This window comes from Chenopodium album, chromosome 11, assembly GCF_948465745.1.
Source record: "Chenopodium album chromosome 11, dcCheAlbu1.1, whole genome shotgun sequence".
NCBI lineage: Eukaryota > Viridiplantae > Streptophyta > Magnoliopsida > Caryophyllales > Amaranthaceae > Chenopodium > Chenopodium album.
The window spans coordinates 50,629,954-50,686,681 of record NC_137844.1 but is presented as its reverse complement, the minus strand read 5'-3'; the positions used below and the strand labels follow the sequence as shown (position 1 = coordinate 50,686,681).

The following is a 56,728-nucleotide window of genomic DNA, read 5'->3' as shown; positions in this document are numbered from 1 at the left end:
GCATTTGTAAAATTGCGAGATTTGATTGTGAATGTTGTGATTTGTAAACATAGTGGTTGTGAATTAGAGAAAGACGAACCAATTTACATTGTAAAGTTGGATATGAAATGATGGTGAATTTAGTTTCTGGGATTTTTGTAATGTGTGATGTAAATTGGAAATCCAAATTTTCAAGTCATGTCTTTGATGGGAATGCCGTCTTTGCTTTTGCTTGCTTGCCTTAGCAATAGTCAGCATCATGCCATTAAGTCAAGATGTATATAAAGAAGGTCAATTGCAATTATTGTGTGAAAATTGTTAGTAAAGGTATATACTTGTATATAGATTAAAACAATAGTTGGCTCGAGTCCGGAGAAGTATCATACTGTGAGAGGACTCCAAAAGATGTATACTAGAGAATGAGAGTAAATTTGGAAGGCTACCACTCTAATAAGAAGCCAAACCTATTGATTGTTCTTTTGGATATTGCCTACTGCAATGTGTTTTAAGGTATAGGTAGTGACAGTAGCTATATTATTTTACCTGCTAATTGGCCTTTTCCTGGGTAAAAGGCCCGGCCTTTGCAGTGGGATTATTTGCTCTAGTTGATTGGTGATTATCCGTAAGGTTTGTGTTATGGAAAAATTGTTATTGCAAGGGTGAAATGTTGTGTTGCACGTGTAAGGGGTGGTTCAGGCTGTTCTATTTTGGTCTGTTCATGGATTGATCTGTGCTTGTGACCTTGTGGGAGTTATGTTGTTGGGTATGTTTAGGGGATTGCGAGGTAGTCTTGGCAAGTAAGGGTTTTGTTAGTCTGTGTGTTGTGTTCGACTAGTGTAGATGTGTAGTCACAGGGTTGTTTTAGTATGTGTGTGATGCTACAAGAAGTTTGCTAGGGTGTGACTGCATTTTGGGCAGCAAGTGCAGAGGCTGCAGGGGACAGAAGACTGTTAATTGGGTGTGTTGGGTGAAAAAGTGGCTTCTGGTTGTTGGTAAACATGAGTGTTGGGGCTCTTTGGGTTGCCTAGTTTGTGAGGCTGTGTGTTGCATGCTGAATTGATTTTAAGTTTCCGTAGCTGCACTTTCGCTTCCTCTTGTTTTTTTTTTTTTTTTTATGCAAGTCAGTGAGTTGCACAATGTACAAGAGTAGTTTAGATGTGTTTTCTTAGAATTGTTGTCTAAACAAGTTGTCTTATAAGCGAGTTTCTTTAGCATCTGCCGTATAAATATTTTATTTAGTCTAGTGATTTTCTTATTGAATTATTAGCATTGTATTACTGAGTGTTTTAAATGATAAATTTTAGGAAATTTTCACTTTTACCACAAAAAAAAATCAAAAAATTATTTTTCACCACCAAAACTTCTAAAACTTTTATTATACCACCAAAAAATTTCTAAAAATTATTTTCTAAAAAATTTCTTCGAATTTCGTGCGCAAAACATGTTCTTCATAGGTTTAAGGGGGCATTTTGGCCCTTTAGATCCAATTTGAGGTCAGAATTGACAAAAAATGATCGGAAATGCCTCGTTTTGCGTGTTCACGTAAATCGAGGTATTTTTAAACACGCAAAACGAGGCATTTTTGATCATTTTTTGTCAATTCTGACCTCAAATTGGAACCAAAGGAGCAAAATGCCCCCCAAAACTCCTTAAGAGCATGTTTTTGACACGAAAATCGAAGATTTTAAAAAATTCCGTTAGGTTTTTGACGACAGGTGGTAAAAAACAATTTTTAATTTTTTATTTGGTGGTAAAATAAAAGTTTTAGAAGTTTTGGTGGTAAAAAACATTTTTTTTGTTTTTTTTTTGTGGTAAAAGTCAAAATTTCCTAAATTTTATTAATACTTTCTATTTACTATTAGAGCAATTAATCATGCTTACTAAGTGGTTAAGTTGATTATATGAATTTATGTGGATCATAAAATCCCATAATATAGATCGTGAGATTTAAGAGTCTAACTATAACTTCTAAAACGATGTTAGTAGCAGTAGCAATAGTAGCAGTAGCAGCAGTAGTAGCAGTAGCAGCAGCAGTAGCAGCAGTAGGAGTAGTAGTAGCAGTAGTAGTAGTAGTAGTAGTAATAATAATAATGAAATTTACTCGGTTCGGCTCTGCTCTGCTCTGCTGAAATCTACTTTGCTCTGCTTTGCCCAGAAGCTCAAAAGAACAGGGCCTTAGTAGTTGCCAGTGAACCCATGTTTACCTTTTAAAGTTGAAAATGAACTATCGTAAATTTAATTTCTGGGTTTTTGTAATATGTGATGTAATTTGGGGAAAAAAAAATGGCTGCAGACTTCCAAATTCTCTAGTTATTTTCTGAAGTTCATCCTCTTAGTATGTTGCTACATTATATACTTTAGTATGCAACTTAGCAACCTGTTTACTTCCTGCTTTGGCCCATATGCTGGTGATGTGGACAAAGAGGTGTACCTGTAATTGGATTGCATATAGACACTCTTACACAACTCTTACACCTTAGTATATGGCTGTCAATGGACTTAGCTATATGAGCTATGAACGCCCCATCATAAATGTCTATCATGCATTTTTACAGGATTAAAACCTGTGATTTAATCTTGTAATATGTGTTTAGAATCTACTTAGAAAAGTAACAATGAACTGGTATGTGCTATATGACTATGCAACGTTGTAATTGGATTGCATATAGACACTTACACAACTCTTACACTTTAGTATATGTCTGTCAGTGGACTTAACACGGAATTCTATATGAGCTATGAACGCCCCATCATAAATGTCTATCATGCACTTTTACAGGATTAAAACTGTGATTTAATCCTGCAATATGTGTTTAGAATCTACTTAGAAAAGTAACAACTGATATGTGCTATATGACTGTTGCAACGTGCGAATATGGGAAACTTATTGCCTTTTGTATGACTTCAGTTTGGTTCTGCGGTTCTGCCTGACTTCGATTTGATGCTACCTGAGCTCTTCACAGACTTTTTTATCAAATTTTGTTCCTGGTTATATTATATTCTCACGTGCCTCGATTTTGATACAAGAATGCAATTGATGAGAAGTTGAGTGACTTGCACAAGGCAATGTCGTTGACAGCTTTAAAAACCCACCCACATTTTCAAGGCAAGCTCTTCTTTCCTCTTCTTCCCATTATCAGATGTACAGTTGCTTGTGTCTTGTTGAATCCCGCTTCCACTGTCGGGCATCTGAAGTCTGAATGATTGCCTTGGTAATTGGTTATTCTGGTTTTCTGTACATTTGCATCTTGTCTAGGCTCGTGTGATTCTTTAAAGGCACCTGTTAAGGCTGTAATGCTAGTACTTCAAAACACCTCGAAATTTTATCTCTGCCAATGTTTGCCTTTGGAATTTTTAGTTATGGGTATCATTCGTAACACAGGAATAGTCATTTTTCCCCCTCGTCTTAATTTTCTCTGAAAAGCTGACTTCACTTCTGGTGTGTTTGGATAGAAGGAAATGGAAGGAAAAGAAGGGGAGGGAAATGGAGAGATGTGATATCTTTCATTTGGATAACAAATGAGGAAGTAAGGGAATTGGAGGGGAGAGAAATGGAGAGATTTGGAAGGAAAACTCATCATTCTTCTCTCCCCTCCTCTTCTCCTCCCCCCCCCCCTTCTTTTCCTTCCTCTAATGTTATCCAAACACACTGTTCAATTCTATTCTTAGTTACTGTCATTCTATTCTTTCAATAGCCGATCTATCTAGTCTTGTTGGTGAATGTTTATTTGTTGTTAGGGCTTTCAACTTCTCTTCTCATTTCTCAGATGTCATCTTGAGAGTTCTTTCCTCACCCAGGATCTCTGAAGTAGATGTTGAAGAAAAGTTTTAATTTTTGAAAGATATGATGGATTAATTCCTTGCCTTTCTCATTAGTATAAACTGTGTATATATACAATGTACAAGAGTCATCCTAGGCTAACTACTAGGAGATAATTAAGGAGAAGATATATACATTTAACTAATATATACAAGAGAATATATTCCCATATATTCTAACACACCCCCTCAGTCGAAGCGGGAGGTAGTCGAACAGGTAGTCGAACACTGAGACTGTCCCTAAAATCTTCAAATGATACCAAGGGAAGCCCCTTAGTAAATATATTTGCAATTTGATAACGGGAAGGGACATGTGAGATGCGAACCTGGCTACGAGCAACCTTTTCCCGAACGAAATGAATATCCATCTCTATGTGTTTAGTGCGCTGGTGTTGAACCGGATTTCCACACAAATAAATGGCACTAACATTATCACAATACACCAAAGTAGCTTTCTGAATAGGACAATGAAGCTCCAAAAGTAAGTTGCGTAACCAGCAAGATTCAGAAACTGCATTTGCAACCCCACGGTATTCGGCCTCTGCACTAGACTTGACAAAGTGGCTTGACATTTTGCAGACGAAGATACCAGGTTGTCACCAAGAAAAACACAATAACCAGACGTTGAACACCTGGAATTAGGACATCCACCCCAATCAGCATCAGTATAAGAAACTAGAGTAGAAATCGAAGATGGATATAAATGCAAGCCATAGTCAATAGAACCCTGTATGTAGCACAAAATGCGATTTAGAGCAAGCATGTGCTCCTCTCTAGGGTCATGCATATATAAGCACACCTGTTGCACATCATAAGTAATATTGGGCCTCGTGAAAGTAAGATATTGTAGAGCCCCAGCTAGGCTCCTATATAGAGTTGGATTAGTTATAGGTGCGTCCAAAGAAGCACTCAATTCGGTTTAGTATCAACCGGAGTAGGAGAAGGTTTACAAGATGACATGTGTCAATAATTTCCCTAGCATACTTCTTCTGAGAGAGAAACAAACCACCCTTATGCCGTGTGACAGCTATCCCCAAAAAATAACTCAACGCACCCAAATCCCTCATAGCAAATTCAGAACTAAGAAGAGAAATAATAGACTTGCGAAGTGCATCAGAAGAAGCTGTCAAGATAATATCATCCATGTACAGAAGAATATATGCCATAGAAGTACCTTGTCGAAGGACAAAGAGTGAGTGATCAGACTAGCTATGAGTAAACCCAAGTGTGGAAATATAGTCTGCAAATCTCTTGTACCAAGTCCGAGAAGCCTGCTTTAGGTCGTCATACAGAGATTTCTTCAGCAAGCAGACATCATTAGGAAAATCCGGATCACAAAAACCCAAAGGTTGATGCATGTACACCGTCTTCTTAAGGTCACCATGTAAAAAGGCATTTTTGACATCCAACTGATGAATAGGCCATGCCTTTGATAGAGCCACACTGAGCACGGTGCGAATAGTAGCCGGTTTGACCACCGAACTAAAAGTCTCACCACAATCCACACCAACCTATTGTGTCTTGCCATCACCTACAAGACGGGATTTATGCCTCTTAAAAGAACCATCAGAATTTTCTTTACGAGTAAAAATCCACATAGAACGAATCACATTAACATCATGTGGACGAGGCACCAACTCCCACATCTTATTTTCAATTAGAGCATTATATTCGTCAGTCATGGCCCTTTTCCAATTCAGGTCTCGAAGTGCCAAAATTGGATTATGTGGCAAAGGGGATTTTATACCCTCAAAAAGAAGGCTAAATGGCTTTCTGGGTTTGAAGATACCCCTCTGGCTGCGTGTTACTGGGCGAGTAGTGGTATTAGGAGTGGGCTGCACTACCCGATGGGTCGATTTCCTATGAGCAGCTGGGTTAGGGTGGGATGGGCCTGGGAATGTAATTGGGCCAAGAGAGGTGGGCGGTGATGGTGCTGGACAGGTGATAGGTGCAGTGAGGGAGCTGGCTAGAGAGCTAGGTGGAGAGTGAGGGATTGGGGCTTGGTCCATGCGGACAAGTACCACTCGGTCCACCTGTTGAGAATTCGATTGAGCCAAATGATGAATCATATATGGTGATAAATGCTCATCTAAAAAATCATAAGAATTAGATTGCAGAGTATGCACCTTGGAAAAGGGGAATTGGGTCTCATCAAATATAACATGGCGACAAATGAGATCTTATTAGAAGACATATCATAGCATTTATAGCCACGATGGTTAGGCGAAAATCCCAAAAAGATACATGGTGTAGAACAGGCTTGAAGTTTGTTTATCGTAGTAGACGGGAAAAGAGGATAACACAAACACCCAAAAACACGAAGATGAGAACAAGTCGGATTTTTTGGTAAAGAATTTTAAAAGGTGACTCGTAGCCTAATCCCTTGTTTGGAAGAATGTTAAGAAGATAGGTTGCCATTTGTAAAGCGTGGTGCTAAAAGGACGGAGGTAATGAAGCATGGGCAAGAAGAGTACGAACAATACTGTTGATGGTTTTAATTTTTCGTTCTGCTTTCCCATTTTGTGATGATGTATAAGGACAAAAAAGACAAAAAGATAATCCATTAAGTTTGCAAAAATCCCAAAACGGCCCATTATCAAATTCCCTCTCATTATCACATTTAATATTCTTTATCTCCCTTTCAAATTGAGTTCGAGTGAAAGCTTTAAAATATAGAAATGTGGAATAAACTTGGGATTTCTTAACTAATGGAAAAGTCCACAAAAAATTAGAGTAATCATCCAATAAAACAATATAATAACGATGTCCCGTATAATTCAATACAGGAGATGTCCAAAGATTACTATGGATAATGTTAGAAGGCAACATTGTACTATTAATAGAAGAAACAAAAGGCAATTTTATATGTTTTCCAAGAGGACAAGAAGAACAAATAGTAGTACTACGAGTTTTATTACACTCAATAAAATTATTCCGCCTAAGAGAGTCTAAAATAGAAGCTCCGGGATGACCTAAACCCTCATGCCATAGGGAAGGTGCGAGAGCAGTAAAAGATGATGGTGTGGCTTGTGTTTCGCTGATGGTGGTGGTGATGGGATAAAGTTCGTCCCGACTATCACATCTCATTAGACGCCTCCCCGTCTGAAAATCCTTCACAGAAAACCCAAAAGGATCAAACTCAACAGTAACAGAATTATCAGTGGTGAATTTACGAACTGACACCAATTTCTTAATGATTTTAGGAGCATGAAGGACATTTTGTAAAGTTAAGGGAGGATGAGGAGAGGACAAGTTTGTGTGACCATAACCATGAATGGGAATTGACTGACCATTACCAACAACAATGCCACGATTTTTGCTCAAATTGAAATAAGACGAGAGATTACCTTGACCGAACGCCATGTGAGAAGTAGCACCGGTATCCATGTACCAATTTGCATCTGGAGGAGTTAAGCCAAGAGTGTGCATATCAGCTTCAATGTTTGTTGGAGCAGGAGGAGTTGGAGTTGACGCCATGTAGGCTTGCTGCTGAGATCGAGGCCCAAGAAGCCCAGGTTGCTGCTGCCTATTTTGGTTGGGAGGCCGGACCCATGGAGCTGCTGGATACGAGCATGGAGGGATGGGCCATGGCCACTGCTGCTGCTGGCCACCCTACATGGGCTGCTGCTGCTGGCTGGAACTGCCGGTCTACTGCTGTCCATCGCCTCTCCCACCGGTCTGTCCACCTTGGTTACCCCCCTTTCCGCCAAAGCCACCACCGCGGCCCTTACCACGACCACCATTGTTCCTTGTATTGCGGTTGTTATTATGTCGAGACGATGATGAATTTTTAGAATTAACATCACCATTCCTATACAGACCAACAACCATGGCCGAATCAGATTCAATGGCCGCGGTTTTCGCCAGACCCGCTTCTTCAAAGGTTAACATAGAGCGGGCCTCGTAAAATTGCGGTAAGGGGTTTGCTTTGATGGATGAGAGTCGCAACCCCCTGATAGGCAGTAGTCAGACCCGCAACTAGTTGAAGTACAAGGCGGTGGTTGGAGACCGGAGCCCCTACATTCTTGAGTTGATCCGATAAGGACTTCAATTGTTGGCAATAAGCCGAGACATTAGGAAATTGCTCCAGTTTAGTATTAGTATTACTGAAGTCATGCTCAAGGGCCACGGCACGAGAATTCTCAATGTCCTGGAAAATGTCCCGTAACCTGTTCCAGGCAGCCTGTGCCGTTGAGTCGGGTTCAATAATCGCATTCAAAAGATCACAGGAAATAGTAGAGTAAATCCACCCTAAGACTGTGGCATCAAGGGTCAGCCACAACTCCTCCTCGTCAGTTTGCGGCGCCGGAGGTGTCTTCGCGGCAGTTGCAGGTGGTGGCACGATATGATGAAGAACCCTATGAGACCTTGCAGTAATCTTAAATAGCTCCGCCCATGTCACATATTGGGAATTGTCCATCTCCAGAGTAACCGGTATGTGGTTGCGAATGTTCGTAACCATTAAAGCAGGAGGAAAAAAGGACTTTGAGTTACCCATGAGAGAAGAAAAGTAGAGAATGAAGGAGAAGAGAAAGAGAAGCAGGGAGATGGTGGCGAAGCTGCTAGGGCACGGCGGAAGCGTATGATCGTTACCCTAGTCTGATACCATGAAAGATATGATGGATTAATTCCTTGCCTTTCTCATTAGTATAAATCGTATATATATACAATGTACAAGAGTCATCCTAGGCTAACTACTAGGAGATAATTAAGGAGAAGATATATACATCTAACTAATATATACAAGAGAATATATTCCCATATATTCTAACAATTTTGACTTAAATACGAAGTATAGAAAGTGGCTTATCGAATCGGGGTGGCTTTAAATAAATATGTGGTTTATTTTAGGGACAGAGGGAGCAGATTATATGAGGTATAAAGTACGAAGTATGTAATAATGGTTGCCATGGTTTATGCATAGGGGATGTGAAATTTTTTTAAGGAATAGTTGAAACAAAACAATATCTGGTTATTTGATTCGAATTTGTGTGATGCACAATTTTGGACTGTAAAAGGATATATAACTGAAGACAAATGCTGTACATTTTCCTCCCTTTTGTGCGGAACATGTGGGATTAAGGCTTGGATTGATTGATTGTGCGGAACATGCATGATGAAAGTGAAATGTATAGACTTCTGCCTCTGAATATGTTGAATTTTTCTTGAGCGCCTACAATTGAATGGAACATAAAAAGAAGTGTCATCAACTGTGCAAAAAGAAGAAAATGTTTAAACAATTTATTCTGACCCTTTAGAGCTGTGTGGATACAGCCTTACAGGTTGGCCATCAGGCTGAATATAAAGACAGCCATTGCTTTGTTTTGGAGAGGGATTATGAAAGTTTTAAAGACTTCTCATACAAGAAATGTGTTTTTGGTGCGCTGAAGCTTATAGCTCCTTGGAGGGCAAAACTCTATCAGACCAGATGGGCCAAAAATGGTTCACACAAAAGGTCTGAAGTCTGAACATATGGTATTCTTTCACCCTTTCCACCCAAAACGGCTGCAAAAATGATTATGAAGAAACAAACTATTGCTGCGGTTTTCTGGAATATCCAATCTGAATTTGTAGACCTGAATTACAGCAAGGTATCCGAGCAACAAATTATGCTTTAAGAACTCTAGTACATTTTTTTTGCCAAATTGTAGTGTATCTGAAAAACTGTGAATCAGCAGACCACATGTTGTGTTGTGTTGTGAACCTTGTGGTTGTGAAATATGATAGTATTACTTCTTTCCTCTATGCTTCTTTTTGCTGCTTCTACTTCATCTATTTTGCCACGATTTTTAAAGGCAAAAATGATCTTAGTGGAAGCAGCAAAGAGAAGCTGGGAAAGGTATAGTTTCTTCATGTAATCTGTAAAGCTGTATTTCGCAATGCAAACATTTTCCTTTCATTCATTTCATACTTCCTTAATTCGTATTCATATCTTAACTTAGTTGGCTCTTCAAGCTTGATATGGCAGTGGCAGTCGCTATTAATGTGTAATACTATTACTCTGTTAGGGCTGCTAGCCTGCTACGGAGTATCTCTTGCATTAATAAAATTGGGCGATACACGACTTTGCATAAGAATTAATCATATACGGAGTACTTTATATCTAGTAGTGTTTCAACCAACACCCTATGCACCTAAGTGGAGTTAAGTACACACTAGGGTACTCAACTTTAGTAAAAGTTGCAGTTAGAGTACCCTAGTTGCATAAGTTGCAAAGAGGGTACTAAAAAGTAACACCGTTAAAGTTCCGTCACATTTCTTCATTTGGTCCAATATATACAACTCCCAAGTTAAGTCATGAAGGCCGTCAAAAAAAAAAAAGTTAAGTCATGAAGAATACAGTGATATACTTTGTTGCCGCCTTTTCATTTTTCCTTTCAACGAATTCCCAAGTTAATCTTTTTCCTTCAGTCATTTTTCTTCAATCACACATTTACACCATTTTCACTGTTTTATTTATTTATTTTATTTTTTAATTTTTTTATTTAATTTTTCACTCCATTATCATGGTTGAAGATAATAATCCATGGCTTGGACCACACTTGTCTCCCGCCAAAGATATGCATTATGTAATTTTCACTTTTTTACTTCTTTTTTGTAATTTGTGTAATTTCATTTGTTTAATACTTGTTGTTGATAAAATATAGTTATAATTTTGTTTAATTAGGATTGTGATTATGTGGCTAGTAATTTTTATTTTGGGGTTTAGGGTTTTGTTCTGTTTTAATTTTCTTCGCATTTCAATTTTTTTGGTACGAATTTTTGTTTAAAGTATGAATTAACAATTCTAATTGAACAATATAATTCAACAGTATATGTGCTTGAATATTGATAAAATTTAAATTTTTAAATTTAAAGTTGATGTTATGAATAAATTTTAATAAATGAAATGATTTTTTTTCCTTCTAATTATCACTCTTATTAGTTTTTTTGTATGTTGTTACAGATTTTCAATTTAATCCTTGTTTGATAGTGCACCATGGTGGATTTTGGTCAGTTTACACTTGACAGTGGACTAGTGTATAATGGTGGGAAAGTTGATGTATTTGAGGACATCCCTGATAGATGGTGTTTTTGTTTAAAGTATGAAGACCTTTTGATTTTAATTTTTTTTTTTTTAATTTTTAGACTTTGGACAAAACTGTTTTTTTTTTTTTTTTTTATCATTTTTGTGTGAAAAATGCTACCTAGAGCTGTTGGTGTTGATAGTGATTAATTTTTTTGACAGTTGGGAAGTGATGAAAAGTTGGTTTTGCAACTATGGCAGCTAATTTGGTTTTTTTTTTTCTTAGTTAACAACATACTTAACAAAATGCGTTTAGAGTACCCTAACTGCAACTTTTGCAACTAGGGTACCTAAACTGCAACAATCATGAAAGTTTAGTACTCATGACTGCACTTAACTCCACCTAAGTGGCTTCGCGCATGTACACATGTATATATGTCACACTTTCAGAAACAAAGTGGATGGCTAACTTGAATACTGTAGTAGTTAAACCACTTATCATTGCTGACATGTAAGACAACCAGAGTAGTTTGCCTGTTGATATTCTTAATCGATCTTGATTAATGGATAAAGCTAAAACAACCTTATTATGCAACTTGTTATGCTTAGTATGAATATTATATAGTCATTTCTTTATACTATAAGCGAATAAAAACAATATCTAATTTGCTAATAGGATGAAAAATAGGATTTAATAAAATGTTAAGAGGGCAAGTGTCATAAAATAATTAGACCACTAATAAATAATTAAAAATGCTTTTAGCTTAACCAAAAGACACAATATTGCCTTTTTTCCTACCCCTTTGCCTCCTATCCGTCTCTTTTGTCACCATTTCAAGTTTCCAGGTGCAAAAAATCTTCTGTTTTTTGGAATAATATCTAAGTCAAAAAATTAGGATGATAAATATGAACCTCTTATTTAAACTAGATTTGGATAATTTGGCACTATACTAGATTAGTGGTGATTTGAGGTATTTTTACTTTAGTTTTTACTAGATTAGCCTAGAGTGTTAAGTGTTAAGTAGGGATGTAAAGTTTTCTTGTTTAACTTGGATTAAGATGGAGAATGTTATTGATCATGGGATTAATATGAAAACGAAAGACGTTACATCATCAAGTACGAATTATTTTGGAATAAATCTAAGGTTAATAATGTTCGCAACACCTAGATGTAAAATTACACCCTGGCCTCCTACGTTCTTATCTTCTGGCTCTTCTTGTTCTCTCTGTGTAAGATCAGAAATGTGAGATGGGATAGAAATTAAGACAATAAGACTAGTCTCAACTTGTATATAAGGGACATGAATGGAATGATCTCAATTCATGCATATAATTTAGAAACGTTTTTTTAGCAACCTAATTGGAATGAGGTTCAGAATTTACAAGGCCACACATGCTCCTTAAGATCATTGTCCCCAATATGTTTTGGCTTATTTTTGGGGCGGGCCTTTTAACTAAATTCCATTTCAATCATTTTCATATACTCTGTACTCTTATGGAGAGCATGTTTATTGGTCAATTTCCATGTATTGCATGCAGTATATAAAATTCGGCGGCTTAGGGCCTGTTCTCTTCACATTATTTTCAATTTAGTTCAGTTTCAATAAGTTCAGTTCAGTTCTTAATTTTCTTCTCTCATAAAATATTTAGTTCAATTCAGTTCTTAATTTCCTTCTCTCATAAAATATTCAATTCAGTTCAGTTCAGTTCAGCTCCAATAAGTTCAGTTCAGTTCAGTTCAGCTCAGCTCAATTTTGTCAATCAAAACAGGCCCTTAATACTATATATGTATGTCTACAAGCCCGTCAAGCCGAGCCGATGTTGACCTATTGGGCTAATAGATGAGTTGGAGCCGAGCTCAACCGACATTTCAATATGCTTAATGCTTGTTCGAGCTTGGCAAAAGAAATATTGTTTGAGCTTGAAACCCTTCTTACTTGTTTAAATTCGAATTTAAATAAGCAAGATGGAAATTTAATAAACATATCTATAGTAATATTTTAAGGTGAAAAAATATACTCGTATAATATAAAGTCTAAAAAGTTAAATTGTAGTCCATATTTAAATTAAACCTTATTTGGTAAGTATGTCTCAAATTAAATTAGATGAGGGCAAAGTTTGTCTTCTGTCGTAGCAATGAGATGGACCTTTCACTGCTTGCAAAATGGCACATGTTGTAGCCACTAAATAATTCATAATTGGGTGCTGCATTCATGCATACTCAGGCAGCTTAGTGTCCCGCTCCAACGCTTAACCCATTGGAATCTTAAAGAATTGACATGAAACACGGAATCATGGAGCTGATTCCAAGCGGCACCATTTTATCTCTAGGGTTTAATCTTTGATTTGTTTTATTTTATTTTTCTGATAAGAAGAAGGGGATTCATTCGAGGGATGAGATAAGGAAAATTCCTCAAATAAGTACCATAAGGTTTGATTCATAGATCTTAGGGATACAAGGACGCAAAGTGGAAGCGAAGTCACTACTCCATCATCTCAATCTCTATCTTTGTTTTGTTTTATGCACACAATACACGATTTAACTTTATATATTACACGTATGATTATCATTTTATAAATGTAAAATGGTTAGCTTTATAAATAATGAGAGATTAGGGTGATATCTTGTACAGAGTGTTATTTTACCTATAAAAATAAGTTTTTTTTTTTTTTTTTTTTTTTTTTTTTTTTTTTTTTTTAAGGTAATTCCATTTGTTAATTTAGTTATTGAACCATATATCGGTTTATGTAACTCTCGTACATAGAGGTGTCAATTTGAGTAACTAGGTCGAATTCAATTGGGTAAGGTTGAGTAATGGTATTGTGCCATATTGATTGAAATTTGAGGCATTCACTTTTGGGTTAAGTTGATTTGGGCCTACTTTAAGTTTGAGTTATGCTAAATCATTGTGCTTGTACAAATTGAAATTTAAATAGGGTTACTTCCAAATTGATCGAATTAAGTCGAATCAGGTCAATTTTTCACACATCTTCGATCGATACAAAGTATAATTTTAGATTCAAATAAGTTAATATTCGATGTAAGTTAAGATACGATTGAATAAGTTTAGATAAGTAAAAATCAAGTAGAACGTATCCTTTCAGGTATTATAAGTATCAATTCTTAATTATAAATTAAAGTTTTTTGCATCCATGCAAAATTCACACTTGTAAAACACGTTCATTTAATTACACCTTTAATACAGATCTAAATAATTCAAATTTAAAATTCAATAAACACTAGATCAAATCATATGAAATCACCAAAAATTAAATCAAATAATAAGAAAATTGTACAAGATCCACATGTATTAAGCTTTGAATACCATAACATGGCCTCACTCTCATCACACCTTATATGATCATACCTCACAATTCACAAATATACTATACTCCAAAAATGTCTATTTATAGAACTTTAGCAACTTTCATTAAATAAACTTTTCAAAAAAAAAAAAATTAAAAATTAGTACTAGTAGACTAGTAGTATAGTTTCATCTTACATTCATATTTCATACTTATCTTGGCGGCAGCTTCTCCAATTTTCTCTCTCCTCTTTTTCTGTTACATGATCGATACGGAAGTAGTACTACTCACTATAAAAAAGCAACAGAAATAAAGCGACGAATTAACACATCCACTTTTTTAAATCGCCGTCTTCTTTTTCACTTTCTCTCTCCTCGAATTTGCCGCAAAATCTGCTGATTTTTTCAAAATTTCATCGCAAATCTCTGTTTGTTGATGCTCATCTAATTACGACGCTTCTCGATTCGTTTTCTTCAGGTTTAATTTTGTTTTCTATTTTTCAATTGATTTTTTTTTTTAATGTCAACTTGATTTTTGTAATTGATAAATTGCTTGTTCTTCTTTATAATTGCATGTTCAGTGTATTAATGGCGTGACAATAGCCTGTTTTTTATTTAATAATTTATTAATTATTGATTTTATAATGATTATTTGTATTTTTGTGGTTTTTAATTTAATTTGGACTTTAAACTTGTGGTTTTGATTAGTCGAATATGACTGTTTTTTTTTTATTGAATTTTAAAGGTTTATTAAATTATTGATTTGATTGGAAATGAAGAGCTGAATTATTCTTGCTCAGTTCGGACTCGTCTGATAGTAGTTGAATTTATTGCGATTGTTTGTTTATATGATCGTGGTAGCTTCTTCGTTGTTGAATTATTAATTTAGGAATTTACGACAAAATCACGTGTATTCATACGAGTGTTTCAGTTTTAAGAGGGCTACATATATCATTTTCCGTTATAATACGATAGATTAGTAATTCATGAGAAGTAATTAAGCTGTTGTATGTAAATTCTGAATTGATTGAATAATTGGGGTACTAATTGTAAAGAAATTTGCTACTACTTCCAGTTGTCTATTTTTCGGGTTGTTCTGTTATATTAATATATTCTGGGGAGAACGGATCTTTCGAATAGATGGGACATCAGAATGGGTTGCCGTGTTTGTATGATAAGGGGATGGGGGGTATATAATTACGTAGGCATTGATGAAAATTACGAGATTTCGTCATTATATTCGTTGAAGAACAGTCAATTTTCATTTTTTTTTGTGATAATTGTTAGTATGTTGATAAGAAGTTAGAAGGATGGACTTGATGAGGATACTTTCATTCACGGCGAATTCAACAAAACTTTGATGGACATACTTGGAGACCTATTCACCAAAAAAAAATTATTAAAAAGAATAAAAAATGTGTTTTTGGTGTTATATTTTAAGCATTTTATGATATTTTCAACCAGTTGAAGATAATGGTACCTAATCTCAATTGACACAGTTACTTAATGATGCATGGCAACTAAGTTGTTGACAATTGACAGATTCAGGGAAAGACATGATTTAAAATGGTGAGAGATGTGGCATTAATTTACAAAGACGTTTTTTGTTTAATTATTGAGAGTGTAGAGTTATCTTCTCTCTATTAGACTGCATCGTTAAGGGAGCAAAGGTGTTTATGATTTGGTCAGTAGTTTAGCAGCCAATAACATCTTTACACTTGGTATATTTGTAGTGTTTTGAAAGGAGCTGGTTTGAATTTGCATTTTACCAAAGGACTGATCGTTTGTATCTCTTGCTGTTTATCAGATCATTCACGATGGTTGCTTTTGGGAAGAAGTTAAAAGAAAGGCAACTTCAAGAATGGGAAGGGTATGTTACGTTTGTGATTCGAATTTTCGGCTTTTTTAACATTGCTATACTTTTTTGTTTCTAGTTTTCTAATTCTTGATAAGTATAGCTTGTAGTTTTTGAATCCAACAAAGAAATTACTGTTTGTGTTGAAATTTGCTGTCTGATCAGAGTGATATAACACTTTTAAATGGTAAAATGAGGGCCAAGGATAGCCAAGGAATGTAAATACTAACAAGAAAACAATATATTCACTGAATGATTAGTTTTTTTTTGGATGGTGTTGTTGAAGTTAAAACCATTGTTTCATTAACTCTCCTGAAAAGATGCAAAAGAAGATTACGACTTTAGTATAAGTCAGGAACTGTGTGTACTTTTATGTTATATTTATTAGCTTTTTTTCCCCTTAAAAACATGGTATATGTATAGCTGCAGAATGAGAAAGAGATTTGTGGTATCAGGTATGATATACTTGTGCTGGGGCCGTTAGTGTCATAGTATTTTGTGTCTAACGCCTTCTTAAGGTTTTTGAACTTACCAAGACTGAGATATTAGGCAGCAAACTATCCGCATTATCCACAAAAGTGGTTCTACGACCGTTACTGCTATCATGACCTTATTCAAGATTTGAAACCATGAGTATTATGATGAATGAAGCTTTTGTTCAGGTGTTTTACAGACACAGAGGTGCTACTTTGTGCAACTAAAGTATGGAATCTAATTACAATTTTATTGCATTTTTCACATCGATTTTATGATGTAGACACACAATGACACAATCAGTGGAAGGTATTTGGTTGCATTACTGATTCTATATGGACATGATGTTTGACGCCTTATTTTGTTGTCGTGTCAATGTTGATGGTCATTTAGCTTCTTCTGTTCTAGTAGATTTTAATCTATTTGAGGGTTTATTATTTGTTTCAGGTATTATATTGACTACAAATTAATGAAGAAGAAAGTCAAGCAATATGCTCAACATATAAAGAATGGAACATTGGACAAACGGCAGGTGTTGAAAGACTTCTCAAGAATGCTAGATATTCAGGTAAGGAAATAAGGTTTTTGATTGTTCTTAGATTGATGGTTGAGTTTCAATTTGAACTCCAGTAGTAATATAATCATATACTATGATCTGATGTGTAGATCGAAAAAATTGTCCTTTTCCTTTTGGAACAACAAGGGCTACTCGCTGGGAGGTTAGCCAAGCTTGGTGAGCAGCATAACTCTCCTGATCAACAGTCTGACATAGCAACAATATGTCAATTACGGGAAGCATATAGAGAAGTTGGGCTGGATCTATTAAAGCTTCTTTACTTTGTTGAGATTAATGCGATAGGTCTTCGTAAGATTCTTAAGAAGTTTGATAAACGATTTGGATATAGTTTCACTAACTACTATGTCAAAACACGTGCTAATCATCCTTATTCCCAGCTCCAGCAAGTGTTCAAGCATGTGGTGAGTTTACAAAGTCTGATAAAAACTTTTATGCCAGTCTTCAAATTACACAGGGATCTTAATTCTAGCATTTTTCACTTACATGATTTTCAACTATGAGCAGGGAATAGGAGCAGTAGTGGGAGCTATTACTCGCAATCTTGGAGACCTGCAGGAGCGTCAAGGAAGCTATGCTTCAATTTATGATCAGCCCGCTTTTCCCCTTCAGGTTGCTTGTTAATTTTTGGCTAGATTGAATGCTTCTGCTATTTCAATTTGTTGAGCATTCCTTGCTCATTTGCTAAAATGTTATGCAGGATCCTGTAATTGATTCGATTAAATCAGCTGTAGATAGGTTGGGCTACTCAACGAATTTCCTTCACTTCATGGCACAACATGCACTTATCATGCAGGAGGAGATATTACCAAGTCCAGTTGAGGAGCAAGTAGATGACAAAAGATACAATTATATGTCACTTATTTTGAACTTAGCGAACACATTTTTATATATGATCAATACATATATTATTGTTCCAACTGCCGATGATTACTCCATGAGCCTTGGAGCTGCTGCAACCGTCTGTGGTATTGTTATTGGGGCAATGGCTATTGCACAAGTCTTTTCTTCTGTGTATTTTAGTGCCTGGTCTAACAGATCATACTTCAGACCTCTTGTATTCAGCAGCATCGTTCTTTTTGTGGGAAACGTCATGTATGCAATGGCTTATGATTTCAACTCTATATGGATTCTCTTGATTGGTCGTATTTTCTGTGGGTATGTTGAGATTGTCTCTCTACTTGGATCTTACCAGAATAATGGCTTATTCTGCATTTGTTATACGTATTATTGCTTTCTTTGTTGGCAAGTGTCTTTTGTTGGGAACAACGATTTGGATGGTTTAGCAAAATTGTTTATTTTTCAGATTGGGTTCTGCTAGAGCAGTTAACCGGCGCTACATCAGTGACTGTGTGCCTCTTAAGATTAGAATGCAAGCATCAGCTGGTTTCGTCAGTGCAAGTGCTCTTGGAATGGCATGTGGTCCTGCTCTTGCTGGCTTACTTCAAACAAATTTCAAGCTTTTTAACTGGACCTTCAACCAGGATACCCTGCCTGGTTGGATTATGGCAGTCGCCTGGCTACTCTATTTAGTTTGGCTGTGGATTGCATTTAAAGAACCTGCACATGAGGACGACCATGTGGAACAACAGTCTACAACAGGTATGCTTTTTATAGGACTCAGGGACGAATTAGAAAGAAATTCACTATAGACTCTAGAGAAGTATGATAATTGATTAAGCAATTAAATGGTTTGAATCCTGCAAAATTGTAGTTGCTGATGGGTTGCCTTGAGCTGTGTAGTTTGACGATGTTGAACTGGTGACTAGACATCAGTGTTTTTATATGGAAAATATTATGATGCCATTCTTGTTGGTTTCCTTTTCCATATTTGAAACTCCCCTGTTTCATTGACTAGACTTGGCAATGTGTGAAATTAATGTTAAATTCAAATACCAATGAGAACTATAATGGGATCTCCATTGCTAAGAGAGCATAAATTATCAATTTTTTTTGCTTAATTTTTTTCACATTATTACTATTCCTTAATTTGGATAAAGTAGTAGTTTTCCCTAGCAAAATAGACTACGTTGGAGTTATGTATCTGCTGGTTGGTTCTTATGTTGACTGCATTTACATTGTTATGATGTTGTACTTTTATATTGTTGAGAAAGTTAAAGTATTAAGCAGCCAAGCCATTTTCTTTGACAGAAACAAAGCAGAGTGATGTTATGGAGAGAGGTGTTAAGCAACCTTTGCTTTTGACATCAGAACAGAATGGAAGAAATTCAGAAGAAAAGGTACGAGATGATGATGATGATGATGGTGATGCAGATGAGAGTGAAGAAGCTCCTGAAGATTCCCGTGAGCCAGTCACTTCAATTGCAGCTGCTTACAGATTGCTCACACCTTCTATTAAGGTATGCAACCAAATGGTTACCAGAACTTCTATACCTTTGCCATACTGTGTACAGTGTTCAGCTTGGACTGTGTTTTATTTAATGGAGAAAGTTGCTGGAACATGATATTTTTATGGTCCTCATGGATGACTTAACTATTGAATACTGACATTATGATATGTAACTCACTTTACTTGGTAATTGGTATAATCTTTGATAGTGCTAATGAGCTGATTAATGCAAATTCAGTTGCATATATCAATTTGACAACATCACATTCCTTTTAGTACTCTAAATTTCAATGGTTCAGTTTTAATATCTTATGACTGTCTGAGTGAATTGATGTCCTCCAGGTTTCATGTTTAAATTAAAGGCATTTACTGTTTTAATCTGGTTGGGTAGGCCTAGGTTTTTTGTGCTGTTAAACTAAAGGAAAAGCATTCTGATATTGATTATAAGTTTATAACTGGGTCAACTGGCTAAAGATGATTAATAATGTTGTCATCATGACTAAAAAAAATAGCAAATACTGGGCCAAAAATCTTTAGAACTTTCTCACTGCAAGTGCTGATGATGGAAATAGAGTTTTGCTTGTGATGAGATTGCTGAGCAGAAATGTGCCTTGAAGTATATTTCCTTCTAAGTTGAAGAAACTTGGTTCTTCGGTTATTATGGACTTATGGTGATGGCCAAAATAATGGCTAGATATGTCTTTATATAAGACAGGCATCTTTAACTTCTAATATATTTTTGTTTTGCACATTTAACATAGAAATATAAGGTGCGTGTGTTATCTAATGTTCCACCTTCAGGATTCAGGAAATCAGGAAGCCAAATAGGAACTAGTTAAACACATTAATATAGGAAGCTTTTGTTTCTGATATGGGGGTTGACAATATCACAATTCACAATTCCTTCTATTTGTTTCTTTTCTGGGTGATCTCTACATTTAGGAAGAAAATAAAGGTTTTTTGAGTCCATTTGATTACCTATTTCCCCCTGTTTGTGACCATCATGATTATATGAGTAAACAAATATCAACGGATGAAATTTCTATTTTAGTTACAGAGTTTTTTTTTATTATAATAATTTATTTCATTCCTAGTTGATTCATTGTTTAAGTCTCCATGAAAATATTATCAAGTCGTTGAAGTCTGTAGGTCTTTTAAAAAACATTTTGTGCTTGATTGGTTTCACCGTCATCTCCTTTCGTTACATTCTACTTTCCTAACAAAAGAGATCATGGTAGGACGTTTTCATCAAGTTTTTGTTATTTTTATATGTATATTATATGTTTTTTAAAAAATATTTTAGGATTACATGATCAGTGGCAAATTGTTTATTTTTATGAATGGGTGGAGTAAATAGAAACTGTAACAATCATCTGTCTTAAGTTTTTCTGTTACTGACTTTGCATTTTCCTTTCTGATGTTTTCAGGTCCAATTATTGATTTATTTTATGCTTAAGTATGCAATGGAGATATTACTTTCAGAATCTAGTGTTGTTACGACATACTACTTTGGTTGGTCTACAAGCTCAGTGTCTATTTTCCTTGCCTGCCTTGGACTGACAGTACTTCCCGTGAATATTATTGTTGGGAGCTACATCAGTAACATGTTTCAGGAGAGGTGATTGTTCTTGATTATCCTCATAATTTGGTATAAAAATATGATGTCTTCCAATGGGAGCACATAAAATTTAGTGTGTTCAAGCTGTCAAATTTTGTTGCCCAAAGAGGATTTAAAAGAGTGGATAAAATTGAGATCAATAAATAAAGTCACCACTTCAACTGGCAGCTTTTCTTAGGTGTTCCTTTGTATCGCAAATTGTTCAATAGCTTATAAAGATTTTTCTATTAGCTCCTTGACTTTAAATTAAAATTACCTTTTAAAGGAAGTTAGATCAAAAGAAGTTTGGAGCAAGTTAGCTGTTTTATTGGTAAGCTATTCCTGTTTGCCAGTAGTAGCTGATTTTTTTTATATATTTTGACACTTGTATCTGGTTGCAGGCAAATTTTATTGGCGTCTGAGATTATGGTTTGCATTGGCATCGTGCTAAGCTTCAACTTAATAATTCCGTATACTGTGCCCCAATATGTCTGTTCAGGCTTGATCATGTTTGTCTCTGCTGAAGTTCTTGAGGGTAAGGTTTCTTATTACCACATATATCCATACTGTAAACTGTACTTTCAATTAGTTTCCTGAATTTGAAGTTTACTGTACTGGAATGGAGAGTTGGCATAACTGACCAGCATCCATGTGGAACCTTATAGATTTAGGAGGGATATAAAGCAAACAGACAAGGGATTACTGCTATACATGTCACAAATTCTTTTTTTTTCCTGAACCCTGGGAGTAGTCTATTTTGTGATTTAATGGTTTGGTAATATTAACATTTTCTCTCCCGACATACTTTGTCTTTTGTTTAAGGAATTAGGAGGTTATTGTATGCTTGATATTGAGCTATGAGATGCATGTAGGATTTTGACTGAAACAATGAGAGTTAACCTTGGTAGATGATACTCCTACTAATGAACACGTAATAAGCTGCATGTAGCTTAAAATTATACGATTTTAAACAAATTTATTTCGTTTGACACCTTAGGCATCAGTATATTCGGTCAACTTGATATGCCTTAGAATGAACAGCTGCAAATATTTCATAAACTAGTACGAAGTAGTAGATTAGATAGTCATTTTCAGACAAATTGGAAGCATATTGCAAAATCATTTGGCAGTCATTGAAAGTTGTCTTTTTGTGAAATTTTTATGGTGGTATAGACAGCCTGAGCTTTGGCTTAAATGGAGAATTGGGGACCTCTCATAGTAATGCCGACTGCTTTTAATTTCCTAAAATGTCGAAATACAAGCTTCATTTTACAATTGGCATTATTTGGTTACTAATTATTCCTTGCTGTTCTTGTTTATTACCACTTAGAAACAGGATTTAGTCATTTAGACTTCTAGAATTTGTATAGCTTTTTATTGATTAAGATGTATCCTCTCCTGTTGCTTAATTTTTGCAAGTCTTTTATACAGGACGGAGGTAGAATAACCTGATAAGTTAATATTTTGATGAATCATTGCAAGCTCTTTCTCCCTAGCAATTTGCTTGTATCTGCCTTTATTTTTAATTTAATTATATTTATAAATTTTCATGGCTTTTCTCTTGAAACTCAATAAACTTTGGATCTTTAGGGGTCAACCTGTCACTCCTCTCTCGGGTTATGTCATCAAGACTCTCACGTGGAACATACAATGGTGGATTATTATCAACGGAAGCTGGAACTCTGGCAAGAGTGGTTGCCGATGGCACAATCACCCTGATTGGGCTCTTGGGTCAAAGTACTCTATTGAATTTGACTCTTCTTCCTTCTTTATTCATCTGCATTGGCTGCATAGTTGCTACTTGCTACACCTACAACTCCCTGTACTGATCGGTCTTTTCAGTAGCACTAGATTATTACAGTCCTAAGCATCTTCTGCATCTGTTCCTAAGTCTCAAATTTTTGGTGGTATTTAAAATTTGATTTTTCTCAATTCTTGCTGTATATTCATTGTAGGGCAAGATAGGCCTATTTGTTAGTTTGCCCTCAACTAGCTAATACTTGAGGTGGTTTGCTGTGGGCAGTAATAATGTTTGTAATTTGCCACTTTCTGCATGATTTCTGTGCAGCTTTTTTGAAATTTAATTCCTAATACATGAAATTTTTCAATATTTGATAACAGTGATATACGGAGTACTTAATAGTGTCGTGGGAAATTGGGGTGAATACACGTACTCTAGATAACTCGAAATGCGTAAATCGTATAAATTTCCAATACTTGAAATATGATGTTAGTGATAAAGCACAGAATCAATGTATTGATTTATTCTAAAATCAATTGTTTATCTGAAATTGGGGATGAACTGTCTTTTTGAGGCTGTGCAGTTCATGTTCTGTTTAGTAGTTATCTAGAACTCTATTGTCCTCTGTCTCGACAGCTTAGTGATAGATATGGGCCTGATGGTTGAAACCAGTGCTAGTTTAGTAGTAAAGCATTTGTGTGTACTCGTAGTTGTCTAGCAAATGTACTCGAAGCACTTGTTTTATAGTGTTGAAAGTATATTGATGCAACTATTTTGTAACAGAGGTAAAACACGTATATTGTTACTCCCAAAAACAAATAAAATGAAGCAAACAGAAAGGGAAAATAAATGTACTACTCCCGATAACAAATGAGGCAATCAAAAAGGGAAGAAAATTCGATCATACGCTCAAATCTTTACACTCTCTCTTTCAATAGAAAGCTAACTCTAGTTTGTTTCATAACACACATAAATATTGTCTCACAATTAAATTGTTTCTTTTGATTATAGTTTGGTATATTTTATAATGCACGTTAATTTGATTTGAGTGGTGTTGATTTAATAGAAAATTTCAATCAAAAAATTTATTTGAATTGGTTGGAATCGAGTTATGAAGAGTTTGTCCTAATTCAGGTACAGTTTTGGCATAAATGAGTAATAAAGTTAGTTGGGGTTATCCACTCCATGAGATTTTCTTGACATGCCTATTTGTAACGCCAGCAACTATAAAGTTTGTGAATGTTGTGCTCATATACATCCATTTCCAACAATTAATTCACCAAAATACATCAAAATTAATACGGAGTAACTTATATTCATACCTAATTTGGCAGCAAAATTATAAAAACTGACTTTTAGCATATAACAGTACGTATAACATATTAACATTTCCATATTTGTGGCCAATAACTCATTTAGTTATGCCCTTTGTGTCATTATGTGATATAATCATTTGTGATGACTCTAGAGGAGGCAAAGAAAAGACTAAAGAAGAAAGAAAATGTTAGATTGATCAAAGATGACAATGATGTAGATGGTTTTCTTCACCCTTGTTTTTGGGTTGGATATAAATACAAACCTCGGGTTAAACATCCTATTCAAGAGAAATCTCACGTTCATTCATGAGGAACAAGTTTTAAACACTAAACAACTCAAATAGGCCATTATCTAAACATGATAAGAAATGATGTCTTTTCAAAATAGATTTTTCACCTTCATTAACCAGCTGATTAAATAGTCCGTTTATTTTTCTTCTCATCACATGATCAATTTCTCTTGTCACTGTGTCAGTCATTCATGGTGCAGTGTTAGATGTTAATGTTGTTTGAAAACAAAATAGAGATTTACTTCTAAATTACTATCTCGTCTCTTATATTCTAACAAATGCTTACAAGTTACAAGTGTTGCAACATAAAATTAACCCAATTTAAGTACACTGCAAAATTTGTACTTTCTCAGCGTCAAATACTTGAGTAGTAAAATATTTATTCTAGATACCTTGTACTCAAACCTAAACTACCAAGTACAAACTTAACAATTAATGTCTCCAAAATTAGTTGCAACAATCAATTAATCCACCACCTAAGCATTAAGCATTGCTCTTTCTCTCTCTCCTATCAACCTCTAAAATTGTGACTCTTTGAGAGAGACAAAAAGAGAGAGGGAGTGTGTATGTTTGTACAAATATTTTGCTAATTCTACTCTCTCTATCTCCCCCACAAAATAAAAAAAAAAAAAAAAAAAAAAAAAAAAAAAAAAAAAAAAAAGAAAAAAAAAATCCTTGAAATTCGATCGGTATCCATAAACTCCACGTTGTGTAAGTTGTCACACTTACAAAAAATATTTTATATATTCACGCATAAATATGTTGTGAATTTTTTTCTAAATTACAAGTGTTATAATATAGTTTCGAAATATTTGCCTTAAATTTTTGGAGGGTTTTTTAAACTTTGGTATATATATTTTGCATCATCTTTGTAGTGGGGTAGTATTTTTAGGCGTCCAAATTGATCGTTAATTAGTTACTATATTTGGACTGTCTAGTTATATTTTATTCATAGTGTATTCTTCTCGTAGTATATAATAACTTCAGTTATTAGTCATGCAATTTAAGTAATATACACCAAAAACTTCTAATTCTTGTTAGTTGATTTTGAGTGTTACTATTATAGATAAAGTTGCTTGAAAAGATTTTAACAAAAATGAGTAAGTCAGTTGGAAGGCTCATTGGGTGGTGGAGAGTGTTGGTTGCTGCTTCTTTCTTCTTTCACGGCCTTTCTTCTTCTGATAAAGGTAATTTTTATTCTTTTTCTCCTAATTAACTAGATTTTTGAATGTACATGCATGCACGTTATAGTCTGTTTATTCTCTCCGTTTCTATATAAGATTATCCCCGTCAATATTAGGAACTTACTGTAAAGATGTAGTACACTAATTCTCTAATTAATAAGGGTTTTACTTTAGTTGAAGTGTTAAAGGAGCTTAATATAATTAAAGTGCTTATTGACTTATCTTATCTTTTTTATTTTTTAATTTTAATAATGTGGATTAGGTCAATTAGGAAGATTATACTCCACAAATTGAACTTTACTCTTTTTTTTTTTTTTCTTTTTTTTCTTTTTCTTAACAAGATCAAGATTTACAATTTATATTGGGAAATTCTAAATAGTACCCGTTTATCTTTTCTACTTGTACAATGTACATTAGTACACAAAATCATTTTTTTTTTACATTGTATTAAGTTTTATTGATACGTATGATTGAGTACAAAGTATTAAGATAATTTTTAAGGAGTATTAAATAACAAAAAAAAAACAAGTGTCATGAAATTAATTTTGAGATGGAGTGAGTGTACACTATTTATTGTTTATACAAATAAAAAGTTAGTTTAACCTACGGAGCTATACAGATTTAATTGAGATTTGAACCTTAGATCTCATATATCAATGACCTTACTTTAATTGTAAAACACAGTAATACTCTACTATAAGCATTAGTACAGTCTTGAAGGTTGCCATAATGCTCCCCCCACCCATTTGCACGAGTATGACCTATAAACAAGCGTACACCATTTAAAATTTAGTTGACATCGCAACTTTTTGGAAAAATATTGTCTTTTGTAATGAAGAACTCAACCACTTTACATAAGTATACTAGCAAATTTTAATTTGTAATTAGTGTAGCAAAAAGCAGTTAGAAGATTTAGAACGACTTTAGTAAGGTTCTTTGCATAATGTAAAACTAGTAATAGCATTAAATGATATTCAAGCTTTTCAAACGAATTATGTTACCTTTTTTTTTATTTTTACTTTTTTTTAGCAAGAGGCATAATTAGTCTAATACATTATACATGTACATATAAATATAAAATGGTGTAATCATGTAACGATAACCATTATGAACCCGAATGGTGAATGCAACATCTTATTGACATTTTTAATTTTTTTGGACGTGATTTTGGTGGCAGCTCCCAACTATAGCTTTGTCCATAATGCAACAACAGCACCACCAACCTCCTATTACGACTACATAATTGTCGGGGGTGGGACGGCCGGGTGTCCCTTAGCTGCAACGTTATCTCAGAACGCGACCGTGTTACTCCTAGAGCGAGGGGGCTCACCGTATGGAAACTCGAACATAACCCTACTCTCCTCATTTGGGTCCGCCCTCTCGGACCTCTCCCCAACTTCCCCGTCCCAACGATTTATATCTGAGGACGGGGTTATCAGTGCAAGGGCCCGTGTACTAGGGGGCGGGTCCTGCCTCAATGCCGGGTTCTACACCCGTGCAGGACCCGGCTATGTACGAGACGCGAGGTGGGACTCACGCCTCGTAAACGAGTCGTACCACTGGGTCGAGGACGTGGTGGCGTTTGAGCCCCCAATGAGGAAATGGCAAACAGCCGTTAGGGATGGTCTACTACAAGCTGGAATAGTCCCTAATAATGGGTTCACTTATGATCATATTAATGGGACTAAAGTTGGTGGGACCATCTTTGATAGAGAAGGTAATAGGCATACTGCTGCTAATTTGTTGGGGTATGCCAATCCCCAAGGAATTAATGTGCTCTTACATGCTACTGTCCACAAGATCTTGTTCAAAACAAAAGGTACGAAATATAACTCACTTTTTTTTTCACGCTTGTTAATGTAGTAATTTAAGAACATTGTTATTTTCTGTCTGCAATTACTATATGTATTTTCTTGACTAAATATTTTAACGACGGATGGACAGGGGTGGCGAGGCCACAAGCCCACGGGGTGCGATTCGTGGATGCACAAGGGGTACGACATACAGCCTACTTAAAGTCCGGGTCTAAAAGTGAAGTTATAATTTCAGCTGGAGCATTAGGAAGTCCACAATTGCTAATGCTTAGTGGAGTTGGCCCAGCAGATCATCTTAAGTCCCACAATATTAGCCTAGTTTTGGATCAGCCCTTGGTTGGGCAGGGTATGAGAGACAATCCAATGAATGCAATATACATCCCTTCTCCTCTCCCCGTGGAGGTCTCCCTCATCCAAGTCGTCGGCATCACCCCCTTTGGTAGCTACATTGAGGCTGCTAGCGGCGAGAACTTTGGTGGCAGCAACACCCACCCTAGAGACTTTGGCATGCTCTCTCCAAAGGTACGTAATATATTCTATATCTAAATACAAGTACAAATCAAGTTTTACCTAACATTGTTAATATGATGTGTTACATTTTACAGATTGGTCAACTATCAGTGGTACCACCAAAGCAAAGAACCCCAGAGGCATTAGCCGAGGCCATAGAGCAAATGTCTAACTTACCAGACATAGCCTTCCAAGGCGGGTTCATACTCGAAAAAATAATGGGTCCAATATCAACAGGTCACCTCGAGCTTCAAAGTCTCAACCCAAACGACAACCCATCAGTAACCTTCAACTACTTCCAAGAACCCGAGGATCTACAAAGGTGTGTGCAAGGGCTCCAAACCATAGAAAAAGTAATAGAATCCCAACCATTTTCTAAGTTCAAGTATCAAGGTATATCTGTTCACACACTCCTCAATATGACTGCTAGCACCCCTGTAAACTTGCTGCCTCACCACGCCAACGTATCAACCTCGCTCGAGCAGTTCTGCAAGGACACAGTCATGACTATTTGGCATTACCATGGTGGTTGTCTAGTCGGAAGAGTAGTGGATTCGGATTATAAGGTTATTGGAATTGATTCATTACGAGTTATTGATGGATCAACCTTTTATTACTCCCCTGGGACAAATCCTCAGGCTACTGTTATGATGCTTGGAAGGTAATAATAATATTTCACTAATTAATTACATACAAATTATATCATCATATTCTTCAAATTTGTACACTAATGATGTGTTAATTTTGCAGGTACATGGGAGTTAGGATATTAAGAGACAGGTTAGAAAGCCAAGGGAAAAAATGAGCTAAACAATCACTAATAAAGATCAATGATCATGGATGATTTTTACAAGATGATGTAGTTTAATTTTCTTTGGAAAAATCCCATTTTGTTGTTCTCAAAACAAATTTTGAGATCTTAAATTGTTATTGTAATAATTGTATCTCATTTTCTCTTATTCGAAAAGTATCATATATATATCCTATAAGATTTGTAATATTCAGCATTATCAGCAACTTCCAACTTTGTTCAATCTAATGAGAATACAAAGTACTTAATTTATATCCTAACATTATAAATATATCAAAGCGCACAATCTTTCTCTTGCTAGAACTCTTCTAACTCAAAGCCTCTTACTGTTACTCAAAGAGACATGTACCAACAGTTTCTAAAATTCCTCTAAATAATCTGAACTTTGATCCAAATTTTTTATAAGCCTTCTTTTAATGGGTCCCACAGTATTTACAATAAATACAGTATTTTTTTTTTTTTTTTTTTGAATGGGAAATACAGTAATTCATTTTGACCATATTCTGGTACTCATATTCACTATTAGACCTGGCAATTCTGACCCAGACCCGATGACCCTACCCATGATCCGAAATCGACCCGAAAATAGTGACCCGAAATTGACCCAAAACCCGAATCAACCCGACCCGACCCATACCCGACCCGAAGTGGAATTGACCCGACCTTAACCCGAAATGACCCGACCCAAAACGACCCGACCCGACCCGAAGTTGACCCGTGACCCGAAATGACCCGAGACCCGATACCCAAAGTGACCCAACCTTTAACTTGAATTAATTGACGCAAATAGACTCGAAACCCAAAGTGACCTGAACCAAAATTATCTTATACCTTAAATTACCAGAATCTATTTAAGCTAAAAACTTGACCTAAGCAAACCGAAATAGAAAAAACAGCAATCAAACTGACTTAATTTTTTTTATTAATTTGTAATGTGTAACAGTGTAAGTAATTTACATATTTTGAGCATTACTTTTCTCGATTTCTTCGGCCTTTTATCTCTATAAGTTATTAAAAAAATCGTAAAAAGATTGAAATTTAACGACTATTCTACGGAGTTTGTCCATATGATTAAAAAAATTAACTAAAGCTCGAAATAAAAGTCACAATTCTCACAAGTCTAAAAAAAAAATAGTACAATAATAATGTGTACATAACATAATGTTCAATACCAAATGAAATTACAAAATAATCTAAAGTCAAACAATTAATGTATTCCATGAAAAAAATAGCCTTAATAAATATAGTGAGTTTCTTGTCAAAAAATATATAAATGTATACTACCTCCGTTTCATATTATTTTCAACGATTAGACATTTTTCCTCTATACTATATGTCAAATGGTTACAAATAATATGAAACGGATGTAGTATATAGAGTTGAATTTAACCCAATGCATCGACCCGAATATGACCCGACCCGAAGTTGACCCGAAAATTGGACCCAAAGATTGACCCGACCCGAACTGACTCGACCCGAAAATTGACTTGACTCGAACCGACCGGACCCAAACTTGACCCGAATCGAACTCGACCCGAAATGTTGACCCAAAACCCGATCCGACCCGATTATCAATTGACCCGAAATCAATCCGAAACCCGAAATGACCCGACCCGACCTGAACTTGACCCGATAACTTTTTGACCCGAACTTGACCCGACCCATACCCGACCCGAATGACCTATTTGCCAAGTCTAATCACTACTGGTTAGTTAACGTATTCTACTCTGCAGTAAATCCTCGACCCAAAGACTCGCTCGTCCTTAACCCATTTGACTGAGGTTTTTTTTTTTTTTTGACCCAACTAAGGTTTTTTTTCTTTAGTCCATATTGTTTTTATCAAAAAAGTATAGTTAATTAGGCTATAAATTCTATCTTTAAAAATCTAAGGGAAATTAGGAAACTTTTATTTAAACAGCGAGATTATTAGGATACAAGGCAAATTGCTAACGAATAAACCCCCTTTAATACTGAAGCATTCAATTTGGATGGTTGAATAGAACCTGTTCTTGTTTCAATTCTGAGGCACGACTACTCTCATAAATAAACTCCTGCCATTTTTTTTTTAAACTGCTGCCATATATATCTTGTCTTTTACAGTAAGTCTATTTATTAGTATTGTATTTGTGATGCCAATTCTATATTTTAATTGAATAAATATTTGGATGCAAATTCAATTTTGTTAATTTAATTTGGGTTCGTCATTCTGAATTATGCTTTTTTTTTTTTTTTGATTTTTTTTATTTATTGGATGACTGAACTTGTACGGAGTATTTTTTTTTTTTTGAAGAAACTTGTACGGAGTATTTGATTGATAAGAGTGTCATAATTACCTCTAAATTAACTTTTAATCTTGATAACTAATTGTTGACTGAATTTGTATTCTCGATATGAAATCAATAATTTTTATTTGATTTGAATTCTGTTTCTTAATTGAATTTGTATTTGTGAGTTGAAATTAAATTGATAATTGAATTTGAATACAGTTTGCTGATTTAATTTTACAAGTTAAGAGGTACGCGTGTACAGTATAAAAATTTATTGATTTAATTTATCCATATTTTATAATTTTATTTTTGTAATTAATAGTGCCTAATGCCTATATAAAAAGAAATCAATAATTTTTTTATGATAAAATATAAATATTAACCATGACTAAAAGATCATCAATGTTCCTTTTTGTTTTGAACCAGTTTATCTTTATATATATTGTTGTAAAAAAAACAGTTTTTATTGGTGGTTATTTTTTTCTCTATGGCAGGATTAGTTAGTTTTAAGGGTAGGTTTTTTTTTTTAATAGGAATTAGGGGTAGTTTTTTTTTTTTTTTTAAACCTGGAATTAGGGGTAGTTATTTAAGAAAATATTTAATTTTTTTTTTTGAAAAAAAAGTATTTAATATTTAATTATAGTTGTTAACAACTTTTTTTTGAGGGAGGAAAAAAAAAGAATAAAATAAAGTGTTATTTTAAAAAAATTGTGAATAAATTGTGTTTTTAAAAAATGTGAATTAGTAATTGGAGTATACAATTATACTACAAAGAAAAAATTGTAGAAAGTTTGATGAATGTGGACTACATGAAATCATGGATGACTATGTTATATCAACAATTTTTTTTTTACAATTGTCAACAAAGTAAACTTGGATCAATTTTAAAAAAAAATTAAATAAGTTTTTTTCTGAAGAAAAAACCAACTAAACGTGGGTTGTGAGTTGTGGGGATTTTTTAGTTTTTTTTTTTTAATTTTTTTTATAACTAAAAAACCAAATAACTGTTTTTTTTTTTTTTTTTTTTGTAAGTTTTTTGAAGATAAAACCAACCGAAAATATGCTATAAAACGTTTTTTTTTAAAAAAAAAAGCTCAGTGTGAGCAGTTAAGGATTTTTTTTTTTTTTAATATGTGATTTTCTTAGAAAAAAACGTAAATTAGTAAATTGAGGAGGGCATTTTGAAAAAACACAAATTTATCACCCAAGATGCCCTTTTTCTTTATATATTACAATAGATTTGTGAGTTGAAATCAATTTGTTTATTGGATTTGAATTTTGATTTGCAAAGGTAGTAATCCAAACCAAATAAATTTACCATAAATAATAAATCTATCTAGCTAACCATAGTTAATCCTAAACATAATGAATCGTTCGTTGCCTATTTTTGTTTATTACGTTCAAATTGCCATTGTTTTTATTGATTGATTGTATTATTTTCACTTTTGAAGGCAACGGCAAGCATGGTAAATTGGAGTGAAATTCCTGAAGAAATTATTAGGAAAATTGCAATGGAGCATCTTGAAAGTCTAGAAGATTTTGAAAATTTTGGGTTGGTCTGTTCAACTTGGAGATGTTCAATAAAGGATGTCAATAACTTCTGTCCATATAAAAACACCCAACTTCCTTGGTTGATGTTAGCAGACCCTCCCAATAACTCGCACCGCAGACTTTACGGTCTCTCCAAACACATGTTCCGTAAAACCAATCTGCCCGAGCCTCATGATGACCGATGGATGTTTTTCGCTTCGAAAGGGTGGCTTATTTCTACTAGTCTCAGTAATCATAACATCACCCTTTTTGATCCTTTCTCTAGTAATGTGATCAAGCCACCGAGTATTCTTCCTAAGTTATTGGATTTTGATGAAGATGAACTATTGGAGGGCGAGCTTTCATCTTTATTTGTGTATTACAAATTCATTATATCGTCTAGGCCGTCTTGTGGTGATGATTTTGCTGTTGCAACAATGTTCGACAAAACTCAAAGGTTGGCCTTTTGGAGACCTGGGCAACTCGAGTGGAGTATATACCTGATGTGCAATTTTATCTTAATCAAGTGTTCGATGTCTGTTACTTTAAAGAAGAATTCTATGCCATAGATATGTATGGAAAGGTAATGGCATTTGGAAGTGAGGTAATGAAACGACAACCTAGAATTGTTGTCGACCTTCCAGTTCGAAATAATGACCGTGATAACCGCCTAGATGTCATTCCATACTTGGTAGAAGTAGAAAACACTTTGTTGGTAATACTGAGGAAGATTTACCTGGGTGATATTGGAGAAGAGGATGAAAACAAGTATGAGACCGAATCATTTGACATACTCGAGTTGAATGTGGATGATGGAAAATTCAAACAAGTCGAGGGTGTGGGTGAACATGCTATATTCTTGGGTTTTAACTCAACTTTTTCTGTAGATGCATCATCGTATAAACATGGTTGTAAAGCTGATTGCATATATTTTACCGATGTTTATATCGAAACATTTCGTAGTAGGAGTGTATGCAATGGAGGAAGCGATATGGGTATTTACAGCTTGAAGGAAAGAAAAGTCATTGAACGATTTTATGAAGGTCCTTCACAATTCTGTGATATTACTCCTCCTTTGTGGGTAGAGCGCCCTCATTTTTAAAAATCACAATATGTTAAGGTTACTCCCGAATATTCCTTATGACGAATTTTGTCTGTTGTTGAATTAGATCCCAAATTTGGGATGCAAAGCAAAAATTATATATCAATAGAATTTTGAATCTGTAAAGGACTAAAGGAAGTGAAAGTCATACATACATTTGAAACCTAAGCTAACAATCAGATTATATAAGCTGTATAGTTGTCTTGCATTCTTATCAAAATGGTAAAATAATAAGGCTGGAAAAAACTGAAATCTCTAAGTAATGCGCAAATGCTCAAAGTTGTGAAGCTTAATTAATAATTATGCTTGAATTATGGAATTTTGTGGTGAAATTTTTTTTGATTTTAAGTATTGGCCTCATATTTTTGTTACTGGCCTAAATCATACTGTACAAGTAATTGGATCTTGACAGGATGAGAAGTCACTGAACATGTTAAAACAATCTTGTCTTTCCATCCAAATCTTTTCAGCCTCAGCAGTATGAATAAGGAACTTGATTTGTTGGGTATTAATCGTATGATCTTATATTATCTTGATTTATTGGGATACAACTCAGATCTACTTTTTTTTTTTTTATAAAACTACTCCCTCCGTTCCTTTTTTATATTCCTATTTTTCTTTTTGGATATTTCAAAATACATTCCTACTTTCCTTTTTTAGTAAGTAAATTTTTACTAAATATCCCAAATTATCTCTATTTTTCTGTTTTGTAATTAATACTTTCTCTATTTCTCACTCTTATTTTCTCACTAAAAAATTCAGACTTCATGTGAATCAATTTAGATGAATATGATTGGTCTTTTTTTTTTCCATCAAAAAATGTTATTGGTCCTTTTTCCTTGCAAAGGATTGATGACATATGCATCATTAAATATTATTCTATGTTTGTTTTACTCAAAGACATTAATTAACGTCTTGTAATTTTTTTGTACATTGTTTTATTATTCTTTGTTTTATTCCAAGTTCCTTAATTCCCGTGTAAGTTTACAAATAGGAATGTAAAAAGGGATGGAGGGAGTATTTTTTTACTCTCACGTTCATTACTTTTTTAATAAAAATTTTAACCTCATTATCTTTCTTTTACACTTTTTTTTAATACTTCAACTACCTCACTTATCTCTTACTTTATCTAAATAAATTATATTGTCTAACAATAAGTCTTGTATAAGGTGGATGTACGTGAGTTTTATTGTAATTTAAGATGGTTAGTTTGAGGTAACTTTAACTATTTTTATAGTAACTTTAACCCCTTAAATGATAACTTTTAATTTGTCGATGGTTTGAATTTATTTTAATGTATGATTTCTTATAGATTCGTGATATATACTATAGGATTAATCTTATACATTGTAAGTTTTTTATAACATAAAATTTATATCAAAAAAAAGGAATAATAACTTTTATAGTACTGACTCCGTTTCTTATTATGTGCGACAAAGGGGTATTATTTGTGAGACATAAAATATTCCTTTATTGCACATAATAAGAAACGGAGGTAATATATAGGGTAACTTTAAATACTTTTAAGATAACTTTTACCCGCCGTCTAACAATAAATTAACGTACATCCGTCTTTCTCGAGAATTTATGATTGTCTAAAACTAAGTGCAACATCTTAAAAAAAAAGAGTAGTTCAGTACTCATTTCCTTACGAGTCCATTTTAAATTGTCTGGATGACATAGATGACCAAGATGGGTGTTTGGGGTTTTGCATTGTCTATCCAACTGGGCCCAAACATATATAAAGTGTTTGGTGCATGGAAAGTTTATTTAATGAGCTTAATCTACTAATTAAGCTCTTTTCATTAAGCTTACTCAATATCCTAAGATAAAATTACACTTATATCCCCATTTAATTTAAAATCCTACCTCAACTACCTATCCCACAATTTATTTACATACTCAAACAACTTAAAGCAAACGGCTATTTACTAAACGTTTTTATACTATCAGCTAATAATATAAGTTTGACAAGTCAATTAATAAAATTAGCTAATGATCAGCTTTTAATTTTCACCAAACACGAGGATAACCATATTAGGTATTGCTATTTGTTCACAACATTGTTTTTATACAATTGTATTTGACGTTGCTCATCTAGTTGGCCCACCATCAAACTTCAACAAAACTAGAACAAATTAAATGATCCACTTAGGGCTGCTATCGTGTCTGCTCGTGAACTGTTAAAGCTCAGCTTTATCAAAGCTCGAATGGGCAGGTCTCAACTCAAGTTCAGATTCGGCTCGAGACTAGAGGTGATCAAAGGTAGTCCGGCCTGTTGGCCCGATCCAATTTTGGGCGGGTTTTGGGCAGAATTTTTCATTCCGGAATTGGGTTGGGCCCGACCCGACCCAAAAAAATAATTTTTTTTGGCGGGTTTGGGAATGCGTTTTTATGTATATTTAGTTGATTTTTTTAGTCCTGGCCCGAAAAGCCCGTACGGCCCGACCATTTTGGACGGGTTTGGGCACAAAAAATTTGGCTCGAGAAGCGGGCTTAATTTTTTGGTTTCGGCCCGGCCCACCCAATGATCACCTTTACTCGAGACTAAACGAGACGATATACAAGTCATGGTAAGATCGGCTCAAAAAGCTCGCGAGCGGCTCGAATTATTTATTTTAAATAAAATTATAAGTTTTTTTACATTTAAATAAAGTTAATAAGCACAATAACAGCAGCCCACTATTACATTCGGGTAATTGGGTAAGTTATTTTACATAGGGCCTGTTCTCTTTAGCTTATTTTCAGTTTAGTTCAATTCAGTTCTAATAAGTTCAGTTCAGTTTAGTTCAGCTCTAATAAGTTCAGTTCAGTTCAGTTCTTATCTTAATTTCCTTCTCTCATAAAATATTCAGTTCAGTTCAGTTAATCAGAACATGCCCATAGATTATGTATTTATAGGCCTAAATGAGCCTTGCACCCAAAAAAAAAAAAGGCCTAAATGAGCCTAAATTTAAAATTGAGCTTATTATAATTTGTTTCATATAAATCGAACCTACTGACTCGGCTTTGCATGTAAGGCTCCTTGAATCCCTAATCTCAAGAATTGCAATTGGTAGGAGTCGAACCTGTGACCTAAAAGTCACATATATAGTGAAACTCTCACCAAGTATACCAAATATTATTTGTTTACTTCTATGCACATAATTGATAATAAGTGAAAGAAATATTAGAGACAAAATTTAAAATCTGTCTCTAATTTAGAAACAGATTTTCAAATTTGTCTCTAGTTTAGAGACGGATTTGAAATTCAAATCTAAGATACATGTCTAGTCCATCCAGTAGGTAGAGACTCTCATATGAAAAAGAAAACACCCTCTTTTAGCTTAATGTGATAAAAATCAGTCTAAAATGAGATATCTATCTTTCTTTTCAAAGTTTGTAGGATGTTTGAAAATGAAATTGCACAAATGTGTTGATTAATTACGATTTTTAAACGTGAGATGGCAAAAGAATACAAAGAAGAGAGAATTCCGTTTTTTAGTAATAAAACTAATATTGATGCTACGGTTGTAGATAATGATTTTCTAAGAATGAAAAAAGCACTACTACAAAAAAGGGCAAAGAGACCCGTTGAAATATGCATGAGAGACCGCCTCTTGACGGGTCTCTATCTCAGGGGTCTCTTTGATAAAGAGACTCCCTCTCATGAGGGGGTCTGTTTATGCAGACAAAAAGACCCGTTGTCAGTGATCACGGGTCTATTATCTAAGTGATGAGATTGATAATTTAGAAGAATGCGTATGCTACTTTCCAACGAATGATTAATACGGTCTTCATTAATCAGATTGGGAGGAATGTAGAGGCGTACATCGATGACATGATAGTCAAATCCAAGAAACAAGTGTATCACCTTGTTGATCTCCGAGAAACGTTCACCACACTCAGGCGGCACAAGGTCATGCTCAATCCCAAGAAGTGTGTCTTTGGTGTTGAGTCTGGGAAGTTTCTCGAATTCCTGATTGACCAAAGGGGGATAGAGGCCATTCCTGAAAAAATATAGGCGGTCATTGACATGCAGTCGCCCCGCACTATCAAAGAAGTACAAAATTTAACAGGTTGTCTGACGGCCCTAAGTAGATTCCTCAGCCGGTCAGGTGACAAGTGCCTCTACTTCTTCCAGGCGATCAGGGAGAAGGCTATGTTTGAATGGGGGGATGATGCTGAGGCGGCCTTCCAAAAATTGAAGCAACATTTGCACTCTTTGCTAAGGCTGGTCAACCCTCTGCCCAAAGAGACGCTCTACATGTACCTTGCTGTCTCAGATCATGCCCTCAGTGCCGTTCTCCTTGCTAAAAGAGGCGGCACCCAGCTCTCGCTCTATTTCATTAGCCACGTTTTTAGAAACGTAGAGCTTCGGTACTTCATGGTTGAAAATTTTGGCCTCGCTCTTTACATGGCTGTCAAGAAGTTGAAACCTTACTTCTTGGCACATCCGGTAGTGGTCTACACTGACCAACTGATCAAGCGGCCAATGACGACCATGGAATTATCAGGCCGAATGCTCAAATGGGCTATTGAATTACAAGGTCTGGAAATCACTTACGAACTGACAGGTTAAAGTCCTAATCACCTAATCAAAAATAATACCTAAATCCACTAACTATGTAGATAGGGAAGAAGGGTCGAACCACAGGGAAACAAGTCAATTTATTCCTAATGAATCTATATAATCTAGATTATCAAGTAACCAATTTGTTATTATAAAGGAGAACTAAACTACTAGGAGTAAAAGTGAAAAGGAATAAAAAAGTAGGAGGAAAATCAAGGAATAAAAGACCTAGGGCATAGGTTCACCAATAAATAATATTCCAGGGTAAAGCATAATAATCAATCATCAATGCATCAATTAATCAGATCATAAAGGGCTTTCGCTACGTATTACAATCACAGAATTAATCTACCGGTATTAAATCTCATCTCTCGAATCTCGACTTAACCATTTATAAATTAACCTGCCTATTGAAACTAAGCCTAAATATAAATTCTCATCTCTCGAATCTCGAATTAATATTGCTAAACTCATACATAAAAGACCAGCGCTAATCTAGTTGCAAAGTATTAAATCAATCAATAGGAAATTAATCAGGCATTGACAATCAACAACAATAATTTACCCCTTCATATTATTTATGGATCCCCATAAACTCTAGAAAGAAAACTACTCAGACATAATTAAAACTAAACTAATCAAAGCAATTAAACAAGACATGATGGAAGAAATAAAGTAAATAGCTGAGATTAAAGAAGAAGAAATCGTTACCAAAGTAATCGGAATTAAAGAGTTGAATTAAGAACAAAGTTGTAGAGAGAGAAAATAATCTAATAACTAAGTAGAGAGAGAAAATCTAAGAGAAGAAATCTTAATCAAAAGCATTAAATCGTATTTATACCCAAAATAATTACTCCTAATTAAAACTAATATAAATCGCCGAAATCACCTCCTAAAAACCTCGCGCCCGATCGGGCCCGCCTTTCTCCAATATGAGTATCTCTCGCGCCCGAACGGGCGCAAACTAAACTTCCTCGCCCGGCCGGGCGGGGCCCGGACACTTGGGCAAGCTTGGACTTCTCGATTGGGCTCCGAATCTTCAGCCCAATCCGGATTTCCTCTTCGGGTCTTGAATACTCGGTCCAAATGCCTCGGAATCTCAAATGCTAAGCCCTTAATCACCGGTTCGATGACTCTAACCGGTCCTGGGCTATAAAAAATGGTCGTGCTCCTCCAATGCTCGTAGTCACTCCATAATATCCCGGGGAAATGCTCCAAAAGTGCAAATCCCTACAAAAGTTAACCAAAACTACGAAAATACTAGAAAACACCAATTAGTAATAAAAGTGGGTTTAAAGAGTCAAAAACACTACCAATTATGACCAAGGGACGGGGGCAAAACACTATATAAAATGGACATATCACAAACCAAGGAAGGCAATAAAGGGGCAGGCATTTGTCGACTTTATTGTCGAAATGACAAGGCCGGTTGTGCTGGATAACACTGATCAGGCTTGGCAAGTGTATATGGACGAGAGCTCCACTATGAACGGCTGTGGTGCAGGAGTTATATATCAGTCCCCTGAGGGGGATAAGTACGAGCATGCACTACGGTTCAAGTTCCAGGCCTCAAATAATGAGGCAGAGTATGAAGCTCTGCTAGCCGGCATCCGCATGTGCAAGGCGGCAGGGGCAACTAAGATTGACGCTTGCTCTGACTCTCAGTTGGTTGTGAGCCAATATCATGGTGATTATGAAGCCACCCATCCGGCTATGATCAAATACTTGCAGGCGGTCAAAGCTAAGGCCGAGACACTTGAAGAATTCAATCTAAGTCAAGTGCCTCGGTCCAAAAACAAACAGGCGGATGCTCTATCTAAGCTGGCATCATCCGCCTCATATGATACACCTCGGTCAGTATTTTGGGAAGTAATGGAAAAACGAAGCATTGAAAAAGATCTCATTGGAGTACTTGACCGAACTTCTACTTGGATGGATAGCATCCGGGCGTATCTACTAGACGGCACGCTGCCGGATTCAACTCCAAAAGCAACCGCACTGAAAAAACCTGCGGCCAATTTCGAAATTCGTAAAGGAGAGTTTTTTTAAGAAAGGGTTCCTACAACCACTCTTAAAATACATCACCCCCGAACAGGGGTAGGAAATTCTAGAAGATCTACATAAGATCTTTTATGCCTCACATATAGATGGCAGGTCTCTAGCAGAAAGGACCAGGCGGCAGGGCTATTTCTGGCCTACCCTGGAGAAAGACGCCATGACATTGGTGAAAAAGTGTGATAAATGCCAAAAATTCGGCAAGCTTATACACCGTCCGGCCACATATCTGACGGATATTCATAGCCCAGTTCCATTCGCCAAGTGGGGCATGGACATCCTGGGGCCATATACTTCTGCGTCAGGCGGACGGCGGTATATCTTTGTTGCCGTGGATTATTTCACCAAATGGGTAGAGACAAAGGCGGTTAAAAACATCAGGACTAAGGACGTCATCTCCTTCATCTGGAAGAATATCATCACCCGGTTCGGGGTGCTTATGTCTATGGTTTTTTACAACGGTCCTCAGTTTGAGATGCCTCAACTCAAGACTTGGTTGGGAGATCAAGGGATCTCACACTGCTTTGCATCAGTCAACCGACCCCAAGTAAACGGCCAGGTTGAAGCCTTCAACAAGTTAATCTTAGACGGTATAAAAAAGAAGATTGAAAGAGTTGGCGTCCTATGGGCGGATGAACTACCACATGTCCTATGGGCCATCAAAACAACAGAAAAAGGGGCAACTGGAGGGACCCCATTCCTCATGGTGTACGGTGCAGAGGCCGTCTTGCCCATCGATTACTATGAGCCGACTCTTCGAATCATGTTGTATGACGTAGAGGCAAATTGAGAGACCATGCGGCTAGCATTGGACTCGCTTCCAGAGCGCAGGAGCAATGCCACCTTGCGCCATAAAATCTACCGTCTGAGAATGATTAGAGCCTACAACAAGAGAGTGCACAAGCGGCCCCTTAAGGTTGGGGACTTTATGCTACGGAAAATGGAGGCAGTTGGTAGGGCGAATGAGCAAGGGAAGCTAACCCCAAATTGGGAAGGCCCCTACCGAATCTATGAAGAAGTATGAGGCGGCACCTACCGTTTAGAGACACCAGACGGCAGGCAGCTACCCAAAACCTAGAATGTAGATAATTTGAAAAAGTATCAACTTCTGAAATTTTGTAAATTTTTTATTTAAACTCATTAATGAAAAATCCGCCTTCTTTCCCAAACTATGTCTATTTATTTTCACATTCAAGAGCACCGCTTGCACAATGTGCAGACGAACCAAGCTTAATATTCTATTGTAGTATAGGGTACCGTCTGCACAATGTGCAGAAGGCCTAAACCCAATCATTTTAACATATTCGTGAGAACCGCCTACACAATGTGCAGGCGACCCAACCTCACTTAGCAGTTTGTAAAGTGCATCAATAAGGACCGCCTGCATTATAAGCAGTCGGCCCGAATGCCAATGCTTAAAAAGCACCGCCTGCACAACGTGCAGTCGACCTTGAATCTATTTACCATTTATAAGCTAATGTCAAAGAATTGGTGGCTAACTATTTTCCTTAAAGAGGCCGAAAGCCGGATATGTTCTATAAAAAGTCGTCTGCTCCAACATGAGTCAGACAACCGGCGACGTCCATTTGGGCGAATTTGTCGAAGAGAGCATCACCCATTTGGGTGGTACATTGCTCTATAAATCGAAAACAAACGGCCCTACCGACTGTTTGGATTAAGATAACAATCGCAGCCGTTTGATTTAATCTAATTTGAAATTTAATAGGTGTAAGTTTTTCGGACTGTTTTAATACAGACGGAAAGCGGCTACTATTTGAGGCTACTCTATTATGTCTCACTGCCTGTTATTGCTCTGGGGCAATACAGACGGCGGATTATGCTTGATAAAATAAGCTAAGTTCAAGGACTTAACGGCTCAGTAGCGTCTAAACGACTAATTGAGGCCCTTAGTCGGATACTCTCAAGTGCCTATCTATCTGCTCAAGATGGCCGTCTGTCGCTTGGTTTGGGGCAATCACCATAGTGATTGATTGATTTAGAAACCAATCATACTCTTTAAAGTATCAATAATTTCTAAGTCAATCAACCCATTTTTGAAACCAAGCGAACATCCGGCCAGGGGCAAGGACATCTAGTAAAACAAATAATCGCATAATATACATGCAAGTTAAATACTTAGCTAAAATCTATGCATATCAAATAAAATTGAAAGCTTTAAGAAATTTTAAAGCAAGATGCCAATATAATCAAAACCGGTCAGATTGACCGGATGCTTCATTTAAATTGAAAACAGTTGTCCCTGTGGACGACTGCAAAAGTTAGCCACTAAAACCGGAAGAAATAGCTGATTCACTTGACCCCGTGGTTGGTAAATATACATAGATACTCAGCACACAGGCCAATAATGAAAATATTTGGCCATTCGGCCGCAGAAAGATACCTAAAAAGCTTAAAAGGATCAGGGGAGGTCTTCAGCATTAACAGTCGCATCATCCTTGTTGTAAGACAGTCTGCCTCTGCGGAATCTCTGTCAGATCAAACAACATGAATTAAAAAATTTTCGAATGGTCCAGTGCCCTTTTGGGTGACTGTTATTTAATCCAACCACATTGAAAAATGGTTTAAGTGATTATACCTTCCGCCTCCTCCTCCCGGGCGGCTTTGCTTTCGCCTACTGCTAAGCCGACAGCAGTATTAAGTGGCTTGCCACTCTTTGATACCCCATGGGAATTCGTCTTTAGGGTCGTCCTGATGGGGATGGAGTCGTCATGAGCCTTCTTAGGCTTATGGGCGATGTGCTTCCTAGGTTTTCCAAAATTGTCAAAATCACCACCCGACTGCTTTTGAAGCTTCGGGTCCGGCCGTTTGGAGGGATAGGGTTTGGACAATCCGCCCTGCATAGAATCCGCCATTTAGTAAGCATGCGGCCTCAACAAAACTCAACACAAGTATAGTGTGAAAGTTCCTTTCCTTAGGAGCTCCGCCTGACGGCTGCTCCTCATTAGTCCGTTTGCCCCATGATGGACAAACGGGAATAAGCAGCAGAATGTGCAGCTGGGTTCTTGGTGGTCGAGAGGTTCTCCATTGCTTGGTTTGCACAAAAAGTAAAAGAGTTAGAAACTAAAGAAATAATCAAGATCAGCAAAGTAAAATAAAACCAAGCGACCTACTACCTCTCGGCCTCTCAGTACTAAGACCGCAAGCGGCCAAATATGTCCTGTCAGATAGCCACTCATGACGGGGAATGTAGCTTTGTAGGGTGACCTCCTTTTCCCCCGTCTCTTCATTGGTTCGAACGGCCACAGTAAACAGGCCTCGATCTAGTATGCGCCTGCCTTGGGACAAGCGGCAGGGCTTTCTTCCCAGCAAGGAGAGGAGGGTTCCGGTTCCACCGGTTGTACCTTTTGTTGCGCAGGCGGTCGGGGGAGGAGACTATGTAAAATTTCTTCCTCCACTCCTTCCATTTGTTCTCCTTCCCCACCGTCATCATGTAACCCTTATGGCTAGTAAGGGTGAACCATTTGGCTCCGCTTTATTGAGGGGTCTTGCTCAAATAATGCATATGAGCAAATGCCTCAAAGCTGGGATCCACCTTCAGCATTTCGCAGGCGGCAACGTAGCCCATGATGTTGACCCAAGAGTTGGGGGCTAGTTGCCAGATACCCAGTTGGTATCCCTCTAGAATCCTCTCCACGGCCGGATGGAGAGGGAAGCAAAGACCAGCTTGAATGGCCGCCTCATAGCAGCCAAAGCATTGGTTGTCGTAGCTGGCCTTCTCTGGCCAAAAGACTGTATCCTCAGCGTCCGGCACAAAAAGAAGAAATCCATGTCCCATGACATGGTTGGAGATAAACTTCCCAAAGTACTCCGTCATTTTCTCCCGCCTGCCTTTGGGAACGTGCAATAATAGGGAGCACGTTCCAGCCGGCGCGAAGCAGACGGCTCTGCCCATCCTTCCCCCTTGTCCACTGACAAGGACTCTTCAGCAAAATTTAATTTTGAGCGCACCTCCTTCGAGTCAATGGAGGCGATGTCCGAAGATGATGAATCAAAGTCATCATCGGAGTGGTCGTCCAAGCTGGGGGCCTGCTGGCTAGTGCTAGCAGTGTCCTCCCCCATTTCCTCATCCGGCACCGAATCACTCGGTCCGGAAATTTGTTGTTCATCATCCTACTCATCTAGAATAGAGGAGCTCGAGGTACTAATAGTGCTGGGCGGGTGATCACGAATCTCGACAAAGAGAAGATCAGACGGTTACCTTAGATGAAGGTACGAGAGCCGCTTGGTCTGGAAGTCTGCTTACAGGCGGATAAGTGGCCGAGTGTCGGATGCTATCACAAAAGAAAACAAATTCTCAAAAGTTAAAGATTCAAGATTCTCTCTCTCAAGATTCACGCAAACATGTGAACGCAATAAAGAGGTCAACCCCTATTTATAGGAAGGGTGAAAAGTCTAGGGTAAAAACCCTAGATTCTACCCATGGTAAACGGTAAAAAACCAAACCAATGCTTGCCTGACTCCTGTCACAGGCGCCACGTGGCAAGCCGCGTCACCCCTGTGAGGGGCAAATGATTTGGGTATTTCTACCCTGTCAAGTGGCCCAATGAGAGTGTGACACATGTCACAAAAAGAGGCGTCCAAATAGACTTCCCAAATGTTGACACATGTCACGCAGATATGGTCCCTAGGAGTGGCAGCCTTCAAAGCCCAAATCCCAAGGAGCCGCAAAACGGCGCTGCCCTAACTCCTAGGTCATCAAACCCTGGGATAGGGCACACCTTTCTAGGACCCTATAAATAGGGAGATTCCCCCATTTATTGGGGCAGATCTTAATCATTACATCATTTATTGCTCTCGAAAACAGAGAACACCTGATCTCGGAATCCGAGAAGATATTTACTTTCCGCACGTTTTACTCCGAATCCGTGCTAACTTAATCTTCAGAGGCGGACCTCCGAACATCCGAGCTCCGTTCTTTTGCAGGTACAGGCGGCTTCGTTAGACATAGTTTTTGATTTGTAACTCTCCCAAGGGACACAAAAACACCCGAAACAACAATCTTAATAAATCAAAAATACCATTTAAAAAAATTCACTCACCCCACATAATTTAAATTACAAAACATATTCTTCTCAAAATAAAAATAAAAAAAATAAAAAAAAATTACAAAACAAATGGTAAATATTTCACTTTGAGCTTTGAACCTGTGACTTGTTTTCACTTGTTAATCTAAGATAGTTATTAGAATTCTATAATTGGTTTTATAGTGTCAAATCTAAACTAATTTAGCTCCTAGCTAATTTATTTTCCTTTGATTTTTTTTTTACCAAAACTGCTAATTTAACAAAAGTATCTACCAAAACGGCTAATTGTACATTTTAATTCCAAAACTAGCTAAATAGTTGACTTGGAAGGAAAATATTTATTTCTTATTTTCCTTTAAACCAGAAAGGTTCACTTTTTTGGTTTTTTTTTTTTTTTTTTTTTTGGGTTTATTTTAAATTTCTCTTTTTCTTTTTTAGGTGGAAAATTTAAAGGCTAGTAATTTTTTTCGTAGTATGTGACCTTTAAATTCCGGGTTTCCCCACATTCCTTGTTTTTTTTTCCCTTAAAATTTTGGTTTTTTTTTATTTATTTATTTTTTTTGTTTTTTTTTTTTGGAAAATTTAAAAGCCATAGTTTAAAATATCCATTAATTTGGAAAATTTTATATATTTGCTATAATTCTCAATTTTTTTATAAAGTTACACAAATAAAAATAAAAAATCACTCAAATAATTGTTGCAAACTTCCAATTAACAAAAATTAGCCGACATTAGCAGAGAGCATACAATTAACGAACATGAAAAAAATTAACAATAACTTTAAATCCCTTATCGTTATATAAATTTGCGGTTGGATTGATAGAACAATACTACTTCAATTTCCAATTTTTTGTGATATGATCAATACAAAAAAATTGGTTTTTTTTAATCTTGAAATTAGGGTTTCTTATGAGCAACTTTATGTATATGTGTATATAATTTTTTAATTTTCCAACTAAAAAAATCCCCAAAAAAATATTAAAAAAAAAAAACAAAACAAAACAAAAAGTAGTGAACCAAACTGGTTCAAACGAAAATAAAAAATAAATAATTTCCTTCCAAGTCAACATTTTAGCCAATTTTGGAATTAAAATTTACAATTAGCCATTTTGGTAATTAAATACTTTTGTAAAATTAGCTATTATACTTGTTTTACATCGAAACTATATAGATTTACACAAAATGAGAATCGTGCCACTACCCAAAACCTTGACAATCTATTAACCTACATGGCAAGATTGTACAAAAATTAAATATTACAATGAAATTGGCGGTTAGTTGTTACAATTGCTTGCTCACTAGGATTACAATCACTTATTGTCTGCCATTATCACTAAAATAATACTCCTTATTACAAACCACCTAAACCCTTAAACTTTATTTCATCATTTTTCTTACCAAAAATTATAAAATCTCTAGGTATGACATATTATAAAATCTCTAGGTATGACATATAGTTATGTTTGAATTTGACTAAGGTATAACGTTCATGACAAGTTCTCAAATGCAGTTAATTATGATGATGCAACTTCATCAGCATGGCATCAGCCACTTAACTATTCGATTCACTACGAGTACAATTTACCCAAACGAACACGGCATACACTTCAAATTTAACTTTCTGGTTTTGTAAAAGTAAAGTACTCGTACTTGGTTAATTTGTCTAAGTTAAGTAGTCGTCCCTTGGGATAGGAGAACTTTTCACTTTGAATTCAATTTTAGTAAAAAGTATGTCGACTAGGTAGTACTTTATACAATTGACATAAAATTAACATTGTGATTTGAAATTAAAAATCGGCACTTAAAGAACATAGAATTAAGATCACGAAGTTTACGTGTATTAAGTGTGAAAGAATTAAAAAAATTGTGAGCTGAGCTGACGTGTGAAAGATGCATACTTAGCATTTTCGTAGAACAATCATGCAAGTCAATTCATCAAGTCAAGGTTCAAAACATTGCTCTCCACTAAAGCAATTAATTCCAAAAGTCAAAAAGCAACCATATTGACTTAATCAACGTTACACAAAAGCTCTAAAAATAAAGGACAAAATAGATATTATAATAATTGATAAGAAAAAACATAAAATGATTGGTTATAAGAACAAAGAAGAGCAAAAAAGAAAAACAGAGGAAAATCAAAATAATAACAATAATAAAGCATGAAATCTTCAAATGTAAAACCAAGATCAAATTTATGCAAATGTTATTGTTGCTTAAATCCTGTTAATAGTTATCCAAACTCTTTTGATCATCAAAACTCAGCAAACATTGATTCTTCAACTTTTCATTATGACTTTGCAACTGCAACTACATCATCTCTTTACCCAAATACACACTTCAGTAACCCTGATTCAATCCCTACTTTACCGGAATCATTCCGGAGTTTCACAAGGTCATTCCCTCAGTACTTAACCACCGTTGAAGCTGATGAAATACGCGCCAACGAGTACCGCCATTTATTCCTTTCTTCCCATGTTTGTCTTGATTATAGTGGTCATGCCCTCTTCTCTTCCTTACAACAACAACAAGGTGAGTTTGTTGCCTCTTCTTCCTCTTATACCGCGAAAATAACAAGTTTCCATATTTTGCATAAGGCTAATGGAGTGTTAATGTCATCATTGGTTGAGAGTAAGATCAAGGAAAGAATTATGAGGTATTTGAATGTTACTGAGGATGATTACTCCTTGTTTTTTACTGCTAATCAAACATCCGCTTTTTGGGTTTTAGCTGAATCATACCCTTTCCAATCTAATAAGAATCTTATTACAGTATATGATCATGAAAATGAAGGTGTTGAAGCTATGATTAAGGCCTCAAAAGGCAGAGGAGCTCGAGTTTCTCAAGCCGAGTTTAAGTGGCCTAAGTTGAAGATTCATTGCAACAAATTAGAAGAAATTGTGGTAGGCAATGTTAAGAAGAATAATAAGAACAAGAAAATGAACAAAGGTTTGTTTGTTTTTCCTGTTCAATCAAGAGTAAGTGGAGCAAGATACTCTTATCAATGGATGAGTTTAGCAAGGGAGAATGGGTGGCATGTATTACTTGATGCGAGTGCCCTTAATCCTAAGGAAATGGACACTTTAGGGTTGTCCTTATTTCAACCTGATTTTATTATTTGCACATTTTATAAAGTCTTTGGTGAAGATCCCTCAGGGTTTGCCTGCCTACTCGTAAAGAAATCGATCTCTCCAACACTGAATGTTTCGAGTTTCACATCTTCCCCTGGAGTTGTGAGCATAACACATACAAAAGATGAACAAGATCACGAAGAGTGTGATGTTGAGTGTAAGGGACTAAACCAAGCAGACATGTTAGGCCTAGTCGTAATTGGTGGTAGGATAAGATGTTTGATTAATTGGTTGATTAATGCATTATCAGCACTTTATCATCCACATTCCGAAAGAGGGGTACAACTTGTACAAGTTTACGGTCCTAGAGTAAAATTTGACAGAGGCTCTTCCTTGGCCTTTAACATGTTTGATTGGAAAGGCGAAAGGGTTGAGCCAATGTTAGTCCAAAAACTCGCGGATAGGAATGATATTTCGCTTGGTTGTGGATTATTGAAGCATGTATGGTTCTCTGAGAGGTATGAAGTTGAGAAGGAAAGTGTTTTGATGAAGGGGACTAAAGAAAGCATTAGGAAAAAATTCAAAGGGAAAAATAAGGAAAGTTATGGAAGTGGTATATCAGTTGTAACAGTTAATATTAGTTTCTTATCAAATTTTGAAGATGTGTATTGTTTATGGAAATTTGTTTCTAAGTTTTTGGATGCTGATTATGTTGAGAAAGAGAGGTGGAGATATACAGCACTTAATCAGAAATCTATTGAAGTTTAAATGAATTTATTAAGTAACAACTTTTATTTTGTAATTATGAGCTTTCAAAGTTATATCAACGAACATTGTTACTCATCATATAGATATTAGATATTTTTGGTGTGTTTATTTCTGTATGGCCACTTAAAATTTTGGTTTCAATACTTTTATCTTTGAAATGTGTGGATAAAATTAACTTTATACATCCTCCATTTTTTTTTATATAGTTCCAAGACTTGTAACAGTTTGACTTTTACATTATTCATGTGTTTCACTTTAACGGTTTGTATTTCAGTAAAAATATAGTCATGTAAGATTTTGTTAGATTCGTCTCGATTTATACCCAATTTTAATATCAAATGTTTATAATTTTTACATAGTGGTAATTAAAGGTATTAACGATTGAAAACATACATTGACAAGCGTAAAGAGAGAAGTGTTGCAACTAAAAAAAAAAAGGAAGTATGATTCTTGAAACAAACTTCCCTTGTAGACGGAGAAAGTACCATTCTATTTCATCAATTGTCAATTTCTCGGAATAATATTTAGGACCAACTCTACTTGAATGAAAGTATAACTAACCTAGCTAAATTGTACTTAGAAATTTAACTACCTTATAGATATAAAGTATCAATGAGGTCTTGTGTTAGTGAATAAGACTTAAAGGTTTATCCCCGCCCTTTTAGCTTTCTAAACACCAAAAAAAAAAAAAAAAAAAAAAAAGGTTTATAGATATTATATCGCTGGTTCAAATCTCTCGCTCTATTTGTAATTTGTACTGCCCTTGGCTTGTGATTTATTTAAAACTTGAAGTATGTTTTTATACCTTAGTCGTGCATTTTGGGCCTTTATAAATTGAAAGGCCACGAGCTCTTGGGCTTGGCCCTGCACAAAGACAAACACATAATGTTGGAGTGTAAGCTACAAGACCCAAATAATTGCTAGAAATGTCTCTAGCCAACTACGACTTGGGAAACAAACACATGGGCTAAGCTCCTAGTAAGAACACATGAGTCGGACACATGGGCCAAATAACTGGTATGACAAAAGGCAATAACAAATTAAGTACTCCATTCGTTTCAGAATATCTGAAATGTTGGACTTTTTTCGCTATTAGCTTTGCTCATAATTTTTAGTTACAAAATTAAAACATATTTCATCATAAAGTATGTTATTCAATAGGTATTAATATAAAGTTTTATAATATAATTTTTAAAATAATTTTCATTAATATTTAATTATATTTAAAGTCAAACTTTTGCATTGACATGTCATAAAGTTGAACAGTTGATTGTGTCAAATATTCTTGGACGGAGGAAGTATTCGGTAAAAAAAAAAATACTTCCTACAGTTCCCTAATATTGTTACATTTACCATCTTTAAGAAGTTTCACAAATATAGCAACTAACAACTTCCTATTCAACTTTCTATGTTGTAATATTAGAGGAACAGATAAAGTATAACATATGAACTCAGCTACACAATAGATATAACGTTTGCCTAAAAAAAAAACAAAACAATAAATGCAACGTTTTGACTTTGTGCATTATTTATCTAACTTTGACTACACTTTTTACATATGTATAAAAATTTTAAACGATTATATAAAATATATTGTCCGATCTCAATGTATATTTTCAAAAAGTTTATTTAAAATTTTATTGTTAATTGTTGTGTACAATTTTTAATGGTGCAAGTGTTGTATTGTAAAGACAAATAGTCAAAACGATGCATTTATCGTGAAAGGGAGGTAGTGCTTGTTCGTTTCACCTTTTTTCACTTTATTTTGGGTAGATCAAAGGTGTTAATTTAGATGATCTGGTCGGGTCTGGTGAGGTTGGTCGGTTCAGTTCAATTTCTAAAGTTGAGTCATACTAAATCATTGTATCCACACGAGTTGAAATCTGAATCACATATTTTTCGGATCAATTTCGAATTAGGTCAGGTCGGGTGTGGTTTTAATACCTCTAATTTTGGGTCTAATAAGTTCGTATGAGTTCAGTTAAATTTAGATCAAATAAATTTAGTTAAATAAGATAAGTACATAAGTAAAATCTAATTGAACAAAATCGTAGACCGTACGAGTGTATCAGTGTATATATATATATATATATATATATATATATATATATATATATATATATATATATATATATATATATATATATATATATATATATATATATATATATATATATATATATATATATATATATATATATATATATATATATATATATATATATATCAATCCCCACTAGTGATAATTTGGGGGAGTGGATTCCCTTATCTTCCCCCCACTCTTCAAAATTATTTAACCCGCTAACTCAAATCGGGAGGACCTGTGAGAGGTTCCGGCCCGATAGACTCCTTCTCCTTACCTACCAAAAAAAGGAAAAAAAAAATTTATTAAATATTTATATACTCCTCCACATGTCCTAATATCTCATAAATCTGTCGTACAAATTCATAATGTGTCATAAACGAATCCGACAAACAATATGTTATCTTCTCCTCATTATAGACTCCTAATCAAAATAATATTGCCCATATACACATACATTAAATTACCTTAAATTAATAGCATGCATAAGGACAGTTGGCAAAATTATATGAAATTTTGTCAACACAAAACTGCATCATTCTTAAAACAAATTGATATCTTTGAATAAAGAATCATCTGTTTGTAATCTTTCATGATTCCTTTTTAATCTTAATACAGTAATATACCCTTCACATTTTTATTTGATCACAAAGATCGAAATCAATCTAAAATTCTTTTTTTTTTTTTAAAGAATAAATCATAAATCAATCTAAAATTGTAAACATGCAATAATATACCCGAAAGGAAAACAAAGGAATTATTTTGTTGATATACTAGCTTAGGTTAGATCCCGTATCATGCACGGTGATCTATAGTTATAAACTAAATTAGCCCCGTGCGATGCACGACATAAAAAATTTATTTGAAATAAATATATTTTATATATGTACCTCATATGAGAAAAAAAATATATATAGAAACATAATCATTAATTGTAATGGTATTTAGATCCAAATAATTTTGAAGATAGTAAAAATTTAACCAAATTATACAATAAAGAGAACTCTTAAACCGGGAGTAATTATATTTGGAAGTCAGATAGTTTTTTATGAATCCATAATAATGTAAAAAAAATAAATAGAAAATAACATAATATAATAATTGTCTTCAAAAAAAAATTTACTCCGAATATGTAATTTAATAATTTAAGGCAAAACTTAAGAAGGTTTCAAAAAATAAGTAAAAATAAAAATAAGAATATGATGTCAGCAATTGATTTAGGAGGGAAATTTTTTTACCACAATTTGACATTTTTACAATTTAAACAGGGAATGATGTCAGCGGTTGTTACCTTTGTTATATTTATAGATTAGAATTCATGTGCAACTCCTTTAGATATTGAATTTCAAATACAATTATATATATATATATTTTTTTTGAGGAAATTTCTAATTCAATTAATATTATGGAAACTATATGTATAAAACATGGTTCAAACCAAAAACTACGCTATACTTCTTACATCCGTATTTATAAAAAAATAAAATAAAAAAAAATAAAAAATAAAAAAAAAACTTATTTTGGCTTTTTTAGTGAGATAATCATATTTTAAATAGAATGAACTTTTATGAACGAGAAAATCAATAACATAATACTTAAACTTAGATCAAGAATGACACGTGACAATTCATGGTGTAGTTTTTTTCCATCCAAAAACACCCTTTTCAATTTGCTAATATCTTGTTTGAGAATTTTAGTGTAATTTAACAATCATAATATTATTCCAAATCTTTTATAGGTATCTTCTATAATAAATACTACAGAGTAGGTTTGTCCCGTACGATGCACGGTTTTAATAATAAAAAACTAGTGTGTGGTTCGGGCGATGCCCCGGGTTGCTAGTTTATACTTGATTAATTTGCTAATCAAATTTGACTGTTTAGATAGTTAGACTTGTTGGTTTTGAGTTTAAGTCCTAGTTTATACTTGATTAATTTGCTAATCAAATTCGACCGTTTAGCTAGTAAGACTTGTTGGTTTTAAGTCTTGCTATAAACATTTTTTAGTTGTCGAACTCAATCATTACATAATGGAAACAAATAGTATAATAAGATACAAATTAACTTATCTAAGTTAACTATAATTTTGTTGGATAAAAAAAATACAATTAATAAATGGCTAAGATGGTAAGACTCTTAACTTAAGACTTGTTGGTCTTGAGTTCAAGTCTTGTTATAAGCATTTTTTAGATGCAAACATAATACATGTGAAAGTGATATGTCATATTGTTTTAGGAACGCTTTTTAATATATAATAATAATAATAATAATAAATATAGATAGAAGCTATCACATGGATAGCTGATGTCAGCGATAATTATTTTAGTATTAGTTATAGATATTCCCTAATTAATACTCCCTCCGTTTTTTTTAATTCATCGCTTTGATTTTTGCACTATTCACATATCATGGTTGACTTAATTTTTTCACCTCTATAAAATAAATAAATGTTATTATATAATATATCATTAGATTCGTCATAATGTCTAGTTTCATAATATAATTTTGTTATAATTTTTACTAATTAAATTAACAATTAAAGATATTAATGGTCAAAGTTGCGTCTCGGCAAATGTGCCGGTCAAACTGATGCAAATAAAAAAAATAAAAACAAAGGGAGTATATAGGTATTACTCTGTTTGCCATATCTTTTAATAATAATAATGCATCACATTAAACATTACTCTGTATGTCATATCTTTAATACGGAGTCATACATCACATTTTATTCCTTCTAATGATTAATAATATATTTTAAATAAAATAATTTTCTAACAATATTTAAAATAATGATGAAACTACAAAAAAAAAAAAAAAAAAAATATTATTGTTGTTGTTAAACCCAAATTAATTATTATTAGTTTTGAGTTAATTTTTTTAACAAGTTTTTTCTAATACTGTAATTGATTTTTCGCCTAATTCTAATACAAATTAATACAATTTTTTTTTTTTTTTTATATTGATTAAATGTAGTGAAATTATTGAGCATGGCACGGGACCTAATATATTACAAAGTATATAAATAAAACAAAGCCACAACGTGATGTAATGAATTAGGAGAAATTGCCATATAATAAAACTATATGTTTTGGTATAATTTTTGTATAACATCAAATTTTGAAGAGAAGAAAGTTGTTCACTTGTAGTGCCCTCGAGGGGATCGTGGCATTTCATATCTCAATACTATAATAATCAAATAATGTTGCAACTAACGTGGTTATTTTATGTCATATGTGAATTCTCACAACACGTGCACCACGAGGATGAAGATCATGCAACTTATTGCTTCTTCTTAACTTGCTTCCGGTCTATAAAACAACTTGAGCACCGTATAAAATAAAAATGAATACTTAAATTTGGGACAGGTATATATTAATGATTAAATTTATATATTAAAAAGCATAACTCGATATATTGACGTTAAATTCATACTTGATTCATTTTTCATGTATGTATAATTTTCGATAATTTTGACTTTTTATGTAATTTATTAATAATTTGTGAAAATAAATGCCATTAATTTTATTGTTGTTGCATTAATTTTAATCTCTAATTCAAAATATCTTTATACAAGGGAAATAGTACAATTTTTTCTCTAAATAACTTTTAAATTGTAGTGTGTTACAAGAATTGTGATATTTACATTTTTGTCATTGCTATCGAGACCCTAATTTCTGAGCGTGACTAGGAAGTCATGATAAGTCATTGCTATATTAAGAGGCCAATTGTGTAGCAGATTGGCTAGCCAACTTTGGAGTGACTTCGAGTCAGAAATTAGTCATCTTTGAGGCGGTCTCGGAGAACTTTCGTACCATTTTATTAGAGGACTGGGGTGGCGTCACGAGACCTCGGATGATTCCGGATGCATCTTAGCTCTAGTGACTAGTTTGGTTTTTTGTTTTTGTTGTTTTGTCTATTGTTTTTCTTTTTGTTGGTTTTCTTTTCTTTCTAGTTCCTAGCTTTGTAATTCCTTTTTGGGGCTTGCCCCTCGTGCTCACCAAAAAAAAAAAAAAAAAAAATTTTGTGAATCGTTGCAAATATTAAAAAACAGAAGAAGTAATTAATACTCTAGTATTAATCTATTATTGACTATTAAGCCACCAGACCCATGATTTTATTAGCAAATTAAATGCAATAAATAAAACTAACACCAGATAACACTCCAAGTCGTCTAAGAAAAGCACATTTTATTTATGAATTTGCAACCACTGTCCGCCATGAAGAAACCCTTCAAGCACAATTAAAATCTTTAATGCACAACTCTCGTGAGGTGGCCAATTGTCACGGTCCGAGTGTTTTGACACTGGATCGTGCGGCGCGCGCTTGTCTATTGACGACAAGGACGCAAGCCTATCTTAAGGGAGGTTCGTGAGCACACAGCAACACGGACCAAAGGTGTCTTAAAAGGGCACACGATGACGTCGAGTGCGGAGTCGGGGCTTGTGACGGCCGATACTTCGAAGCGGGCACAAGCGGAACCGACGAGATGAAAGTGTATCTTGGGTCTCTTGGTTTGGTGGGGATGCTTTAAAACAAGGCAAGCACAATATCTATAAAGGCTTAAACAACACACAAGTCTTAAAGCAATAGCAACGGGGTAGGGAGCTTAGATTCAATAACCATTCACTCCCTAAAGAGCTTTATATTGTATTACTAGAGAAATACAAGTGAACGTTGAAATGACAGTAACACAATAATTCTCCCTAGAGCCTAGAAAATAAAAAGAAAGACTTAAGAAACAATACATAAGGGAAAATACAAGGAAAATAAAGGAGAATACATGACTAAGAGGTTGGATTCTAACATCCTCCCCCACCTAAGCTGTCGACGTCCTCGTCGACTTACAAAACATACTCTAGAGATCCTAGCAGCTTCAGTCGTCTGGAGTGGCTCTTGTTCTTGTCCTGATGTTGGCGCGGTAGCTAACGTTGCGGTTGCTGTCTTCGGGATCTGGATGATAAGGTTTGAGACGACTAACGTGGAAGACGGGGTGAATCCTCATCCACGCAGGCGGTTCCACCTTATAAGCATTCTTCCCAATCCGTTTAGTAATACGGATGGGGCCTTCGTATTTCCGAATCAGACGACGATCTCTGCCTCTTAGAAATTTCAACTGTTCTGGTAAGACCTTCACCATCACCATGTCCCCAACTGCAAAATCCACCGGCCTTCTGTTTTGATCAGCCCATTTCTTCATCCGACGCGAAGCTCGCTCTAGGTAGGCTTTTGCAATGTCGGTGTTCTGTTTCCACTCTCTTGTAAATTCCCGAGCTTGAGCGCTCCTTCCACCTTCCCAATCAGCCACTGTGTGCGGAAGGAGAGGTTGTTGACCCATGATCAGCTCAAAGGGGCTTTTGTTGGAGGAAGAGCTCCTTTGAGCGTTGAAGCAAAGTTGTGCGACGTCCAAAAGTCTCACCCAATCTTTCTGATTAGCGCTCACAAAGTGACGCAAGTATTCTTCAAGAAGCCCATTGAATCTCTCCGTCTGTCCATCGGATTGAGGGTGGTGGCTTGACGACATGTTGAGATCAGACCCCATCATTTGGAATAGCTCAGACCAAAATATGCTCGTGAACCTGGTATCCCGATCGCTCACTATGCTCTTCGGCAATCCCCAGTACTTCACAATATGTT

At 35.2% G+C, this 56,728-nt stretch overlaps 4 protein-coding genes across 6 annotated transcripts; all 4 read left to right on the top strand.

Annotated features, from left to right (window-relative positions):
* Window positions 1-14,277: 14,277 nt before the first annotated feature.
* On the top strand, window positions 14,278-23,077 carry LOC145567694 (SPX domain-containing membrane protein At4g22990-like). Its single transcript, XM_081627045.1, has 11 exons — window positions 14,278-14,587; window positions 15,917-15,979; window positions 16,886-17,006; window positions 17,105-17,416; window positions 17,520-17,624; window positions 17,713-18,170; window positions 18,319-18,614; window positions 19,164-19,372; window positions 20,790-20,980; window positions 21,361-21,494; window positions 22,550-23,077. Exons 2-11 carry the CDS (start codon window positions 15,927-15,929, stop codon window positions 22,786-22,788), a joined length of 2,118 nt encoding a protein of 705 aa, XP_081483171.1. The 5' UTR covers window positions 14,278-14,587; window positions 15,917-15,926; the 3' UTR covers window positions 22,789-23,077.
* Window positions 23,078-24,860: 1,783 nt separating this feature from the next.
* Window positions 24,861-28,885, top strand: LOC145567693 (protein HOTHEAD-like). The gene is made up of 6 exons (XM_081627044.1): window positions 24,861-25,017; window positions 25,373-25,493; window positions 26,668-27,309; window positions 27,435-27,826; window positions 27,910-28,475; window positions 28,565-28,885. Exons 2-6 carry the CDS (start codon window positions 25,403-25,405, stop codon window positions 28,617-28,619), a joined length of 1,746 nt encoding a protein of 581 aa, XP_081483170.1. The 5' UTR covers window positions 24,861-25,017; window positions 25,373-25,402; the 3' UTR covers window positions 28,620-28,885.
* Window positions 28,886-32,355: 3,470 nt separating this feature from the next.
* Window positions 32,356-32,991, top strand: LOC145566790 (F-box/kelch-repeat protein At1g57790-like). The gene has a single exon (XM_081626098.1). The coding sequence runs from the start codon at window positions 32,356-32,358 to the stop codon at window positions 32,989-32,991; it is 636 nt and encodes a 211-aa protein (XP_081482224.1).
* A 14,287-nt stretch (window positions 32,992-47,278) lies between these two features.
* On the top strand, window positions 47,279-49,124 carry LOC145569088 (molybdenum cofactor sulfurase-like). 3 transcript variants are annotated; one of them, XM_081628460.1, is made up of 2 exons: window positions 47,279-47,705; window positions 47,967-49,124. In XM_081628460.1, exons 1-2 carry the CDS (start codon window positions 47,336-47,338, stop codon window positions 49,010-49,012), a joined length of 1,416 nt encoding a protein of 471 aa, XP_081484586.1. In that variant the 5' UTR covers window positions 47,279-47,335; the 3' UTR covers window positions 49,013-49,124. The 3 variants fall into 3 exon arrangements, with proteins under 3 accessions (XP_081484586.1, XP_081484585.1, XP_081484584.1); XM_081628459.1 differs by having other exon boundaries at window positions 47,946-49,124; XM_081628458.1 differs by having other exon boundaries at window positions 47,279-49,124.
* Window positions 49,125-56,728: the final 7,604 nt, after the last annotated feature.

Bases quoted from the DNA above. Each gene is read 5' to 3' on its own strand.
- LOC145569088 (XM_081628458.1), top strand. From the start codon at position 47,336: ATGAAATCTTCAAATGTAAAACCAAGATCAAATTTATGCAAATGTTAT.
- LOC145566790 (XM_081626098.1), top strand. From the start codon at position 32,356: ATGGTAAATTGGAGTGAAATTCCTGAAGAAATTATTAGGAAAATTGCA.
- LOC145567693 (XM_081627044.1), top strand. From the start codon at position 25,403: ATGAGTAAGTCAGTTGGAAGGCTCATTGGGTGGTGGAGAGTGTTGGTT. The intron at 27,310-27,434 runs GTACGAAATATA...ACGGATGGACAG, and splicing joins GATCTTGTTCAAAACAAAAG to GGGTGGCGAGGCCACAAGCC. The intron at 27,827-27,909 runs GTACGTAATATA...TACATTTTACAG, and splicing joins TTGGCATGCTCTCTCCAAAG to ATTGGTCAACTATCAGTGGT.
- LOC145567694 (XM_081627045.1), top strand. From the start codon at position 15,927: ATGGTTGCTTTTGGGAAGAAGTTAAAAGAAAGGCAACTTCAAGAATGG. The intron at 18,171-18,318 runs GTATGTTGAGAT...TTTATTTTTCAG, and splicing joins ATTGGTCGTATTTTCTGTGG to ATTGGGTTCTGCTAGAGCAG. The intron at 18,615-19,163 runs GTATGCTTTTTA...TTTCTTTGACAG, and splicing joins GGAACAACAGTCTACAACAG to AAACAAAGCAGAGTGATGTT.